This window comes from Hordeum vulgare, chromosome 2H (genome assembly GCF_904849725.1).
Source record: "Hordeum vulgare subsp. vulgare chromosome 2H, MorexV3_pseudomolecules_assembly, whole genome shotgun sequence".
Taxonomy (NCBI): domain Eukaryota; kingdom Viridiplantae; phylum Streptophyta; class Magnoliopsida; order Poales; family Poaceae; genus Hordeum; species Hordeum vulgare.
In genome coordinates this window covers 494,420,155-494,492,243 of record NC_058519.1, presented here as the reverse complement: position 1 = coordinate 494,492,243, position 72,089 = coordinate 494,420,155, and the positions used below count along the sequence as shown (strand labels likewise).

General features: G+C 45.1%; 1 protein-coding gene and 1 pseudogene across 1 annotated transcript; one reads left to right on the top strand and one right to left on the bottom strand.

The window, feature by feature from the left end:
* The first annotated feature begins 14,904 nt into the window (after nt 1-14,904).
* Nucleotides 14,905-47,194, top strand: LOC123426819 (annotated as a pseudogene).
* A 209-nt stretch (nt 47,195-47,403) lies between these two features.
* On the bottom strand, nt 47,404-48,363 carry LOC123430330 (23.2 kDa heat shock protein-like). Its single transcript, XM_045114197.1, has one exon. It carries the CDS (start codon nt 48,225-48,227, stop codon nt 47,577-47,579), a length of 651 nt encoding a protein of 216 aa, XP_044970132.1. The 5' UTR covers nt 48,228-48,363; the 3' UTR covers nt 47,404-47,576.
* Between the last annotated feature and the right edge of the window lie 23,726 nt (nt 48,364-72,089).

Sequence of the window (72,089 nt, the reverse complement as noted above, 5' to 3'; positions counted from 1 at the left end):
GCCAGCCTTCTTATCTACCAAGTATCTAGGGTAGCTCCACCTCAGTGACCGTTCCCCTCATAACAGAAGCACTTAGTCTCGGGTTTGGGTTCAATCTTGGGTTTCTTCATTAGAGCAGCAACTTATTTGCCGTTTCATGAAGTATCCCTCCTAGCCCTTGCCCTTTTTGAAACTAGTGGTTTTACTAACCATCAAAAATTGATGCTCCTTCTTGATTTCTACTTTCGCAGTGTCAAACATTGCGAATCGCTCAAGGATCATCATATCTATCCTTGATATTTTATAGTTCATTACAAAGCTCTAGCAGCTTAGTGGTTGTGACTTTGGAGAACCATCACTATCTCATCTAGAAGATTAACTCCCACTTGATTCAAGCGATTGTTGTACTCAAACAATCTAAGAACATGCTTAACAATTGAGCTTTTCTCCTTTACCTTATAGACAATGAATCTTGTTGGAGGTCTCATACATCTCGACAAGCGCATGAGCATGAAATCTCAATTTCATCTCTTAGAACATCTCTTATGTTCCGTGATGTTTCAAAATGTCATCGGCGCCTTGCTTCTAAGCCATTAAGTATTATGCACTAAACTATCACGTAGTCATCAAAAGCGTGTATGTCAGATGTTCGCAACATCCACAGACGACGCTCGAGGTGCAGCACACCGAGTGGTGCATGACTGGCACTCTCTCGCAATAGCTAGACGAATGTTGATTCTGTGACAACAAACCTTCCCTTGCAACGGTACTAGAAGAATGCTACTAGCACTCCCCAGCAATGAAACTGGAAGAATGTTGTTTACGGCCCACCAGCGCATGGGTTCGCAGAAGTTTTCGGGGGTAGAGTATTCGACCCAAATTTGTTGATCGCCAAACAGGAGATGAGAGAATACTCTCGAGTATTAGCAGCTGAATTTGTCAGATTCAACCATACCTGAAAGATTAGTATCTGCAAGCAAAGTAGTAACAGCAAAGTAGTCTGATAACAACGGTGTCAGAAATGATCTGTTGACGGCAGACTATTCCTAACGATTGTATCAATGGCGCCAAGTTGCCTCGTTGATGGAAATTGTCAGTTCCCGTCAACGACCAGCGAATCAAAAGTGTAGCAGGTAGCAGCAGTGTAACGAGTAACAGCAGTGGCAAGGAACAGAAGTAGTGATAGCAGTAGCAAGAAGCAACAGTAGCAAGCGACAGTAGTAGCAACAGTAGCAGCAGAGCAAGACAAGTAACAGTAGCAGAGCAAGACAAGTAACAGCAGCAGTAGGACAAACTCGTAGGCAATGGGTCGGTGATTTGTTTGGATGATATTCATCATGCAACAGCTATAACACGGAGAGATATGTGGCTAGCTCCCGTTCGTCAATGTGATGTAGGCATGCATTCCGTGTGTCGTCATACGTGCTTAGGGAAAAGAACTTGCATGACATCTATTGTCCATCCCTCCCGTGGCAGCGGGGTCCAAAAGGAAACTACGGGATATTAAGGCTCTCCTTTTAATAAAGAACCAGACCAACGCATTAGCACTTGGTGAACACATGAACTCCTCAAACTATGGTCATCACCGGAAGTGGTTCCGGTTATTGTCACTCCGGGGTTGCCGGATCATAACACATTGTACGTAACTACAACTTGCAAGATCGGATCTAAAACACACATATATTGGTGACAACATAATAATTTCAGATCTGAAATCATGGCACTCGGGCACTAGTGACAAGCAGTAAGCATGGCAAAGTAGTAGCAACATCAATCTCAGAACATAGTGGATACTAGGGATCAATCCCCATCAAAACTAACTCGGTTACATGATAGATCTCATCCTACTCATCACCGCCTAGCGAGCCTACGAATAGATTACTCACGAACGACGAAGAGCTTCATGGAATTGGAGAGGGGAGAAGGTTGATGATGACGATGGCGACGATTTCCCCTCTCCGGAGCCCAAAACGGACTCCAGATCTGCCCTCCAGATGAAGAATAGGTTGTGGCGGCGCCTCCGTATCGCAAACGCGACGAAATCTTCTCTTTTTATTTTTTTCTGGGATGAAAGTGAACTTATAGACCTGAGATTGGGGGCAGCAGAGCCGTGTGGGCCCCACAAGCTTGCCCACCGCCACCAGGGGGTGGTGGAGACAGGGCTTGTGGCCCACTGGCCCACCCCCTCAGGTGGATCTTGGCGCAGATATTTTTCATATTTTCCAAATATACTCCCCGTAAATTTTCAGGACGTTTGGAGAACTTTTATTTCTGCACAAAAATAACACCAAGGCAATTTTGCTAAAAACAGCGTCAGTCCAGGTTAGTTCCATTCAAATCATGCAAATTAGAGTCCAAAACAAGGGCAAAAGAGTTTGGAAAAGTAGATACGATGGAGACGTATCAACTCCCCCAAGCTTAAAACCTTCTTGGCCTCAAGCAACTCAGTTGACAAACTGAGAGAGAAAGAAAAACTTTGACAAACTATGTTTGATCTTGTTGTTGCAACTATGTCCAACTCATAACCAGAATTTCAGCAAGATCACAAGTTAACCACATAAGCAAGTGACACAAAGGTCTCACGGTAAACTAATATCAATGGCATAATCAGCTAACGAGCAAAAATAATGAGTTTCAAATACCAACACTTCAATCAAAACAAGCATGAAGCAATATGAATAGATGGTATCTCGCTAGCTCTTTCTGAGACCGCAAAACATAAATGCTGAGCACTTTCAAAGATCAAGGGGTGACTAAACATTGTAATTCATAGCAATGAAGATCCAGTCATTGTCATACTCAATATCAATCAAAAGCAAAGCATAAAAATGACAGAGGTGCTCTCTAATTGGTGCTTATAGAAGAGGAGGATGAATCAACAGGAAAATAAATAGACAGGCCCTTCGCAGAGGGAAGCATTGATTTGCACAGCTGCGAGAGCTCAAGCTTTGAAAACAGAGATAATAATTTTGGGTGGCATGCTTTCATTGTCAATGCAATGACCAAGAGTTCTCAATATCTTCCATGCTACTCATGCTATAGGCGGTTCCCAAACACAAAAGTAAAGTTTTAACTCACCCACCACCAATCAATCACACTCCACGGCTAGCCGAATCCTCGGGTACCGTCCATACTAACATCAATCCGGGGGAGTCTTTTTCACAGTTATGTTTTCGATTTAAGCGTTGAACTGGGCATTCCAATTACCGGCCCCTTTCTCGTGAATGACAGTGAATAAACACATGTCGAGGATAACACTCCTAGCATGGAAGATACCAATAGCCCTCTGTAACCACATGAGCGGTTCGGGCATGCAAAACAAATTACTTCTTGAAGGTTTAGAGAGTGGCACATGCAAATTTACTTGGAATGGCAGGTAGATACCGCAAAATAGGTAGGTATGGTGGACTCTCATGGAAAAACTTTTGGGTTTATGGAAGTGGATGCACAAGCAGTATTCCGCTTAGTACAAGTGAAGGCTCGCAAAAGACTGGGAAGCGACCAACTAGAGAGCGACAACAGTCATCAAGATGCAATGAGTTTGACTAACATTGAATGCAAGCACGAACAGGATATAAATCACCATGAACACGAACATCATAGAGGCTATGTTGATTTTGTTTCAACTACATGCATGAACATGTGCCAAGTCAAGCCACTTAAAACATTCAAAGGAGAATACCATCCTATCATACTACATCATAGTCATCTCAAAATCTATGTTGGCATTCAAGACAAATCATTATAAACTCCTAGCTAAATAAGCATGGCATCAGAAACTATGATCTCTAAGTTGTCATTGCAAACATGGTTCTCTCACAACAAAGCTGAATCTGGGTCGACAAGCTAGTCATATTTACAAAAACAAAATAGATAGAGTTCATACCAGCTTTTCAGTCTCAGTCACTTCATCATATATCATCATTATTGCCTTTCACTTGCACGATCGAACGATGTGAACAATAATAAGAGCATTGGACTAAGCTGAATCTGCAGGAGGACACAAAGGAGAAGACAAAGTAATATGGCTCTTTGAAAGCTAAACAGGTATGCATGCAAGAGCCACTAAACATTGTAACCAATATCTTCTACCTTGACCCAAAGAAAAAGAAAACTATTTACACGGGAAAACTCCCAACAAGCAAAAGAAAAAAGGAAAATCTTTTTGGGTTTTCTCAAAAGGACACAAAACAAGAAAACAAGAAAACAAAAATAAACTAGCATGGATAATACAGTGGCAAAGTGTAAACACCGACTAACAAAGTGAAAGCATAAGCATGAATGTAGGGTCGGTGAGAACACGTACTCCCCCAAGCTTAGGCTTTTGGCCTAGCTTGGCCTACTCCCAAGGATGGTCCTGGCGAAACCCAAAATCATAATGGGTGTTATACGGAGTGTTGCAGGCATTGCCTAAATAGCTGTCTCGCAAAGTCGAGCAGCCGTCGCCTCCCTCTCATACTCCTCTGCCTCTCCTATGGTTATGTAGTATCTTTGTTTTACCTGAAAGTCAAAGAAAGCAGGAGCAGCAAGGGTAATATGGAAAACACGCTGCCGGTTAAATATCAAGCGGTAAAGGAGGGATCCATGATCTCTCTCAATGAACTGGTAGCGTGTTAGAGCGACACGATCAAGGTAGGCTGTACGGAGAGGAGGGTATTTTGAACGGATGGATATTCCAAAAAAGTTTGCTAAGCGTGTAGCATAAACTTCACCAAAGAAATCCCCCTCACTAGCATTTTTATTCAGCTTCCTTGCTATTATAGCTCCCATATTGAAGCTCATGTCACCTGTTACTGCGATCTTAAGGATACTAAGGTCGGAAGCGCATAGGTGACAATGTGCACCCTTGCCGTTAATGCACCTACCTATGAAGAGGGCAAAGTAGTGCAAGGCAGGGAAGTGGATGCTTCCTATGGTGGCTTGCGTAATATCTCTGGTTTCTCCAACAGTTATACTGGAGACAAAGTCTCTGACCGAAGATTTAGAAGGATCATTAATACTACCCCCATCGGGTATCTTGCAAATCCTATTGAAATCCTCCAAATCCATGGTATAGGATTTATCGTACAGATCAAACGGTATGGATGAGTCACGGCCAACTAAAAATTTAAATCTGCGCATGAAAGAGGCAGTGAGCATAGCATACTGTTCACGTTTATCTGAGAGGAATTCTTCTAACCCGGCATTGCGGACAAGTGTATCAAACTCATCCTTGAAACCTGCTTCAATCATAAACTCATCGGAAGGCCATTCACATGGTTGCACCGGTGCGTCCCTTAGTTGAAAAGGTTCGGGCTCCCGAAAAGAAAGACGGGGACCCTTCTTACTTGAGGAACCACCATGAAACTTCCTCCTGAACATAATTCCCTTTTGCTGAAATTTTTGAAGTTCAAGAGAAAAGTGAATGAAGACCAACCATACCTTGTAGAAACTACTCCTACTAGTGCCTAGAGACCGTATCACGCGCTAAAACTACTTGGGACCAGCTAAAATCAACCTTTTTAGCTCAAGAACAGGGTCACCAAGGTAGCAAGAATACGCGAAAGGTAACGCACTAGAGCAAAAACTAATTGGACCAATGGAGGAGTCACTTACCAAGGAGTAATTTCCCCAAAACGGTTCGGAGAATGGTGCTTTGAGCAAGGAGATCGAAAATCACAGCCAAACGAGCAAGAACACGGGTTTGAGCTGCGAAACAATTTTTTCCGGAGGTGGAAGAAGAGGCTTGGAGCTGGAATGAGTGGAGGGGGTCCCTGTGGGCCCCACAAGCTTGCCCTCCGCCACCAGGGGGTGGCGGTGGCAGGGCTTGTGGCCCACTGGTCTGGCCCCCACGCCAGCTCTCAGGCCCAGTAATTTTCAAAAATTCCAGAAAAAATCATACTAGATTTTCAGGACCATCGGAGAACTTTTATTTTCGAGGTATTTTTCTCCGGGACGCTAAAATAGAAAACAAGAAAATCTAAACTAATTCCATCATTTTTATTCTAAGAAAAAGAAAATGAAAGCTCAAAACAGAGGTATGTGACTCTTTGATTCATCCATTTCATGGTCATCGAAAGAAATCCGTCAATAGGATTGATCAAGTCCTCATGACAAAACCTTCTCGAATCTCAAGAGAGAACGGAGAATTTTCGAATAGCCACTAAGTCACCTCAATGGGGATATGTATCTCCCCAACAAGAAAATCATACTTCATCTTGACACGAGGAATATGGCATTCAAAGCTCCCAATAAGAATCGATGAAGTCTTTTCTATAGCATTGATGCAATGTACTTGATATCGTTTCTTCGGAAAGTGCACTGTGTGCTCATTACCGTTGACATGGAAAGTGACATTTCCTTTGTTGTAATCTATAACAGCCCCTCCAGTGTTTAAAAAGGGTCTTCCGAGGATGACAGCCATGGCATCGTCCTCGGGAATATCCAAGATAACAAAGTCTGTTAAGATAGTGGTGTTAGCAACCACGACAGGCACATCCTCGCAAATGCCGATAGGGAAAGCAGTTGATTTGTCGGCCATTTGCAGAGAAATTTCAGTGGGTGTCAACTTATCCAACTCAAGTCTACGATAAAGAGAGAGCGGCATAACACTAACACCGGCTCCAAGGTCACATAAGGAAGTTCTTACGTAGTTTCCTTTAATGGAGCAAGGTATAGTGGGCACTCCGGGATCACCAAGTTTCTTAGGAGTTCCACCCTTGAAAGTGTAGTTGGCAAGCATGGTGGAGATCTCAAGATCTGGTATCTTCCGTTTATTAGTCATGATATCTTTCATGTACTTGGCATACGGAGACATTTGGAGCATATCAACTAACCACATCTGCAGAAAGACGGATCTTATCATCTCAACGAAGCGCTCAAAATCCTCATCATCCTTTTTCTTGGATGGCTTAGGAGGAAAGGGCATAGATCTCTGAACCCATGGCTCCCTTTCTTTACCATGCTTCCTAGTAGTAAAGTCATTCTTATCGTATCTCTTAGGTTGTGGATTATCAGGATTAACCGTAGGTTCAATCTCCACATCCTCATCATTGCTAGGTTGAGCATTATTATGAACATCACTGTCCATATTGTCACCAGGTTCATGTTCATCACCAGATTGTGTTTCCGCATCAGACACAGAAATATCATTAGGTTCTTCAGGTGTGACAGTATTTGGTGAACTGGCATGTAGGTTTCTATCATCCTTCTTCTTCTCCTTAGGATGACTGGGTGTATCAGCATTGATTCCTTGAGAATCTTAATCAATTCTCTTAGGATGACCTTCAGGATACAAAGGTTCCTGAGTCATTTTGCCTCCTCTAGTGATGACTCTGACAGAGTTGTCATTTAATTCATTGAGCAGGTCATTCTGAGCTTTAAGTACTTGTTCTACCTGGGTAGTAATCATAGAGGCATGTTTACTCAGGAGCTTCAGATCATTGACATTTCTGTCTACACAAGCACTTAAATGGCTAAGCATAAGAGTACTTTGTTCCAAGTGTCTGCTAACATAATCATTGAAACTCTGTTGTTTGGCGACAAAGTTGTCAAATTCATCAAAGCATAGGCTAGGAGGTTTGTCAAAAGGAATATCACTCTCATCAAACCTACGCAGAGAATTCACTTCTACTACCTGTATCGCGTTATCGAGACCATGGATCTCTTCGATAGGTGGTAGATTTTTGACATCTTCAGATCTAATGCCTTTCTCTTGCATAGATTTCTTGGCTTCTTCCATATATTCGGGACTGGGGAATAGAATACCTCTTTTCTTAGGAGTTGGCTTAGGAGGTGGTTTGGGAATAGTCCAAGCATTATCATTGATCAAGATGTTATTTAGTAGGGTCTCAGCTTGTTCTACAGTTCGTTCCCTAAAAACACAACCGGCACAACTATCTAGGTGGTCTCTAGAGGCATCGGTAAGTCCGTTATAGAGGATATCAAGTATCTTGTTCTTCTTAAGAGGGTGATCGGGCAAAGCATTATATAGATGGACGAGCCTCCCCAAGCTTGTGGGAGACTCTCTTCTTGGAGTTGAGCAAAGTTGTATATTTCCTGCAAGGCAGCTTGCTTCTTATGGGCAGGGAAATATTTCTCACAGAAGTAATAGGCCATATCCTGGGGACTACTCACACATCCAGGAGCAAGAGAGGTGAACCAGGCTTTAGCGTCATCCTTTAGAGAGAAAGGAAACATCTTAAGGATATAGTAGTGGTGGATCTTCTCCTCATTAGTGAAAAGGGTGGCTATATCGTGCAGTTTGGCAAGATGGGCTACGACCGTCTCAGACCCAGAACCGTGAAAAGGATCAGATTCGACTAGAGAGATTATCTCAGGATCGACAGAGAATTCATAATCCTTATCGCTGATAAAGATAGGTGAAGTGGCAAACTTCGGGTCGTATTTCATCCTAGCTTTCAGAGATTTTTCCTTCCACTTGAGAAGTAATTTCTCAGCGTCATAGGCATCCTTACAAGCAAGAAAACCCTCAGCTATCTCTCCCTCCATAACGTAACCCTCAGGTATATCAGGCAATTCATATCTAGGAGAGCTAGATCTGACAGGAGCAAAAGCAGGTTCTATCTCAATAGTATCGGCAGTTTCAGAAGCATCACGAGCATTGGCAGTAACTCTAGCAATATGAGCATCAAGGAACACTCCTAGTGAAACATCAGGCAAAGTAGTATCTCTAGCAGTATCAAGCATAGCATCATCAGGCAAAATAGCATCTCTAGCATCATCACGCATAGCATCTCTAGCAGTATCAAGCATAGTATCAAGCATAGTATCATCAGGCATAGTGTCAAGCATAGCATATCTAGTAGTAGCATCATAAGCATCATCAAGAACAGGCGACATATCAAGATTTCTAGCAGGAGGTGATGTCGCAAACTTACTTATAACTGAAGGTGAATCAAGTGCAGAGCTAGATGGCAATTCCTTACCTCGCCTCGTAGTTGAGGGCAAGACTTTGGTTTTTGGATCCTTCAGATTCTTCATAGTGATCAGCAGATATAAATCCCAAGTAACTCAGAGAATATAGCAATACCTCCCCGGCAATGGCACCAGAAAAATGTTGACTGGCACTCTCTGGCAATAGCGAGACGAATGTTGATTCTGTGACAACAAACCTTCCATTGCAACGGTACCAGAAGAATGCTACTAGCACTCCCCAGCAATGAAACTAGAAGAATGTTGTTGACGGCCCACGAGCGCGTGGGTTCGCAACAGTTTTTGAGGGTAGAGTATTCGACCCAAATTTGTTGATCGCCAAACAGGAGGTGAGAGAATACTCTCGAGTATTAGCACCTGAATTTGCCAGATTCAACCACACCTCAAAGATTAGTATCTGCAAGCAAAGTAGTATGATAACAACGGTGTCAGAAACGATCTGTTGACGGCAGACTATTCCTAACGATTGTATCAATGGTGCCAAGTTGCCTCGTTGACGGAAATTGTCAGTTCCCGTCAACGACCAGTGAATCAAAAGTGTAGCACGTAGCAGCGGTGTAACGAGTAACAGCAGTGGCAAGGAATAGCAATAGTGACAGCAGTAGCAGGTAGCTACAGTAGCAAGCGACGGTAGTAGCAACAGTAGCACCAGAGCAAGACAAGTAACAGCAGAAGTAGGATAAACTCGTAGGCAATGGGTCGGTGATTTGTTTGGATGATATTCATCATGCAACAGCTATAACACGGAGAGATATGTGGCTAGCTCCCGTTCGTCAATGTGATGTAGGCATGCATTCCGTATGTCGTCATACGTTCTTAGGGAAAAGAACTTGCATGACATCTATTGTCCATCCCTCCCGTGGCAGGGGGTCCAAAAGGAAGCTACGGGATATTAAGGTTCTCCTTTTAATAAAGAACCGGACCAACGCATTAGCACTTGGTGAACACATGAACTCCTCAAACTATGGTCATCGTCGAGAATGGTTCCGGTTATTGTCACTCCGGGGTTGCCGGATCATAACACATAGTAGGTAACTACAACTTGCAAGATCGGATCTAAAACACACATATATTGGTGACAACATAATAATTTCAGATCTGAAATCATGGCACTCGGGCCCTAGTGATAAGCATTAAGCATGGCAAAGTAGTAGCAACATCAATCTCAGAACATAGTGGATACTAGGGATCAATCACCATCAAAACTAACTCGATTACATGATAGATCTCATCCTACTCATCACCGCCCAGCGAGCCTACGAATAGATTACTCACGAACGATGAAGAGCTTCATGGAATTGGAGAGGGAAGAAGGTTGATGATGACGATGGCGACGATTTACCCTCTCCGGAGCACAAAACGGACTCCAGATCTGTCATCCAGATGAAGAACAGGTTGTGGCGGCGCCTCCGTATCGCAAACGCGACGAAATCTTCTCTTTTTATTTTTTTGGGACGAAAGTGAACTTATAGACCTGAGATTTGGGGCGGCAGAGCCGTGTGGGCCCCACAAGCTTGCCCACCGCCACCAGGGGGTGGCGGAGGCAGGGCTTGTGGCCCACTGGCCCACCCCCTCAGGTAGATCTTGGCACAGGTATTTTTCATATTTTCCAAAAATGCTCCCCGTAAATTTTCAGGACGTTTGGAGAACTTTGATTTCTGCACAAAAATAACACCAAGGCAATTCTGCTGAGAACAGCGTCAGTCCACGTTAGTTCCATTCAAATCATGCAAATTAGAGTCCAAAACAAGGGTAAAAGAGTTTGGAAAAGTAGATACGATGGAGACATATCAGTGCATTAAGGACATAAGCCTTCTGCGCAGCAATAAGGACAATCCTCGGCTTTACGGACTCAGTCCGCAAAGTTGCTACAATCATCTTTCAACTAGATTTTCTCTAGGAACATATAAAAACAGTAGAGCTATAGCGCAAGCTACATCGTAATTCGCAAAGACCTTTTGACTATGTTCATGATAATTAGTTCAATTAATCATATTACTTAAGAACTCCCACTCAAAAAGTACATCTCTCTAGTCATTTGAGTGGTACATGATCCAAATTCACTAACTCAAGTCCGATCATCGCGTGAGTTGAGAATAGTTTCAGTGGTAAGCATCTGTATGCCAATCATATCAACTATACGATTCATGCTCGACCTTTCGGTCTCATGTGTTCCGAGGCCATGTCTGTATATGCTAGGCTCGTCAAGCTTAACCCGAGTGTTCCGCGTGTGCAACTGTTTTGCACCCGTTGTATGTGAACGTTGAGTCTATCACACCCGATCATCACGTGGTGTCTCAAAACGACGAACTGTAGCAACGGTGCACAGTCGGGGAGAACACAATTTCGTCTTGAAATTTTAGTGAGAGATCACCTCATAATGCTACCGTCGTTCTAAGAAAAATAAGGTGCATAGAAGGATTAACATCACATGCAATTAATAAGTGACATGATATGGCCATCATCATGTGCTTCTTGATCTCCATCACCAAAGCACCAGCACGATCTTCTTGTCACCGGCACCACACCATGATCTCCATCAACGTGTCGCCATCGGGGTTGTCGTGCTACTTATGCTATTGCTACTAAAGCTACGTCCTAGCAATATAGTAAACGCATCTGCAAACACAAACGTTAGTTTAAAGACAACCCTATGGCTACTGTCGGTTGCCGTACCATCGATGTGCAAGTCGATATTAACTATTACAACGTGATCATCTCATACATCCAATATATCACATCACATCATTGGCCATATCATATCACAAGCATACCGTGCAAAAACAAGTTAGACGTCCTCTAATTTGTAGTTTCATGTTTTACATGGCTACTATGGGTATCTAGTATGATCGCATCTTACTTACGCAAAAACCACAACGAAGATGTGCAAATTGCTATTTAACCTCTCCAAGGACCGCCTCGGTCAAAACCAATTCAACTAAAGTTGAAGAAACCGACACCCGCCAGTCATCTTTATGCAACGAGGTTGCATGTTAGTCGATGAAACCAGTCTTTCGTAAGCGTACGAATAATGTCGTTCCAGGCCGCTTCAATCCAACAATACCGCCGAATCAAGAAAAGACTAAGGAGGGCAGAAAATCGAACATCACCGTCCACAAAACCCTTTGTGTTCTACTCGAGATAACATCTACGCATGAACCTACCTCTGATACCATTGTTGGGAACGTTGCATGGGAAACAAAAAATTCCTACGCACACGAAGACCTATCATGGTGATATCCATCTACGAGAGGAGATTTGGATCTATGTACCCTTGAAGATCACACAGCAGGAAGCGTTAAGAAATGTGGTTGATGTAGTGGAACGACTTCACGTCCCTCGGTCAGCCCCACGAACCGTCCCATGAACCGTCCCGCGATTCGTCCCATGGTCCGTTCCGATCTAGTGCCGAACGGACGACACCTCCGCGTTTACCACACGAACAGCTCGACGATGATCTCGGGCTTCTTGATCCAGCAAGCAAGACGGAGAAGTAGATGAGTTCTTCAGCAGCGTGACGGCGCTCCGGTGGTGGTGACGATCTACTCCTGCAGGGCTCCGCCCGAGCTCCGCAGAAATACGATCTGGAGGAAGAACTATGGTGTCTAGATCTGAGTTGCACGTGGCAAAAGTTGTCTCAAATCATCCCTAAATCACCACTATATATAGGAGGGAGGGGGAGGAGGCTTGCCTTGAGTGCCAAGCCCTCAAGGGTGCCCCGGCATGGGAGAAGAGGAGGAATCCTACTCCAATTAAAGTGGAGTCCTTCTCTTCCTTCCCACCTCCCTTTTTTTCTTTGGTTTTCTTCTCTTGGCGGCAAGGCCCTCTAGGTCTGTCCCATCAGCCCACTAAGGGCTGGTGCACCACCCCTAAGGCCATTGGGCTTCCCCCGGGCGGGTTGCCCCCCTCCCGATGAACTTCCGGAACCCATTCGTCACTCCCGGTACAATGTCGGTAATGCCCGAAAACCTTCCGGAAACCAAATGAAACCAACCTATATATCAATCTTCGTTTCCGGACCATTCCAGAAACCCTCGTGACGTCCGTGATCTCATCCGAGACTCCGAACAACATTCGGTAACCACACATATAACTCAACTATACTAAAACATCATCGAACCTTAAGTGTGCAGACCCTGCGGGTTCGAGAACTATGTAGACATGCCCCGAGGTACTCATCGGTCAATATCCAATAGCGGGACCTGGATGCCCATATTGGATCCTACATATTCTCCGGAGATCTTATCGGTTGAAGCTCAGTGTCAGTGATTCATATAATCTCGTATGTTATTCCCTTTGTCCTTCGGTATGTTAATTTGCCCGAGATTTGCTCGTCGGTATCCGCATACCTATTTCAATATTGTTACCAGCAAGTCTCTTTACTCGTTCCGTAATACAAGATCCTGTGACTTACACTTAGTCACATTGCTTGCAAGGCTTGTGTGATGTTGTATTACCGAGTGGGCCCCGAGATACCTCTCCGTCACACGGAGTGACAAATCCCAATCTTGATCCATACTAACTCAACGGGCACCTTCGGAGATACCTGTAGAGTACCTTTATAGTCACCCAGTTACGTTGTGAAGTTTGATACACACAAGGTATTTCTCTGGTGCAAGTGAATTATATGATCTCATGGTCATAGGAATACTTGACACGCAGAAAACGATAGCAATAAAATGACACGATCAATATGCTATGTATATAATTTGGGTCTTGTCCATCACATGATTCTCCTAATGATGTGATCCCGTTATCAAGTGACAACACTTGGCTATGGCCAGGAAATCTTGATCATCTTTGATCAACGAACTAGTCAACTAGAGGCTCACTAGGGACAGTGTGTTGCCTATGTATCCACACATGTATTTGAGTTTCCAATCAATACAATTCTAGCATGGATAATAAACGATTATTATGAACAAGGAAATATAATAATAATTAATTTATTATTGCCTCAAGGGCATATTTCCAACAATGATGTATATTTGTATCTTCTTCCCTAGCAATAAGAGGCAACAACAACATCGACAAGTAATTTTACGCCACAAAAATCAACAAGCAGCAAGCCAATATCGTCAACAAGCAATTTTATCCAACAAGTAGTATTCATAGCAAGCACTTTTATCCAACTTATACATCCATACAGTACACGTCCACTACCTATATGAATAGATCAACGATACATCAAGGCGGGAGCAATACTGAACAACGATACTTCAGGGATATCCATATCGTTATTTTTTTCTTATTTTTTTAATTGAAAACATCGATATTTTAAGAATACTCATATCAAAGTCGTATCTAATATATCAGGGTATTGGCGAAGTACTGAACCATGATAAACATATTTTTAAAGTATCACTGCTTCGTAGATCTCAAGCAGGGTGTTAAAGGCGTCCGCTCAGTGCTGAAGATGTCCTAAGAGCAAGTACAATAGTATAGCCAACTGCTGGCTATAAGCCATTGTCATGTCATCTATAGCCCATCTTATAGCCAACATGTACAATAGTTCATTGCAAAAGTGTACTACTTTTTATTATATGGTCCACCTTTCATACTCACAAAAGGCCTAGGAGCATGTGCTAGAGCTGGCTCTTAGCTAAGAGCCCGCTTACCTTCTCTCTCCTCTTCTTTTTCCTCTAACTAAATAAAAATATATTAGTTTATTCCTTATAGCCAGCTGACTCAGCTCTATTGTACTTGCTCTAAGGTCAATGCTTTTATTTAAAGGAAATCGAGCATCGTTCCTGACGTGATCAGTGCATTTGTCGGTTAGTCCTGTTTAAGATTCTTGTACTAGATTCCTCAGAACAAAATTTGTAGAGTACTAAATTAGGGGTTCACAAGCTTGATGAGGATGCATTGCGCTCGAGTTAGAAACAAGAGGTACCATGGAGCTATCAAAGATTTCCTATTCCTTAATGATAGCGACAAGCCAACATCCAGAAGGTTGCCTCAAAAGGGGGGCGGGGACGGGACAGTAGTGGCATGGCGACGTTTACCGCTGCAGTCAGTTATGTTCTGGTGCTCGAACAGCCGACAGCCGAGCCATGGCAACGACTTCCCCTGCACCTAAACTCTCAGCGTCGACGACGTGGTAATCATGATCTATCAACACATAAATACATATTCCGTTCCTTAACTTGTTGATTAGTGTGGATTTGATCCTTTGATCTCAAAGCCAGACAAACCCCCTATAAGGTTTGAACTTTGGAGTGATGTTGAACTACAAGTTTAGGCTGGAAATTTCTTCATGCTACATCTGATATTCATAATGTGCTTATGTTCATCATTTGAACTTAATATTCCATATAACTTGGATGTTCTTTTCCACTCGTCATGCCTGATATTTAGGGCTGGTGCTAAATAGCAAATCTCCATCATATTCGGAGGCGGAAGTGCGTGAACGGAAAGGTGGTGAATACATACGACACAGCGTTGGTCACTATTACGCACAAGCTAACGAACATACATATTAAACTCTGAACAAAACTTAATATCTTCCCACAGGATGAACCAAGCGACATGCAACGAATGATCGATGACATAAGAAGGGCACTCGGGTCATTGGGCGGTGATGAGACGTCAATGAATGTTTCAGCCTACGACACAGCGTTGGTCGCCCTTGTTAAGAACCTTGAGGGAGGAGATGGGCCGCAATTCCCCTCGTGCATCGACTGGATTGTTCAAAATCAACTACCAGATGGTTCGTGGGGTGATCCTGCTTTCTTTATGGTCCAAGATCGGATGATCAGCACCCTGGCTTGTGTGGTGGCAGTAAAGTCTTGGAACATTCATAGCGACAAGTGTGAAAGAGGTTCGTTTAGATCAAACTTCTCCTTTTACCTACAGGGTTTCTTCTTCAAGAACCATATATCTCGTCTTGTATTATAGTATGTATTTTGAAGGTGTTGTCAGATTTTCACCACATAGTATGTGTTTTGGTTGCGAGAGCGTACAGGTTGTTGAACTCTCTCTCTCCCCCTTTCTCCTTTCTTGACTATCAAACTATTGTTGTATTTTAGTTATTGCTTATTAAAGGAAAGGGTCGTTTGCCCTCAACATCTTTTATTCATGTTCAAAGGAAAGACCAAATGTGTAATTTAGAGATGACCATTTCTGTTGTAGGTGTGTCATTTATCCAAGAAAATGTGAGCAGGTTGGTAGAAGAGGAACAAGACTGGATGCCATCCGGCTTCGAGATTAACTTCCCAGCCCTCCTAGAGAAGGCCAAGCACGTGGATTTGGACATCCCGTATAATCACCCTGTTTTGGAAGAGATATACGCCAAGAGGAATATAAAGCTCTCTAAGTATGCATACCTACATGCACAAACCTGGATTTAATTTGTTTTCACGATCTTATATTAGTTTACCGAGGAAGTACATTGACATGTAACTAAGCAATCATCTGACTCAAATTGTAGGATACCTCTGGATGTACTACAAGCCGTACCAACGACACTACTTTTCAGCGTGGAAGGAATGGTAGACTTGCAACTGGACTGGGAAAAGCTACTCAAGTTGCGTTTTCCGGATGGCTCCTTTCATTCCTCGCCTGCTGCCACAGCTGCTGCACTAAGTCACACCGGCGACAAGAAATGTCTTGCCTTTCTGAAAAGACTCATCAGAAAGTTCAAGGGGGAGGTAAAATCACTGCGTCTTGCACAACCAGCACGAGCGCACACTTTCCCTTTGCATTGGCCAATACTAATATTGCCATTCAAATAAATCTCTTTTCTTTCAGTGCCCTGTTGCCACTCTATGGATAATTTTGAGCAGTTATGGGTGGTCGATCGGCTGATGCGTCTGGGGATATCAACGCACTTCACAACTGAAATCAAGCAATGCTTAGATTTTATTTACAGGTAACGTGAACTCGGTCCTAAGAGCAATTCCAACCCTGTGATCCAAACGAAGCGTGTTTTTTCTGCATTTTGTCCATTTGAATCGTTCGTCCGCTTGTCCGTGTCCGGTTTTTTTTAAATGAGTGGGCCGACACGTCCAACAAAAAACAGACACATTTTTTATATTCTACTCCGGCATTTCGTCAAACACCTGGGCGAGTCATTCCTTGAACTGCCAACTCTATGCCTCGCCCATGGGAAACCCACGTTGATGTGAGTGGGGGCCATGGCCCCCGTCAAGTTTTGTAAATCATGTAGGATTAGAAAATAAGTACGAAAACTCTATAAATTCGTACAGATATACCAAAATATGTCCCATTCAAGTATTTTGCCCCCAATCAAAGATGTTTCTAGTCTGCCCCTGTCGTCGTCCTGCTCGCGGACGAGGCCAGCGTCCGACCGCCCCCGAACTTCCTGTCAGTACTGAAGTTGCAAGACCAGCGTTGGCGCCTTCTTCAGTTAACGGACGGCCGAGCTCACTTGCATCCAACGGCTCGCGCAGCTCGCCGTCAATGTACCGTTTCATTTGTCGTTACTGTATTAATTCTATTGTCGTTGTCGTTGTCTGTCGCCAGCGGGCTATAAAGCCAGGTGCTCGCGTCTGTAATGGGTATTGAGATTTGCTAAGATGCTTATTCACTTTACAGTACACTTTATAACAATATAAACCCTAGAGGGGCTACTTTCCCCTTTCCTCCTTCGATCTGTGAGCAAGTTCATCGCGTTCTTGCTGAAATTCCTAGTTAGGGCATGACAATTTGGTATCATGAGCGCAGTCTTTCCTCGGAGAAGAGATAGATCGTAGCTACCGCAGTATTTTCCCACCCTTCCCTCCCTTTTTCTTGGCAGACTTGGTGGCGATGGTGGCGGGGTCGGCGGGTATGGCGGCGGTAGACTAATTCGACGGCAGCTCGTTGAGCGAGACTGGTTGGAGAGAACATTGCTCCTCCAGTAAAATCCCAGGTCAAGCGACGGGTGGTGCTGTTTTGGCGGCGAATTTCTCACGCGGCGGCAGGATTCAGTGCCAGATCGAGTTACCGGAGTTGTTCCGGCCGTAAAATTCCTCTCTGTGCCACTGTATCACGATGGGGCGTTCCAAATCCACCCTGGAGGAGTCGGAAGTTGCGGATCTACTCGCCATGAAGGGCGAATTCATGCAGCATCGGGAAGAAACTGCAGATCTGAGAGGTGAGGTTGATGACCTGCGGAAGGACGTACACAGCATAAACCTCAAGCAAGACACGATGGTCTATGTGTTGGAATTATGCCCTAGAGGCAATAATAAATATGGTTATTATTATAATTCCTGTATCAAGATAATAGTTTATTATCCATGCTATAATTGTATTGAATGAAGACTCATTTACATGTGTGGATACATAGACAAAACACCGTCCCTAGCATGCCTCTAGTTGGCTAGCCAGTTGATCAATGATAGTCAGTGTCTTCTGATTATGAACAAGGTGTTGTTGCTTGATAACTGGATCACGTCATTGGGAGAATCACGTGATGGACTAGACCCAAACTAATAGACGTAGCATGTTGATCGTGTCATTTTGTTGCTACTGTCTTCTGCGTGTCAAGTATTTATTCCTATGACCATGAGATCATATAACTCACTGACACCGGAGGAATGCTTTATGTGTATCAAACGTCGCAACGTAACTGGGTGACTATAAAGATGCTCGACAGGTATCTCCGAAGGTGTTAGTTGAGTTAGTATGGATCAAGACTGGGATTTGTCACTCCGTGTGACGGAGAGGTATCTCGGGGCCCACTCGGTAATACAACATCACACACAAGCCTTGCAAGCAATGTAACTTAGTGTAAGTTGCGGGGTCTTGTATTACGGAACGAGTAAAGAGACTTGCCGGTAAACGAGATTGAAATAGGTATGAGGATACTGACGATCGAATCTCGGGCAAGTAACATACCGAAGGACAAAGGGAATGACATACGGGATTATACGAATCCTTGGCACTGAGGTTCAAACGATAAGATCTTCGTAGAATATGTAGGATCCAATATGGGCATCCAGGTCCCGCTATTGGATATTGACCGAGGAGTCTCTCGGGTCATGTCTACATAGTTCTCGAACCCGCAGGGTCTGCACACTTAAGGTTCGACGTTGTTTTATGCGTATATGAGTTATATGGTTGGTTACCGAATGTTGTTCGGAGTCCCGGATGAGATCACGGACGTCACGAGGGTTTCCGGAATGGTCCGGAAACGAAGATTGATATATAGGATGACCTCATTTGATTACCGGAAGGTTTTCGGAGTTATCGGGAATGTACCGGGAATGACGAATGGGTTCCGGGAGTTCACCGGGGGGGCAACCCACCCCGGGGAAGCCCATAGGCCTTGGGGGACAGCCCACAAGTGCCCTATGCGCCAAGGAGAAGAAAATCAAGAGGAAAAAAAGGAGGAGGTGGGAAGGAAGGGGGACTCCCTCCCACCAAACCTAGTCCAACTCGGTTTGGGGGGGGGGAGAGTCCTCCCCCTTGGACTCGGCCGACCCCCTTGGGGCTCCTTGAGCCCCAAGGCAAAGCCCCCTCCCTCCCACCTATATATACGGAGGTTTTAGGGCTGATTTGAGACGACTTTTCCACGGCAGCCCGACCACATACCTCCACAGTTTTTCCTCTAGATCCCGTTTCTGCGGAGCTCGGGCGGAGCCCTGCTGAGACAAGGTCATCACCAACCTCCGGAGCGCCGTCACGCTGCCGGATACTTCTTCTACCTCTCCGTCTATCTTGCTGGATCAAGAAGGCCGAGATCATCGTCGAGCTGTACGTGTGTTGAACGCGGAGGTGCCGTCCGTTCGGTACTAGATCGTGGGACTGATCGCGGGATTGTTCGCGGGGCGGATCGAGGGACGTGAGGACGTTCCACTACATCAACCGCGTTCTCTAACGCTTCTGCTGTACGGTCTACAAGGGTACGTAGATCACTCATCCCCTCTCGTAGATGGACATCACCATGATAGGTCTTCGTGCGCGTAGGAAATTTTTTGTTTCCCATGCGACGTTCCACTACAGTGGCATCATGAGCTAGGTTCATGCGTAGATGTCTTCTCGAGTAGAACACAAAAGTTTTTGTGGGCGGTGATGTGCGTTTTGCTGCCCTCCTTAGTCTTTTCTTGATTCCGCGGTATTGTTGGATTGAAGCGGCTTGGACCGACATTACTCGTACGCTTACGAGAGACTGGTTTCATCGTTACGAGTAACCCCCTTTGCTCAAAGATGACTGGCAAGTGACGGTTTCTCCAACTTTAGTTGAATCGGATTTGACCGAGGAGGTCCTTGGATGAGGTTAAATAGCAACTCATATATCTCCGTTGTGGTGTTTGCTTAAGTAAGATGCGATCCTACTAGATGCCCTTGGTCACCACGTAAAACATGCAACAACAAAATTAGAGGACGTCTAACTTGTTTTTGCAGGGTATGCTTGTGATGTGATATGGCCAATGATGTGATGTGATATATTGGATGTATGAGATGATCATGTTGTAATAGAAATATCGACTTGCACGTCGATGGTACGGCAACCGGCGGGAGCCATAGGGTTGTCTTTATACTAACGTTTGTGCTTGCAGATGCGTTTACTATTTTGCTAGGATGTAGCTTTAGTAGTAATAGCATAAGTAGCACGACAACCCCGATGGCAACACGTTGATGGATGATCATGGTGTGGCGCCGGTGACAAGAAGATCGTGCCGGTGCTTTGGTGATGGAGATCAAGAAGCACGTGATGATGGCCATATCATGTCACTTATGAATTGCATGTGATGTTAATCCTTTTATGCACCTTATTTTGCTTAGAACGACGGTAGCATTATGAGGTGATCTCTCACTAAAATTTCAAGACGAAATTGTGTTCTCCCCGACTGTGTACCGTTGCTACAGTTCGTCGTTTCGAGACACCGCGTGATGATCGGGTGTGATAGACTCAACGTTCACATACAACGGGTGCAAAACAGTTGCGCACGCGGAACACTCGGGTTAAGCTTGACGAGCCTAGCATGTGCAGACATGGCCTCGGAACACATGAGACCGAAAGGTCGATCGTGAATCATATAGTTGATATGATTAGCATAGGGATGCTTACCACTGAAACTATACCCAACTCACGTGATGATCGGACTTGGGATAGTGTAAGTGGATCATGAACCACTCAAATGACTAGAGAGATGTACTTTTTGAGTGGGAGTTTAGCATATAATTTGATTAAGTTGAACTCTAATTATCTTGAACATAGTCTAAGTCCACTTTGAATATATTTGTGTTGTAGATCATGGCTCACGCGACAGTCATCCTGAATTTTAATACGTTCCTAGAGAAAGCTAAGTTGAAAGATGATGGAAGCAACTTTGTAGACTGGGCTCGTAATCTTAATCTAATCTTACAAGCTGGGAAGAAGGATTGTGTCCTTAATGCTGCGCTAGGAGATGAACCACCCGCTACGGCTGATCAGGATGTTAAGAACGCTTGGTTAGCACGTAAGGAGGACTACTCATTAGTTCAATGTGCAGTCTTGTATGGCTTAGAACCGGGACTTCAACGTCGCTTTGAGCGTCATGGAGCATTTGAGATGTTCCAGGAGTTGGAGTTTATCTTTCAGAAGAACGCCCGGATCGAGAGGTATGAGACCTCCGATAAATTCTATGCTTGCAAGATGGAGGAAAACTCGTCTGTTAGTGAACATGTGCTCAAAATGTTTGGGTACTCAAACCGTCTAGCTGAACTGGGGATTGAACTCCAGCAAGAAGCTATCACTGACAGAATCCTTCAATCACTGCCGCCAAGCTACAAAGGCTTTGTGTTGAACTACAACATGCAAGGGATGAACAAGTCTCCCGGCGAGTTGTTTGCGATGTTGAAAGTCGCAGAGTCTGAACTCCGTAAAGAGCATCAAGTGTTGATGGTGAATAAGACCACTAGTTTCAAGAGAAACGGCAAAGGCAAGAAGGGCAATTCTAAGAAGAGCGGCAAGCCTGTTGCCAATCCGCCGAAGAAACCCAAAGCTGGACCTAAGCCTGAAACGGAGTGTTTCTATTGCAAGGGTATGGGTCACTGGAAGCGCTTGCCCCAAGTATCTGGCAGATAAGAAGGCGGGCAAAGAAAAATCAGGTATATTTGATATACATGTTATTGATGTGTACTTAACCGGCTCTCGTAGTAGTGCCTGGGTATTCGATACCGGTTCTGTTGCTCATATTTGCAACTCGAAGCAGGAACTGCGGAATAGACGAAGGCTGGCGAAAGACGAAGTGACGATGTGCATAGGAAATGGTTCCAAGGTTGATGCAATCGCCGTCGGCACAGTGTCACTTCAGCTACCATCGGGATTAGTGATGAACTTAAATCATTGTTATTTAGTGCCTGCGTTGAGCATGAACATTATATCTGGATCTTGTTTATTGCGAGACGGTTACTCTTTTAAGTCTGAGAATAATGGTTGTTCTATTTCTATGAGTAACATCTTTTATGGTCATGCACCGAATGTGAGAGGATTGTTCATATTGAATCTTGATAGCGATACGCATATACATAACATTGAGACCAAAAGATTTAGAGTAAACAATGATAGCGCCATATTTTTGTGGCACTGCCGCTTGGGTCATATTGGTGTAAAGCGCATGAAGAAACTCCATGCTGATGGACTTTTGGAGTCACTTGACTTTGATTCACTTGACACGTGCGAACCATGCCTCATGGGCAAGATGACTAAGACTCCGTTCTCCGGAACAATGGAGCGTGCAAGTGATTTATTGGAAATCATACATACCGATGTGTGTGGTCCAATGAGCGTGGAGGCACGCGGCGGATATCGTTATTTTCTCACCTTCACTGACGGTTTAAGTAGATATGGTTATGTCTACTTGATGAAGCACAAGTCTGAAACATTTGAAAAGTTCAAGCAATTTCAGAGTGAAGTGGAAAATCATCGTAACAAGAAGATCAAGTTCCTACGTTCTGATCGTGGGGGTGAATATCTGAGTTTCGAGTTTGGTGCTCACTTAAGACAATGTGGAATTGTTTCACAGTTAACACCGCCTGGAACACCACAGCGTAATGGTGTGTCCGAACGTCATAATCGTACTTTGTTAGAGATGGTGCGATCTATGATGTCTCTTACTGATTTGCCGTTATCATTTTGGGGTTATGCATTAGAAACAGCTGCATTCACTTTAAATAGGGCACCATCAAAATCCGTTGAGACGACACCATACGAACTGTGGTATGGCAAGAGGCCAAAGTTGTCGTTTTTCTTAAAGTTTGGGGATGTGATGCTTATGTCAAAAAGCTTCAGCCTGAAAAGCTGGAACCCAAAGCGGAAAAATGCGTCTTCATAGGCTACCCAAAAGAGACAGTTGGGTACACCTTCTATCTCAAATCCGAGGGCAAAGTGTTTGTTGCTAAGAACGGAGCTTTTCTCGAGAAAGAGTTTCTCTCGAGATAATTGAGTGGGAGGAAGATAGAACTTGACGAGGTTGTCGAACCTCTCATCCCTCTGGATGGTGGCGCAGGGCAAGGGGAAACCTCTGTCGTTGCGATGTCGGTTGAGGAGGAAGTTAATGATGATGATCATGAAACTCCAGTTCAAGTTTCTGTTGAACCACGCAGGTCGACGAGATCACGTGCTGCTCCAGAGTGGTACGGTAATCCCGTCTTATCAATCATGTTGTTAGACAACAATGAACCTGCAAGTTATGAAGAAGCAATGGTGGGCCCAGATTCCAACAAATGGCTAGAAGCCATGAAATCCGAGATAGGATCCATGTATGAGAACAAAGTGTGGACTTTGGAGATACTACCTGAGGGCCGTAGGGCTATTCAGAATGAATGGATCTTTAAGAAGAAGACGGACGCTGACGGTAATGTGACCGTTTATAAAGCTCGACTTGTGGCAAAGGGTTTTTCACAAGTTCCAGGAGTTGACTACGATGAGAATTTCTCACCCGTGGCGATGCTTAAGTCCGTCAGAATCATGTTAGCAATAGCTGCATTTTTCGATTACGAAATCTGGCAGATGGATGTCAAAACGGCGTTCCTTAACGGTTTCCTTAAGGAAGAGTTGTATATGATGCAACCCGAAGGTTTTGTCAATCCTAAGAATGATAACAAGGTGTGCAAGCTCCAGCGATCCATTTATGGACTGGTGCAAGCATCTCGGAGTTGGAACAAACGCTTCGATGAGGTGATCAAGGCATTTGGGTTTATACAAGTGGTTGGAGAATCTTGTATTTACAAGAAAGTGAGTGGGAGCTCTGTGGCGTTTCTAATATTATATGTGGATGACATATTACTGATTGGAAACAACGTAGAGCTTTTGGAGAGCATAAAAGGTTACTTGAATAAAAGTTTCTCTATGAAGGACCTAGGAGAAGCTGCTTACATTCTAGGCATTAAGATCTATAGGGATAGATCAAAACGCCTGATAGGACTTTCACAAAGCACATACCTTGATAAAGTTTTGAAGAGGTTCAAAATGGAACAGTCCAAGAAAGGGTTCTTGCCAGTTTTACAAGGTACGAGATTGAGTAAGACTCAGTGCCCAGCAACTGATGAAGATAGAGAGCATATGCGCTCCGTCCCCTATGCTTCAGCCATAGGTTCTATCATGTATGCGATGCTGTGCACTAGACCGGATGTTAGCCTGGCCATAAGTATGGCAGGTAGGTTCCAGAGTAATCCAGGAGTGGATCACTGGACAGCGGTCAAGAATATCCTGAAGTACCTGAAAAGGACTAAGGAGATGTTTCTCGTATATGGAGGTGACGAAGAGCTCGCCGTAAAAGGTTACGTCGATGCAAGCTTTGACACAGATCCGGACGACTCTAAGTCGCAAACCGGATACGTATTTATTCTTAATGGGGGTGCAGTAAGCTGGTGCAGTTCCAAGCAAAGCGTCGTAGCAGATTCTACATGTGAAGCGGAGTACATGGCTGCCTCGGAGGCGGCTAAGGAGGGTGTCTGGATGAAGCAGTTCATGACGGATCTTGGAGTGGTGCCAAGTGCACTGGATCCAATAACCTTGTTCTGTGACAACACGGGTGCCATTGCCTTAGCAAAGGAACCACGGTTTCACAAGAAGACCAGACACATCAAACGACGCTTCAACCTCATCCGCGACTACGTCGAGGAAGAGGACGTAAATATATGCAAAGTGCACACGGATCTGAATGTAGCAGACCCGCTGACTAAACCTCTTCCACGGCCAAAACATATCGACACCAGAACTGTATGGGTGTTAGATTTATTACAATGTAATTCACATGGTGATGTGAGGGCTGGATTATTGACTCTAGTGCAAGTGGGAGACTGTTGGAATTATGCCCTAGAGGCAATAATAAATATGGTTATTATTATAATTCCTGTATCAAGATAATAGTTTATTATCCATGCTATAATTGTATTGAATGAAGACTCATTTACATGTGTGGATACATAGACAAAACACCATCCCTAGCATGCCTCTAGTTGGCTAGCCAGTTGATCAATGATAGTCAGTGTCTTCTGATTATGAACAAGGTGTTGTTGCTTGACAACTGGATCATGTCATTGGGAGAATCACGTGATGGACTAGACCCAAACTAATAGACGTAGCATGTTGATCGTGTCATTTTGTTGCTACTGTTTTCTGCGTGTCAAGTATTTATTCCTATGACCATGAGATCATATAACTCACTGACACCGGAGGAATGCTTTGTGTGTATCAAACGTCGCAACGTAACTGGGTGACTATAAAGATGCTCTACATGTATCTCCGAAGGTGTTAGTTGAGTTAGTATGGATCAAGACTGGGATTTGTCACTCCGTGTGACGGAGAGGTATCTCGGGGCCCACTCGGTAATACAACATCACACACAAGCCTTGCAAGCAATGTAACTTAGTGTAAGTTGCGGGATCTTGTATTACGGAATGAGTAAAGAGACTTGCCGGTAAACGAGATTGAAATAGGTATGCGGATACTGACGATCGAATCTCGGGCAAGTAACATACCGAAGGACAAAGGGAATGACATACGGGATTATACGAATCCTTGGCACTGAGGTTCAAACGATAAGATCTTCGTAGAATATGTAGGATCCAATATGGGCATCCATGTCCCGCTATTGGATATTGACCGAGGAGTCTCTCGGGTCATGTCTACATAGTTCTCGAACCCGCAGGGTCTGCACACTTAAGGTTCGACGTTGTTTTATGCGTATATGAGTTATATGGTTGGTTATCGAATGTTGTTCGGAGTCCCGGATGAGATCACGGACGTCACGAGGGTTTCCGGAATGGTCCGGAAACGAAGATTGATATATAGGATGACCTCATTTGATTACCGGAAGGTTTTCGGAGTTACCGGGAATGTACCGGGAATGACGAATGGGTTCCAGGAGTTCACCGGGGGGGCAACCCACCCCGGGGAAGCCCATAGGCCTTGGGGGAGACACACCAGCCCTTAGTGGGCTGGTGGGACAGCCCACAAGTGCCCTATGCGCCAAGGAGAAGAAAATCAAGAGAGAAAGAAAAAAAAGGAGGAGGTGGGAAGGAAGGGGGACTCCCTCCCACCAAACCTAGTCCAACTCGGTTTGGGGGGGAGAGTCCTCCCCCTTGGACTCGGCCGACCCCCTTGGGGCTCCTTGAGCCCCAAGGCAAAGCCCCCTCCCTCCCACCTATATATACGGAGGTTTTAGGGCTGATTTGAGACGACTTTTCCACGGCAGCCCGACCACATACCTCCACAGTTTTTCCTCTAGATCGCGTTTCTGCGGAGCTCGGGCGGAGCCCTGCTGAGACAAGGTCATCACCAACCTCCGGAGCGCCGTCACGCTGCCGGAGAACTCTTCTACCTCTCCGTCTCTCTTGCTGGATCAAGAAGGCCGAGATCATCGTCGAGCTGTACGTGTGCTGAACGCGGAGGTGCCGTCCGTTCGGTACTAGATCGTGGGACTGATCGCGGGATTGTTCGCGGGGCGGATCGAGGGACGTGAGGACGTTCCACTACATCAACCGCGTTCTCTAACGCTTCTGCTGTACGGTCTACAAGGGTACGTAGATCACTCATCCCCTCTCGTAGATGGACATCACCATGATAGGTCTTCGTGCGCGTAGAATTTTTTTTGTTTCCCATGCGACGTTCCCCTACACTATGTTCTTGATGGAGTGCAGAAAGCTGTTTCCACCCTCAGTTCGCAGCTGTCGACTATGGCAGAGGTTCTCAAATCCCAATCCATGGAAGCCTCAAGTTTAGCACAACAGGGCAAATCATCATCTGATCTACCACAGAAAGAAACAGCAACAGTGGAAAGAGCCATGTCTGAAGAGATACGACGACGACTTGTCATGGAACAGGAAAAATCAAGACTGGCCCCAGCATAGATCCCAACTCACTTACCACCCATTCAGATACCCAGGCCTGCTATTCCACCAGGGTTCAGAGCCAATCAATGAGTGGAAATACACTCGGGAAATGCCACTCCCACTGCAGCATATAAGACTGCCCGCACACTTGGATTCCATGGGTTTCAACCACCAGGAGTTTGTCAGAGTTGGGATGATTTTCAGAAGCACTATGACCAAGAGATGCGCACACAATTCCTGAAGAGCATCACTAAAGGTCCACGCCTGGATTTTCCTCGTTTTGATGGAGATAACCCCGCAGGGTGGATAATAAAGTGTGAGAAATACTTCCAGATGGCCGGAGCACTGGCTGAATTCAAGGTTAACCTGGCCCAACTTTATGTGACAGGAAGAGCTGATGTCTGGTTGAGACGTTCTGGAATTCTAAAAAAGCAGTTAACATGGGCACAATTCTGTGAGGAGATTTTGCGCAGATTCTCACCAGCCAACTCATATGAGCTAACTGACAAGTTTAACACCCTCGAGCAGAACACCCTCACTGTGTCAGAATACACTGACCAATTTGAAGAGTTAATGGCAGAGGTCCAATCCGATAACCCTATCATAGATGAAAGCTGGTTTGTGAGGTGCTATGTAAATGGTCTACGTTCTCAAATAAAGTTCCAAGTTAGAGCTCTGAGACCTACTAGGTTGACAGAGGCCTATTGGTTAGGAGTAGACCTGGAAAGGGGAGCTGCTAAGAAGAAATCCTACACTAGTTACTCTGGAACTACTAAGTCTACCACTGGTTATCAGAAATTTACCACTTCCTTACATGAGAAACCCACTGAATCCAAACCTGCTGTTGTCAACCAAAGAGCCAGGGAACCTGGTAAGTGTTGGAGATGTGGGGATGCATGGTTTCATGGACATAAATGCAAAATGGCTCCTGCATTAAATGTACTGATTGGGGAAGATCCCACTAAACAAGCAACAGAAAATGAGGAGGTGGAGGAACAGGAGGTGGAAGAACAACTGCAACAGGAAGAGCATTGTATGACACTCTCTGCACAAGCAATGGAATCTGACAATGTCAACACTATCTCTTTGTTAGTTCAGATTGGAGGAAAATAGGGGATTGCTTTAGTAGACTCTGGGAGCAACTCAACCTTCATCAGCCTCAAATTTGCCTTATCTACAAACTCCACCATCTTGAAAGACACTTCAAGAGCAGTAACTGTTGCTGGAGGAGGGACACTGTGGTCTGGCTCCTATGTTCCACCCACAACTTTTATTGCAGGCACTGCCAAATTCACACAACAATTCAGAGTACTGGATCTCCCTGGACAAGATATAGTTCTAGGCAGTGATTGGATGGAACAACATAGCCCTGTGGCTTTTCATTACAACCCAAGACAGATTTCTGTCATGATGGATAAGCAAACTCCAGTAAAAATTAGAGCCTGTGATACATTAGCTGATGCAACCCCCATAGAAGCAAGTGAAGTGGACAAATTACTAGCTTTAGGGGCACCTCGTTATGTTCTGCATCTCATCAGAGACACTTCTCTCAAAGCACCAGCTCCACAGGAAATTCCACCACCTGTTCAGGAAGTACTGCAACAGTTCCTTGAAGTTTTTCAGGAACCAAAGGGATTACCTCCAAAGAGAGACCATGACCATAAGATTCCTCTCAAGGACCAAGTAGTACCACCAAATTCTAGACCCTACAGAGTACCACACATGCAAAGGAATGAACTAGAGAGACAAATTGACTCCATGCTCAGAGATAAGATTATAAGAGCTAGTGAAAGTCCCTATTCCTCCGCTGCAATTTTGGTCATGAAAAAGGATGGCACTTGGAGAATGTGCATTGACTACAGGAAACTTAATGCTGCAACCATCAAAAATAAGTTTCCCATACCTGTGATTGAGGATTTTCTCGATGAACTCCAGGGAGCTACCTACTTCACCAAATTGGACTTGAGATCTGGCTATCACCAGGTGAGAATGAATGAGCAAGACATACCTAAAACTGCATTCAGGACATATTTTGGTCATTATGAATTCCTGGTGATGCCTTTTGGACTAGCTAATGCACCTGGGACTTTCCAAGCTCTCATGAACAGCATATTTGGTCCATATCTAAGGAAGTTTGTGTTGGTATTCTTTGATGATATCCTCATTTTCAGCTAATCCCTTTTTGAACATTTGGAGCACATACGAATTGTTCTCCAGCTCCTGAAAGAACACAAGCTTTTTGTTAAACACTCTAAATGTGCGTTTTCTTCCAAACAAGTGGACTACCTTGGCCACATCATCACCGGAGAAGGAGTATCAACTGACCCTGCAAAAATCACTGCAGTTGCTGATTGGCCAGTTCCAACTACAGTTAAGCAACTCAGAGTATTCTTAGGTCTCTGTGGATATTACAAAAGGTTTATTAAGGACTTTGGTACCATTGCTAGACCACTGCATGATATTCTGAAGAAAGACGGTTTCTACTGGACAGCTCTTCAAACTACTGCTTTTTCTAACTTAAAACAGGCTATGATTCAAGCAACAGTGCTAGCACTCCCTGTTTTCTCTGAGCCATTCACCCTAGAAACAGATGCTTCTGGAGTGGGATTAGGAGCAGTCATGATGTAGAAGGGAAGGCCACGAGCTTATTACTCCACCCTATGTCCCAAAAATGTTGCACTGTCAACTTATGGAAAAGAAGCTCTTGCAATCATTGCTGCTCTCAAAAGGTGGAGACACTACTTTCTGGGGAATGATCTCATCATCAAAACTGGTCATCAAAGTTTACAATTCATGACTGACCAAAAGATCTCCACAAGCATCCAGCACAAGCTCATGCTCAAACTGCTAGAATTCAATTTCACTCTGCGGTACAAGAAAGGAAAAGAGAACATTGTTGTTGATGCACTGTCTAGAAGAAACTCTCTCATGGCTATTTCTGTAGTTACACCCCAATGGATTTCTGTAGTTGAACAATCTTATGCTCAAGACAACACATGTCAGGCACTATTGGAGAGACTTTTACTTTCACCCACCCATGCTGAAAACCAAAACACCTTACACTCAGGGATCATTAGGCACAAGGGGAAGATTTATGTGGGGAAGGACATGGAACTAAGAACAAGGTTACTAACATCCCTTCACTCATCATCTATTGGGGGTCACTCTGGAAGAAAAGCAACTTATCACAGAATCAATCAGATATTCTACTGGTCAGGGCTGAAACAAGCAGTGGACAACTTTGTGGCAACATGCCTAGTGTGCCAGAAAAACAAAGGAGAAAACTTTCCTTACCCAGGATATCTGGATCCTCTACCACTTCCTGATATGGTGTGGACACACTTGAGCATGGATTTCATTGAGGGTTTGCCTAAATCAAATGGACATGATGTTATCCTAGTGGTAGTAGATAGACTATCCAAATTTGCACACTTCATTCCTTTGTCTCACCCATACAATGTTCAAACAGTTGCCCAAGCATTCATTGATAATGTGATCAAACTCCATGGTCCTCCTTTGGCCATCGTATCTAACAGAGATCGTATCTTCACCAGTCAGCGGTGGCAGGACATCTTCAAGGGCATGGGCATTAACCTACGATACAGTTCTGCTTACCACCCTTAATCTGATGGCCAAACAGAGTGTGTGAATCAATGCCTAGAAAACTACCTTCGTTGTCTCAGCTCAATGTAGCCAAAGAAATGGGCCAAACACTTGGCCATGGCAGAGTATTGGTACAATACAGCATACCACAGCTCCCTCCAAAAAAACACCTTTTGAAGCTGCTTATGGATATCCACCACCCAACATATGTGAGAACATTCTACCTGACAACATGACAGCAGATGCCCAGCAGTTTTTCACTGACAGAGAAGCACTTCTCCAGCACTTAAAAGATAACCTTACTGCTGCTCAAGCTCGCATGAAAAAGTATGCTGACCGGAAGCGCACATAAAGGATCTTGGAAGTAGGAGATATGGTGTACCTCAAAATGCAACCGTATTGCCTTAAAGCCTTCGGACTGCGTACCCACATCAAGCTCCAGAGCAAGTATTACGGCCCTTTCCGCATAATTGCTAAAGTGGGACACGTCGCGTACAAGCTCCTCCTCCCAGAGAGCACCAGCATTCACCCAGTCTTCCATGTCAGCCAGTTGAAGAAGCACGTGGGACCAAAGGCGATTCCATGCTCAGACCTCCCCTTGGTACGATCTGACGGGATGATCCTCACCGAGCCAGTCCTGGTCCTCGAGACACGCCAAATTCCCCGCAACAACCTGTCGGTCGTCCAATGGCTCGTACAGTTGGCAAATCTGCCTCCGGATGGAGCTTCATGGGAAGATGTCGCGTTCATGAAGAAGACGTTTCCTACCTTTTTCAAGGCAACCATCGATCGGTGGTTCAATCGCTGACCTCCTTGAGGACAAGTTCGATTTTTGCCGGGGGCATTGTCAGTACTGAACTTGCAAGACCAGCGTTGGCGCCTTCTTCAGTTAACTGACGGCCGAGATCACTTGCATCCAACGGCTCGCGCAGCTCGCCGTCACTGTACCATTTCATTTGTTGTTACTGTATTAATTCTGTTGCCGTTGCCGTTGTCTGTTGCCAGCGGGCTATAAAGCCAGGTGCTCGCGTTTGTAATGGGTATTGAGATTTGCTAATATGCTTATTCACTTTACAGTACACTTTATAGCAATATAAACCCTAGAGGGGCTACTTTCCCCTTTCCTCCTTTGATCTGTGAGCAAGTTCATCGCGTTCTTGCTGAAATTCCTAGCTAGGGCGTGACACTTCCGCTCCCTGTCCTAGCCCTGTCCCCGCGCCCTGTGCTTGCTCCAGCCCCAAAAGAGCAACAACAAAGTAGCAACAACAATAAAATGGCGGCCCAGCGCTCCAGCGAACGAAGCAGCAGCAAAGAGGAAGGCGCCCCAGTGCGTCCCCGCCCCGAGCTCCCGCGTCGCTTGCCCTCGCTTTGCACCCGCCCCGCGTCGCGCACTCGCCCCTGCTATGCGCCCGCCCGTGCTCCGCCCTGCCGGTGCTCCGCGTCCCTTTCTCCGTGCCCGCCCGTGCTCTACCCCTGCCTGTGCTCTACGCCCTCTGCCCGCGCTCGTGCTCCGCGCCTGGCCTGGCTGCTCGCTCGGATATTGCCTTTGACCATTAATAAAATTAAGGCATTTTATTTCTATGTCTCTCTTTGCTTAGTCTTTCTTAGTTTTGCCCATGACACGTTTTTTTTGTGTGCTTACTTTTGCCCTTCACCGCACCACCCAACATGACCAATGCCCAAACGAAGCTTTGTCGCTGGTCAAGGGAGTTGATTAGTAGCATCACTATTAGTGACGAGTGGGGCACATCATGCCATGCATGTGTAGTCACATCACCGTGTGGTTTCTCATGCAAGGAGTCGCGTCACCAGTGTGCCCGCTAGGTGCCTGTTAAATGTTAATGTATTTTATTGCAGCGCGGCGCACCGACATTCATTCACTCGTGTCCCAATCCCCCTCCACTCCCCTCGCCGCCCAAGAACGAGGCTGGCGACTGCCTCCACCAAACCCTAGCCACTCCCCTTCGGCAGCCGGAGCAATGGCCAACTGTGGTGGTGGGGTGGAAAGCAGCAGAATGGGGTGTCATGCGCTAATCATTCAGGGCATGTCCCGCACCCTCCAGGTCAACGAGGTGTTCCGCCTTGCCCGCTGCAGCGTCATGGTGCCGCCGGACACGCGCGTGCCTTCTGGCTAGCACATGAGCTTGGGTGGATCGTGGTGGGTCATGTCCCCTTCGTCCGCACGCCGTCCTCGTCATGCACATTTCAGGAAGGCTTGCCGCCGGAGGAGCGGTCCAAGCCACGCTACGCGCCCGACAGCCAGCGGTGGCCAGAGATCCTGGAGGAGGAACAAACCACCCGCATCCAGCACTACGACGACTGCTACTCGCCTTCGTGGAACAACATCGAAGAGAGGTACACCTTCTCGAAAGGGCGTCCCTTCCCCGATGCCATGGTTGTTGGAAGTAAACCCAACGTCCAGTCCGACTACATGTAGGTGTACGTATTCAACTAGTGCATCAGTTAGTATCCTTGTAGGAGTAGTATTCTTGGCTGATTCGGTTTAGGAACTAAGGCAGCCTAGCTGATATTTATACCCATGTAGACCCCCTGTAATCACATCATCAGATCGTGAGCAAACAATAAAGTTTCCAGGTGCGACAAGCACCTGTTGCCATAACTCGGCGTATTGTGTTCGCGTGTACTCTTGACAAGAAAACAATCGATCGAGACGGCGGCTGGATTGATTCGTGCGTGCATGTGGTGGTGTACGTGAAAATCAATCCACCTGTGTGCTTGCCTGCCTATAGTATACATACGTGTGCAAGTCGCCGGAGTAAGCTAGCTTTGCTACGTGCGTATCTCCTGCCTATACCGTCGGTCGTCGCGTGTCGTCGTAACGTACTCGACGGTGCGGTCTGGGCCAACAATTGGTATCAGAGCTTGGTTTATTGGCGTGATCTTCGGAAAGCAATCGAAGGATCATGTCAAACCCGGGCAAGGAGATCGTTGTGGCGGGAGCTAGAGCACCGATGCCGATGGTTGGGGGGTCGCAATTCCCCCGGCTGGATTGAGAGGACTACACACTATGGGCGATGAACATGGAGGTCGCGATGGAGGGAGCGGAATTCTGGGAAGCTGTCGATCCCGGCGGCGCCGAGTACGCGAAGGGCGCGGCAAAGTACCGGATGGATCGTCAGGCGTTAACGGCGATCTACTCCGCCATGCCGAAGGATGTGCTGCAACACCTCGTCGGAAAGAAAACGGCGAAGAAAGCATGGAGGACTCGGCATGCAATTGGTATCAGAGCTTGGTTATTGACGTGATTTTCGGAAAGCAATCAAAAGATCATGTCGAACCCGGGCAAGGAGATCGTTGTGGCAGGAGCGGGAGCACCGATGCCGATGGTGAGGGTGTCGCAGTTCCCCTGGCTCGATCGAGAGGACTACGCACTATGGGCGATGAACATGGAGGTCGTGATGGAGGGAGCGGAGTTCTGGGAAGCTGTCGATCCCGGCGGCGCCGAGTACGCGAAGGGCGCGGCAAAGTACCGGACGGATCGTCAGGCGTTAACGGCGATCTACTCCGCCATGCCGAAGGATGTGCTGCAACACCTCGTCGGAAAGAAAACGGCGAAGGAGGCATGGGAGACCATCAAGATCCTGCACCAGGGTCATGACCGTGTCAAGGAAGCACACCTTCAGTCCCTCATGAGAAGCTACGAGTGCCTGAAGATGGAGGAAAGCGAGACGGTTGATCAGTTTGCCTCCCGTCTCAAGACCCTCATCAACGGCATACGCGGCTATGGTTCAACTCTAGAAGAAGTTGCGATCGTCCGACGATTTTTGCGCGCCGCGCCAGCACACTACATCCAAATCGTCACATCGATTGAGCAATGTCTTGACCTGAACACTCTCACGGTCGAGGATCTCGTCGGAAGGTTCAAGGCCCACGACGAGAGAATTCGTCTCAGCTTCGGCGATTCGAAGGAGAGTGAGCATCTCATGCTTACAATGGCGCAATGGATGGCCCTGTCGAAAGGAAAGCAAGGTGGATCCACAAGCGGTAGTAAAGCAAAGGAGAAGCAAAGCCCGGCGAAAAAGGACCTCGCTGGACAGGAAGAAAAGGCTAGAAAACCAAGGAGAAAATTTGACATAAAAAAAGTAAGGTGTCACAATTGTGGAATCCTCGGTCACTTCAAGTCTGATTGCAAGAGTCCACCGAAGGAAAAAGCTCTCATGGCCAAGGGAGGCGATGATAGCGATATGATGCTCATGGTCGAAGTATGCGAGCTTATGGACGAGGATGGTCCAGCTCCGAAGGCACCGGCTACCGAGGTTGTCACGCTCGACGAAGAGAAGGTTTACCTTCATGACAAGAAGAGGGTGAACACGGCGAGGCACGTGTGGTACCTCGACACGGGAGCAAGCAACCACATGACCGGTGACAAGGACCAGTTTTCTGAGCTAAATCTCTCGGTTGGAGGCACGGTTCGGTTCGGTGACGGGCGGACCGTTGACATCACAGGGCGAGGTACTGTCCTGTTTGAGCTGAAGAATGGCGGTCACAAGGTACTCACAGATGTGTACTATATTCCCAAGCTAAAGAGCAACATCATAAGTCTTGGCCAGCTCGAGGAGCGTGGTTGCAAGATTGTGCTCGAAGATGGCTATCTATGGGGGTATGACCGTCAGAGGATGCTGATCATGAAGGTGCAGAGGTCGCCAAACAGACTCTACGTCCTCAACTTGGATCGTGTGGATCCAGTATGTCTCTTGTCAAGCATGGAGGACTCGGCATGGAAGTGGCACGCGCGCTACGGTCATCTAAATTTCCAGGCTCTTCGGCAACTTGGACAAAAGGAGATGGTACGTGGCCTACCGTGCATTGATCATGTTGAGCAAGTGTGCGACGGTTGCCTTGTTGGGAAACAAAGGCGGGCCTCGTTCCCGAGAGAGGGAAACTTTAGAGCAAGTAAAGCTCTTGAGTTGGTCCATGGAGACTTGTGCGGACCCATTACACCGGCTACCCCAGCTGGGAACAAATACTTCTTACTCATCGTCGACGACTTCAGCAGATACATGTGGATTGTGTTGTTGAAGACGAAGGACCAAGCTTTGCAAGCCTTCAGGAAAGTAAAGATGGCGGCCGAGGTAGAATCCGAAGCCAAGCTGAAGGCCCTCCGTACCGACCGGGGGGGTGAGTTCAAGTCTCGTGAATTCACAGAATTTTGCGAAGCACATGGGATCAAGCGGTATCTTACGGCGCCATATTCACCGCAGCAAAACGGTGTTGTGGAACGGAGGAATCAAACCGTGGTGGCGATGGCACGAAGCATGATGAAGAGCAAAGGGGTCCCGGGCAAGTTTTGGGGTGAGGCGGTCAATACTGCCGTTTATTTGCTGAACCGGGCTCCAACCAAGAGTGTGGTTGGGATGACGCCGTACGAAGCATGGTACGGACATAAGCCCGCGGTTGATCATCTTCGTACTTTCGGGTGTGTGGCGCATGTGAAGACGGTGGCCGAGCATACAAGTAAGTTGGCGGATCGGAGTACTCCAATGATATTGGTTGGCTATGAAGCAGGCTCGAAGGCGTACCGTGCGTGCAACCCCTCTACCAATAAGGTGGTTGTGACTCGTGACGTGGTCTTTCAAGAAGCAAGGTCATGGAATTGGAACTCTACCGAGCCGGTATACCCGATCTCTGATGAAATCTTTCACGTTGTTTACAACGAATACGAGCATGCCGATAATCAACCGGAGACTACAACAACGCCGAGTGATTCTCTGGACAACGGAGCGCAGCCGAACGCGCCAGATAAAGCAGGGATAGAGGCGCGTGAAGGCACGCAGCAGGACGCGGCAGACGAGGCATGCGATGGCTCGTGCAACACACCAAGCAATGCTCGAAGCGCTCGACCAAGTGACTGCGTACCACAGGGGAGCAGCCTGGGAGCTGCGCCTGGAAGAGAACCTGAATCGCCAGAAAACAGGAGTTTGGCAACTCCACAAGATGAAAATTCCTCGTCTTCGACAGAACAGGAGACAAGGGAACGTCCGCCGACACCAGTTCGTCTTCGACCAGTGATGGATTTATATCCGGAGGAAGCACTTCGTACTATTAATCCTGTCAAAGTTATAAGAAGAGGACGACAATGTTTGCTTAGCGTCGAGGAACCGACGAAATTTGAAGAAGCAAATACTGAGGAGTGTTGGCGTCGTGCTATGGATGAAGAGTTGGGATCAATACGAGACAACAAAGTATGGGAGCTCGCTGATCTTCCCAACGGTCACAAATCCATAGGGCTCAAGTGGGTGTACAAAGTCAAGAAGGATGCTGAAGGAAACTTGGTCAAGCATAAAGCTCGGCTCGTAGCTAAAGGATTCGTGCAAGAGCAAGGTGTGGACTTCGAGGAAGTGTTCGCTCCAGTCACAAGGATGGAATCGGTGAGGCTAGTTATAGCTCTCGCGGCTCAAGATTCTTGGAGGCTACATCACATGGATGTAAAATCCGCATTTTTGAACGGGGAGTTGGAAGAAGAAGTATACGTGAAGCAACCACCGGGGTACATCAAAGAAGGAGAAGAACACAAGGTGTTGAAGCTACACAAGGCATTGTACGGGCTACATCAAGCTCCTCGGGCATGGAACATCAAGCTTGACCGTACATTGATTTCTCTTGGTTTTGAGAAAAGTCCACTCGAGCATGCTATGTACAAGCGAGGTAAAGGCAAGGATCGTCTCTTAGTGGGCATCTATGTTGATGATCTCTTGATAACTGGAGCAGACGAAGAGGAGATTGCAAGATTCAAGCTACAAATGAAGGAGCTATTCAAGATGAGTGATCTAGGGCTCTTGACATACTACCTCGGGATCGAGGTACAACAAAAGCCGAACGGGATCACAATATGTCAAGAGGCATATGCAAAGAAGATACTTGAAAGTTGTAGCATGGAGGATTGCAAACCAACTTATGCTCCAATGGAGCCTCGGCTTAAACTTAGCAAAAGGAGTGAAGCCCCTGCGGTTGATGCAATGGATTATAGAAGTGTGGTCGGAAGCCTAAGGTATCTTGTGAATACACGACCGGACTTGGCCTATTCCGTTGGCATAGTGAGTCGCTTCATGGAAGCACCCACGACTGAACATTGGGCAGCTGTCAAACATATACTCAGGTACATCAAAGGGACAACAAACTTCGGTTGTGTCTATTTAAGAGAGAAAAAGAAGGAGATGGTGGAGCTACTTGGCTACAGTGATAGCGACCTGGCAGGAGATGTGGATGACCGTAAAAGTACTTCGGGTCTGGCATATTTCTTGGGCAGGAGCATAGTAACTTGGCTATCACAAAAGCAGAAGGTGGTCGCATTATCGTCCTGCGAAGCAGAGTATATAGCAGCTGCAACCGCAGCGGGTCAAGGTGTGTGGCTAGAAAGGCTACTCGGTGACCTCACAGATAAAGAACCTGAAAGAGTGGTGCTCAATGTTGACAACAAGTCTACGATTGCCCTGTGTAAGAATCCAGTGCATCATGACAGGACTAAGCACATAGATATAAGGTATCACTACATACGGCAGTGCGTGGAAGAAGGCAAGATTGAAGTCAACTACGTTTGCATCAATGATCAGCTTGCAGATATCCTGACCAAGTCTTTGGGACGACAGAAGTTTACAGAGATGCGGAGAAGGATCGGCGTCCAAGCTGTGAAGTGAGGACATCGTGTTTAGGGGGGTGATTGTTGGAAGTAAACCCAACGTCCAGTCTGACTACATGTAGGTGTACGTATTCAACTAGTGCATCAGTTAGTATCCTTGTAGGAGTAGTATTCTTGGCTGATTCGGTTTAGGAACTAAGGCAGCCTAGCTGATATTTATACCCATGTAGACCCCCTGTAATCACATCATCAGATCGTGAGCAAACAATAAAGTTTCCAGGTGCGACAAGCACCTGTTGCCATAACTCGGCGTATTGTGTTCGCGTGTACTCTTGACAAGAAAACAATCGATCGAGACGGCGGCTGGATTGATTCGTGCGTGCATGTGGTGGTGTACGTGAAAATCAATCCACCTGTGTGCTTGCCTGCCTATAGTATACATACGTGTGCAAGTCGCCGGAGTAAGTTAGCTTTGCTACGTGCGTATCTCCTGCCTATACCGTCGGTCGTCGCGTGTCGTCGTAACGTATTCGACGGTGCGGTCTGGGCCAACAATGGTTGTGTGTCGCGCGCAGCTCGGCGTGAAGGAGGACGACCGGGTTTTGTCGTCACGAGCCATGCCTCGATTCACACCATGGACCACGCCCACATATGCACGAGGCGGCGGGGGTCCAAGTACCAACTGGAGCCTCCACGTTCCAAAGACGGAGCCAGGGACGAGTTGTGCAGTGCACGGCGTCAGCTTACGCATGCCCCGAGGATGAGCTCTGAAGTGCGTGGCACCGGCCTGCGCATCCCGAGTTCTCGCGGCGCCTCTCTGCTAGTCCCAACGCCCGAGTCCGGGACAAGCTCACACGCACCCGTGCTCGTGCCCAAGCCGGAGCCCGGGACGAGCTCGCATGGCCCGCAGCTCGATCCCAAACCAGAGTCGGAGCCGCCGCTGCGGGCGGAGTACAAGCGGGTGGTGGTCAGTAAGGAAGGTGACCCTGCAGACATGCCCGGGCTCCTCCTCGCGTTGCGCGAATCAACAAAGAGGCCACAACGCCACTCCGACGACCTGGTGGACTCGTCGGGCCTACGATAGGTGGTCGTTGCCTCGGTGACCGGCATAAACTGATATAAATCAAGTAAATTTATCAGCTTAGAGCAAGTATAATAAGCTACAGTCAGCAGGCTGTAAGGATTAAAATACTATATTTCTGCTGAATTGGATGAAAGAGAAGAGGAGAGAGAAGGGAAGCGGGCTCTTCGTGAAGAGCCAGCTCTAGCACGTGCTCCTAGGTGTTTTGTGAGAATGAAACGTGGGCCATATATGATAAAAATAGTACTCTTTTATAGCTAACTATTATACGAGCTAGCTATAAGATAGACTATAAGATGGCTTAAGTAGCAAACTGCTGGCTATAAGCCATCTTATAGTCTATCTTATAGCTAGCTCGTACAATAGTTAGCTATAAAAGAGTACTATTTTTATCATATATGGCCCACCATTCATTCTCACAAAGCACCTAGGAGCACGTGCTAGAGCTCGCTCTTCACGAAGGGCCCGCTTCCCTTCTCTCTCATCCAACTCATCAAAAATATAGTATTTTAATCCTTACAGCCTGCTGACTGTACCTTATTGTACTTGCTCTTAGCATGGTGATGTTAGTGTGTGAAAAAGAAAATTCACCCGCTAGCATCATCATCATAAGCATACATGTTAATTTTAATGATTTTCTACATTTTATGCATTTACTACGGTTTTTTAGAGAAAAATGCCCTAAAACATCGGCTAGATGTGACCGCAATGTGTGTTCGGTGTACGAATTCGTTCATTCCTTGCGTACGAGGCTAGAATGGATGTTCACACATGATGACAAATATTGGTGCCATTTCATGAATGACGTGACGCATAACACGCACAAGCAGTACCGTCTTACTATGCCGGTAGGATAGGTGTGCAACACGTTCTCCTTCTCACATCTATGAAACTCGCTTAAATTTTTTCACATGCTGGTATCGTCATCACAAACATCCATTTCAATTTTCAATAATTTTTATACATTATATGCATTTACTACGGGTTTCGAGAAGAAAATGCACTAAACACACCGGTCGTACATGACGCAACATGCGTTTGGTGTCTGAATTCGTTCGTTCCTTGCGAGGGTGGCTAGAATGGATGTACACACGTGATGTCAAAAGTTGGTGTCATTCTATAAATGATGTGATGCAGAAAATATACAAGCAACATCATCTTACTGTGTTGGTGGGGCACGTGTCCAACATGTTCTCGGTTTCATATCCATGAAATGCAGTCAATTGTTTTTCACACGCTGGCATCATTCATGACAAGTATCCATGTTAATTTTCAACAATTTTCTATATTGTGCATTTACTACGATTTTTCAGAGAAAAATGCACTAAAACACTGACCGGACGTGACGCATCGTGCGTTCAGTGTACGAATTCGTTTATTTCTTGCGTGGGGGGCTAGAATGACGGTTCACACATGATGCCAAAAGTTGATGTCATTCCATGGACAACGTGTCGCAGACCATGTACAAGCAGTACTGTCTTACTGTGTTGGTAGGACACGTGTTCAACACGTTCTCCGTTTTGCGTCTATGAAACACACTCAATTTTTTTTCACACGTTGTCATCATCATCACAAGCATCCATGTCAATTTTCAACAATTTTTTATATTGTATGCGCTTACTACAGTTTTCCAAAGGAAAATGACCTAAAACACCGGTCGGACGTGACGCAACGTGCGTTTAGTGTTCGAGTTCGTTCGTTCCTTGCGTGGGTGGCTAGAATGGATGTTCACAAATGATGCCAAAAGTTGGTGTCAATACATGAATAACATAACGCACATCATGTACAAGTTGTATCATCTGACTATGCCGGTAGGGAACATGTCCAATTCGTTCTCCATTTCACATCCATGAAACACACTCAAATTTTGTTTACACGTTGTCATCATCATCATAAGCATCCATATCAAATTTTAACAATTTTTTACATTGTATGCATTCACTACGGTTTTCTAGAGGAAAATGCCCTAAAACACCGGCCGAACATGACGCTGCAACGTGCATTTGGTTAGTGTTTTAGGTTTTTTCACCCAAAAACCTTAGAAAATGCGTAAAATGTGAGAACTCAATTTTTTTTATGATGTATGCTTGGCATGATGATGCTAGTGTGTGTGGAAAATTTTAGGTCCATTCTATTCATGTGAGCATTTTTTGAAAAAGAAAAGGAAGAAAAAAGGCAAAATAAAGAACAACAAGAAAGAAAAACAAACAAAAAATGATTGATAAACAAGTCAATGATTTATATATTTTCATTTCTTACTTATCTATTTAATAAATGTTTACAAAACTGAAAATTGTTTGATTGTGTTTGATTTTTTATGTGAGCATGTTTCTATTTGAACAAGCAATAAAATATCATTTTTTAACAGAACAATTTTTTTATTTAATAGATGTTCAGAAATTTAATTATATGATATGTGCATTTTCCTATTAAAACGAATATTTTTTGACATATCTTTAATTTTTTTTGAAATACGAATATTTGTACTTTATGAGCAAAATTTTAAAAAGCGAACATTTTTTGAAATTTGAACAAAATCATTTAATTGTGAGAATTTTTTGAAAAAGTTAAAAGAATGAAAAAAAACAATAGAAAAGACAAAAAAGAATAGTTATAAAAGGGTTGGTTCTATAATGGACTGGCCAAGCCACGAACTGAAGTAACATCAAATAAGAAAAAGAAGTTAATATACACAACCATTAGGATGTTCTAGTTGATTAGTGTGGTTGAGAGGTCTTGAATTCAATTCATGGCGCTTGCACTATTTTTGGAGTTTAACATAAAAAATGAATACGACGCCTTGTACGTGTCATATGTACAGATGTCTACATGGCTTTATGAAATGATCATATTGTCCTTATACGGTTTGTGAGAAGGGGTCTACCGAAGCATGCCTCATGTTTAAAATGTTTTAGATACTTTAATATGGGCTACATATGAACTAAAATAAGTGGACAAACACATTAAAACATGTTTACATACATCTAATTTAAAAAAGTTAGAACATCTTATAATAGTAAATGGAAGGAGTATATCTTATATAGACCTTTTCTTAACAGATACTTATTTTTAATCTCAATATCCTCTATCCTAGACCTTCTTGCTCCTTTTTTTTAGAAAAGGAGGATCTGCATCTGGGAGATGCATGCGACCATTCTATTGATTATTTTTGAGGACCTTACAAAGTAGTACAACAATATGTCTGAATCCGTCATCTTGGCAACATTTGCCGCTACTCCTATCCATGATGAAGGGGTGCAAGCTGAGCCAAATACCCAAACCTCTCACCTAAGCCTAACGTCTAAAGCCAGAGGCCCTGACCGAGCCACATACCGAGTCAGGGGCACAAACCGGTCGGACACACTCACATGTGTCGCCGCCACCATCTTCCACTGGTTCATCTTTAGAGCAGATTGAGGTACCAGCCTTGGCAGGTACCTCCGCCATCGACGCCACCATGACGCCAAACGACGACCTCCACCTACGCGAGTCCATCTTCAAGCAGCGGACGTAGATCCATGCTAGGATAGGGCCGCACAACCGCCGTCGCCCACCACCCACAAGCACCACCCAGCCCCAAGGTTCCCAAAGCGACGCCTTCAAGAAGGGAACGACGCCGTGAGCGTCGCCGCCGCCCAACAAAGTTAGGGATTTTGCCCGAGAGACCTAGGGGAAGGGGAAGTGAGGGGATCAGTCCATACCGACGCCTCCAAGGAGGGAACGACGCCCTCAGGCGTCGCCGTCGACGCGGCCGGCCATGGCCGACCAAGGATTTCGCCCGAACTAGATCCCCGTCACCAGCAGCGTCTCCTGTACAAAACCAGCGACCCAGGGAAGCGCGACCCGACCAGGCTAGCCGGCAGGCCGAACATGGGAGGAGAGGATGCGCCAGATCGCGCACACCGACCACCGCAGAAGCCGCCGCCGGCCGCCAACGACCACTGGATCCCGCCGCCCGCGTGGCTCGGACGCCAGATCCACCGCCCGCACGACTGCTAGCTTGCCGTGCCTCATCCATGGAGCCGCCGCTCCAGATCCGGAGTTCCCCACGCAGAGGCAGGGCAGCCAAGGCCCCGCCACCACGATCCTTGGCGCCCCCGGCTTGCCCGGCGGCTGCCTCACGCGGCGGCGAGGAAGGGAGGGGGAGGGAGTTGGACGGCTAGGGTTGGGAGGGGGAGGGAGTTGGGCGGCTAGGGTTGGGAGGGGGAGGGAGTTGGGCGGCTAGGGTTGGGAGGGGGAGGGAGTTGGGCGGCTAGGGTTGGGAGGGGGAGGGAGTGGGCATTCTCAACCTTCTTGCTCCTTAGGACGACTTATTATTAGATCCCACCTAATTACGCGATATTTATGCTTATGTTCAACTTAGAAAAATAAAAGTTCAAATAATATGAAAGGCATGGGTACTAGTTTAAGAGGAGCTACATGCATACACTTTGAACAGCCGCTGGAGTCAGAAGGGACTAGCTCATACCGTGCACTGCCCAATCACTGATATTGATGATACGGCCATGGGTTTCCGTCTACTCCGTCAGCATGGCTACGACGTCACTCCTTGTAACTACTCCATCTAATTGGTGCTTTGGCATGCATTATGTTGGATCTACTTTGACTAATGTGCATCTACAATACTGCAGCCGTGTTTAAGCACTTCGAGAAGGACGACAAGTTCTTCTGCTTCTCCATGGAGATGGAGACCAACCACGCATCTGTCACCCCAATGTACACACATACCGAGCTTCTCAACTCATGTTCCCCGGTGATGACGGCGTTTTGGCACGGGCCGGGTGCTATTGTCGAGCATTTCTCGAACAGAGACATGCCTCCAACAAGTTGTATGACAAGTGGATCATCGCCAAGGACTTGCCTGGTGAGGTATGTGCCAACAAATTCAAGTTATTTGTGAGCAATTCAGCTAGATCATTGACAACAAAAATTGCCCAAGTCATTGCCATGGATATCATTACTCTTGGCTGCCGGAACATTTGAAGAAATGAAAAAATCTTCAGAAATACAAATCCAAACTTTGTTTCCTTCAAGGAAGATTTGACCATTCTCAGTCACATAATTAGGAAGAAGCATAATACTTGCTTGCAAGCTTAGATAGCATCCAAATTCTGATTTTCTGTCATTACGTTGCCTATAACTGGTATTAGTTGGCCCATTTTTTTTTTCATTAGTTAGGCTTCCCCATATATTTTGTACCATACTTATTTCGAAAATACCAAAGAATAATTGTTCAACTGTTCAGAGCTTCAGAAAAGAACAAAATAATGTGCAATTCTATGGTGCCTTGTACTACTTGTAAGAACAGGTCGAGTGCACACTGAATTTCCCCTGGAAAGCAAGTTTGCCACGAATCGAAACAAGGATGTATCATGATCATTATGGAGGCGACACGGATGTTTGGATTGCCAAGGTCCTCTACAGGTAATAGCAGGTTAAGTAGTATTCACCTAACTTATGGTACTAAACCAATTCTTAATAGAAATTTCTGGTCACCAAATATTTGTGACACCCTTGGCTATGGCGCTTAACTTTTCAGGATGAATCTTGTGAGCAACGACCTGTACCTTAGAATGGCAAAAACTGATTTTAGAGAATACCAGAAACTCTCCCGACTCGAGTGGAATGGCCTAAGGAAGTAAGTCACATGCAACATTGCTTACTACCTCTCTATCCTCTAACTAATTATCTACTCCCTTTGATCCATATTAATTGACGAATACTTAGTGTAACTTAATATGAATAAGAGGGAGTAGCACATATGAAAACTAGTTTCTTACACGAGAGTGCTTGCTTGTACTATGTGCAGGTGGTATTTTAGGAACCACCTACAGTGGTATGGTGGGACTCCAGAGAGCGCACTGACGGCCTACTTCTTAGCCTCGGCAAACATCTTCGAACCAAGCCGAGCGGCAGAGCGTCTAGCGTGGGCTCGCACGGCTACGCTTGCCGATGTGGTGACATCTCATTTTCGACAAGTTGGGTATGCCGTATGCACTATCTTCATAGTTTTCCATCTCCGTAATCCGGTCTTAGTAATGATCAACGTAACATGTGTGTGTTGCGCGTACATTGCAGCGGCGCAAAAGATTCAATGGAGAATCTTGAAGCGCTTATCGACCTTGTTTCATTTGATGACGCTTCCGGCAATCTTCGTGAAGCTGTATAACTCATCAAACCAATACACTTGGATATAGTGAGTAAATTGTCAAAAACTACCACATTTCGCGCAACCGTGTCCATTAGCTATCACTTTACGATTTTATGCAAAAAACTATCAAAATTTCGCTAATCCGTTGCTAAAAACTACCAAGATTTGTAACTGTCCGTTTTAGCTCGTTTAATCTTTTTCTGACAAGCCGGACCCACATGTCATTGAGCGCGTTGAACGCGTCGCCGGAGAACATGCCCGCGATGAACACAAGGGAACTGTTCCGTGCCCGGCGCACCAGGAAGCAGGCGCCATCGCCGGCGCGTGCGGCCAAGTGTGGAGCGGATGAGGAGGGGCGCGCCCGGTACGACTACGTGTTCGAGCGCGAGGAGGCGGGCGAGGCGGGGCTCCCGGCGCCGCCCAGGCTGGTGTGGGCCAAGGTGAGGGCTACCACTGGTGGCCGGCGCAGGTGTTCGACCCGACGGAGGCGCGGCACCGCCCTGGTGGCACACTTCTGGGATCGGACCTTCGCGTGGGAGGCCGACTCAGCGGCGCTCTGCCCGTTCCGCGAGGGGTTCCCGCGCTTCACGGCCGTCGACCGCGCCCACGTCCCGCGCTGGGACGCCCGCAAGACCATGTCCCCGTTCGCCTCCGCCATGGACGCCGCGCTCGGTGAGGTCGCGCGCCACGTGGACTTCGGCCCGTCGTGTGACTGCGTCATCAGCCGCGGCGTCGCCAGGAGGCAGGTGGTCGACAACGCCGGCATCCGGGAGGGCGCGCATGTGGGTCCGGCTTGTCAGAAAAACGATTAAACGAGCTAAAACGGACAGTTACAAATCTTGGTAGTTTTTAGCAACAGATTAGCGAAATTTTGATAGTTTTGTTGCGTAAAATCGTAAAGTGATAGCTACTAAACACGGTTGCGCGAAATGTGATAGTTTTGACAATTTACTATATAGTTGGTATATATGATGATAAATTTTCGCCAAATAAGAAACAGCCCAATAGTGTCTCTATTTTTTATTTTGGTAACTGCAGTGGAAGCAGTGGCTCATGGCATGGACTACAAAGGGGAGCCATGTATCCATTGAGGGGGACACAGCATTGTTGTTGGTTCGCTCAATCGAGATCTGCCCAGGAAGGCAACTTTTGGTCGAGCAAAAACGGAACGATTGGGAGTATTCCCAGCTCGAGCAGCTCACCTCTTCCATCTGCCACAAGCTTTCCACGAGAGTTCTTACGCAGGTACGTTTGTACATGCATCTGAAATTCTGAATTCATATATGCATTATACAGTCCGTTTGAATTGTATGTGACTAAGTCTATAACCATAAATTAAACTTCTCAATGATGAAAACAGAATAGGGGGAATACAGAGAACACAGAGGACTTCGACCGGCAAGTGGATTTGGAGATGCAAGAGTTATCTTGGCGTGTTCACCAGGGCTGCCATGGCATAGACAGAGAGACCAGACAGACATTTCTCCACGTGGTGAAAAGCTTCTACTAGTCGTCTCATTGCTCACCTGAAACAGTCGATGGCCACATGGCAAAGGTCATATTCCAGGATGTCATCTAGGATGAACCACCCTTCTATCCTGTTTATGTTCCTGTTGGTGAAGAAATAAATTTGGGCTTGTGGAAAACAACCTCATTGTTAGTCTGCCACTCTATCTGGACAACAATGTCTGGACACAGTTATGTAGAGGTCTGCATCATTCATGTCAATCTCTGAACATGTATTGATGAGAGAAAAATCCGTCAATAAAGTATGCATGTTCTCAACACTGGCAAAACAAAGTAATCTGAGATATCTTATTTCCTCAGTGAACTTCTCTTACATGCGACTGTGAATCGACTACTCGGCGTCGCTTACGATCAAACTAGGAGTACATCACATTTTTCTACACACTGTACTGAGAAGCGGGACTGACAAGCGTACTGAGTGCAAAGTTCAGAATTCAGAGTTCAACTTTCTTGGCCTGGCGCTCTCCCCCACCAGCGGCTCCGGCATCGCCGATGGTCTTCTTGGCAGCGGCGCCGTCGTCGCCCCCGGCGATACCGACCACGCGCGGGCCCTTGATCTGTTCGGGCGCCAGCTTCCGGAAGCGCACGGTGAGAACGCCGGCGTCCAGGCTTGCCGCGATGGAGTCGAGGTCCGCGTTGTCGGGGAGGCGCATCTGGCGCCAGAACTTGCCGTAGGAGCGCTCCTCCCTGTGCCAGTGGTCGCCCTTCCGTTCTTCGACCTCCCGCCGCCGCTCGCCGCTGATCCGTAGCACCCGGTTCTCCTCGATCTCCACCTTCAGGTCCTCCTTCCTCATCCCAGGCACGTCGACAACGATCTCGTGGGAGTCGGCGGTCTCGCGCCAGTCCACGCGGGCCATGGACACCATGGCCACGTCATCGCGGTCGAAGCCGAAGGGCACGTGCTCCAGGATCCGGAACGGGTCGGCGAGCAGCGCCACTTCCTGGAGCGGGGATGCCACCGCCTCATCGCGAGCGCCGCCGCCGCTCCCGAACCACGGGAGGATCGCGCCGTCCGCCGGCGCCACGGCGAGCGACGTCACCGCCACGGCAATGCAGCCAAGCGCCAAGAAGCATCGAGTCGACATTGCTACCGAACTTGAGGACGCACTTCCGTGAGATGCTACGCTGATTGTGTGTGCGCAAGCGGCCTGTGTGGGCGTGTATTCTTCGATCTCGTGGGTCGTGATCTGTTACCTTGTGGAATGTGACAATGCGAGTAGGTGACCTGATGACGGCGGACGGCGAGGGTGTCCTCCATTTATAAGGGCTGGGAGAGCTGGGAAGCGGTGGAAGGTGGGGAGCGAGCGAGAAGGTTCCTCAGACGAAGGGCGGTCGAGAGGTTTCGAGCGTGTTCAGAGGTTGGCGATGGCGGGAGAGAGTTCCCGAAGTCTCCGCTCCAAGTGGGCCGATCGACAGAGGGAGTTTGGGCCTATAGGTCTTCTTATTCAAGAATCTGGGCTTTAAGGTAAGAGCATGTCAGTCTTATTTGACGCCTAGCTCGCTGAATAGCCGCGATAGTTATTTCTCGCTTTTTCATCACATCAGATTGTAAAACGGTTCTCAACCACATTCAGCTTGGTGGTGGTACAAATTATGAAGGATTTACTAGGGGGACAAGAGAGTAAGCTAGATCACTTAGTTCTCCTATTTTTAGTCATGAACATATAAGTATGCTGTCTCCCTTCTTAAGGGACTACATGTTTGGCCAGGTAATCCTGACGATCCGTTGGTAATACCTGTAAGCATTAAAATTACTTAATAAAGTCTGACCAATTCTTACAAAAAAAGCTATTTCTCGCTTAGTGTGAGTTCATAGTTTAACTGGTTCGATCCAGCGTTTTTTTTGTCCTTCTTTGTTTTCTTTTATTTATTTTTCTTTAGGATTCTTTCTTTCGTCATGGTTTATTTGATTTTTTTGTTATACTTTGTTATTATTTATTTTTTCATTGGTTTTTTTGCTACTTTTACGTGTTTGTTTTGTTCTTTGTTTTTTCATTGCACTTATTTTTTACCTTAGTTTTCATGCTTGTTGGTTTTACTTATTTCCTTTTTGTTCTTTGTTGGTTTTTTTTTGTTTTCAGCGGTTACTCATATGTTTACTTTATTCAGTAAACAATGTACATTTTTTTAGTACACGTGAAACTTGTTTTTACAAACATTCAATATTTTTCAATACAAAATGTACATTTTTTTGTTAAATAAGATTTTTTAACACTCTTTTAAATAAATGGTCAACTTTTAAAAAATATGTGATGTATGTTTATTTAGTGGCAATAAATATATTTTTCACACACAATGCACATTTTTTTGTATGAATCAAGAATCTTTTTATATACATTTCTTATCATTTTTAATACAGACTATCCTTTAAAAATATATTTTTATGTCTACTCGCGTTTTATGTACCTTATATCTTTTTCGTATGCATCAGGATTATATATTTATGCATGCTTAATATTTTTAAAGTACATGATCACCATTTTTCATACACATCGAATATTTTTATTATTTTTATACAAGAGAATCATTTTTCTATACTCATTTTACATTTTTGAAATGCTTGATTTAAATTTTTGGAATACTAGATTGATATTTTTCAAGTGCTTGATGAGAAAAAAATACATGTTCAAACTTTTTCATATATGTTGTACATTTTTTATGCATGTTTTCTATATATAAGACATATTTTTTCTAAACACATTTTACATTTTTCAGATGCTTGATTAATACTTTTTAAATATTTATCTGAAGTGTTTTTTGTAACTTATACATTCAGAAATTCCAAAGTACAAACAAAGGTATAAAAAGTAACCAGACAAAAACAAAAACAAAACATTGTGAAAAAGAAAAGGAAAAAAACAAGACTGAGGCTTGTGGCGTGTGTCCTCCCGAGCGTTGGACTAGCCCAGTCTCATCTTGCTGAGGAGAGGTTGCGCTATGTCTTCCATATAAAGACAAAGGCTCGACCGTGAAAAGCGATCAAATATTTTTTAGCAACAACCAGGTCCTTTATTTAGGCCGGTCCAGTTAGGTTTTCTTCACGATGTGCACTCCATAGAATAGGAAGCCCCATAAGTGAAACGGAGGCTAGGCCTTGGAACGAGTTATTAGTTAGGCTTACAATAGGTCGAGTTGGGCTTCAAGCAAATACATGACCTTCCTCTGCGAAATACTTAAAGTAAGCTGACAAATCTCCTAAATGTAAAAAAGAAGTAAAAAAGCAAATCAAAAACATAAGTACACACTCTACTAAAGTCATCAGAATTTGTTGTCGTCAACACCATCCTTCGTATCTCAAATCTCCTCACTGAAGAAGCTATAACATGATATTGCTTCATAGGTCGGGCTAACCTCAAATGATTTAAAGAGTTGCATAAGTGAGTTGCCTTGATAGGTGATGACATAATGGCATTGCACACATTTTGGCACGAAGACACCTTCTGCAAGACAATATGTTGAACCGTCATGTATTTCTGTAACAACCAGGAAACGTGGCCAAGAGCATGAAATGATGAAACCCAAGAACTATATTTGCCTTCAACCTTAACCATTGACGGGAGCCACTAAGCCAGATTATTATCTTCCTAAATATATTTTCATTTGCCATCAACTGATCGCCAAAGTTGTGTAACAGACACTCAAACTCTAGTGAATTCCAAGCAAGTTATCATACATAAAGTAATCATTAGCATTGGTTGGGTAATCTTTCCAAGTTGTAAAGCTTCAGTTATATACTTACTCCTTGTGCTCTAGAGCTGTTGTAGGTGATATATTTTGAAATTGTTGTGGAAATTAAAGGACCTATGTATAACCTTGGTTCAAGGTCCTCTTTATGTGCACAAGAGTGTAGTGGATGGTCACTAGAACACCTCGTTGTTGTTTTATCACTGCCTTCGATCTTCCAACCTTACTCATGGAAACCTTTCGGCTGCCTGACAACCTATAACGCTACAACAAACTCTCTTAAAGATTTATTCGGGTAAGTCTTCTGCTTGACTTGGATCATTGGTAATTTAGCGTTCCAGAACATCATAAACTAAAAACAAATGAAGAATATATCTAATAAGTAAGTAAAAATTACCCTCATCAAGCATCGTTTGCTAGGAAGGTCGACCAACATAAAGCGTAAGCAAGCACTTGCCTTGGGAGCAAGCTACCGTATTCACGCCTCTATTTGACTGCTACTCGGGAATGTAAGCTTACAAACAAGCTTTAGCACTTTGTTTGCGTATCATTTTTTGGCCTCCAATCCAATGTTGTATTCTTTGAAGATTTAGGAACAAGAGGAGACCCATTGGTAGAAATATTTCTCGGGGAAAAATTCTAAGTTGCTAACATTCAGTTCAAATAAGTAAAGTCTTGTTGAGAGTTGATCCATGGGACCCAAACACCCTTGCATTGTGCCCAAGACCACAATCGCCCAATATCTACCATTGAGGTGCCGGTAAAACTCGATGGTGACAAAAATCAAATTATAGAACATGTGACTAGAGATAAGAAATATGTGCTTTTAAGAACTAAGGGATCATTTCTTATTTAAGAGAAGGCACACACTTTGTATTCATTTTTCTTATTGACAACTCAACAATTATTCTACTTAGCATTATTTAGGAGAATGATGATGTTGCCCCCGTTGTAGTGCTCTAATATCAATAGTAAAATTGTGTTTTCATATTGTGGGAGATTATGATAATCTTGTTTGCCTCCCAAGATGCAGTCTATTTATAGTTTGATTATTTCAATATTGCCTCCAGTCTATTTGACGAGATATATCAAAAATAAAATTTACCATATCACAGTTCATCAGCAACTACCCAGTTTAAACCTTACTACGTGGCTCATCCCTAGAGGGCTTTGCATATAAAAGTTGAAAAATCATGCACAATGCTCATTTTTTAAATATTAAGAAACATGAGATAAATAGATAGTGTTGATTATGTGGGTGACATATACATAACCTCTAATACACTCTATATTCACATAGTTTCCCTTTCGGTCCCTTGCTCACAAGCTCATGTAGTTGAGAACTTGCGATTTTCAATCTGACCATCGACGAGTTCCAAACTTTTCCTTCAAAGGAAACAAGGAATAACGCATATGGCGCTCTTTGGACCATTGTTTGGGTGTGGGTCGGTTCTACGTACCCACAACATCAGCATACTCAACTTCACTAGGGTATCTTGAAGCTCTATTTTTGTTGACAAAGGAGGACATGTCTACACTAAGATTTTCAAGGGATCAACAAATGTGGAGAATGCCACGGCGTGATTGAAGGTCATGCAAGTGGCGAAGGCGGGATCTTGGATGCGATGAAGACTTGGCTTTAGAGGAAGTTGTGTAGACTTGGCTTGTGGGATATGTTCCCATCCAGACGGTACACGAGTTCATGTGAGCCTGGTGGTATGTGACTTTCAGCAGTAGCTTTTGCAAGTGGGGCCGGCGGCATTGGAGGACTTCTTTGTTGGTGGTGCTCCTCTAAGTACCGAGTCGTGATTTAAAGGGTGAAAACCCAAGGTCTCACCTTTATTAGTTGTGCCTGGGAGTGGAGTGTTGAAGGCATTGTTTCAGGAACGCGGTCTTTCTCATGCGTGAAAACCTAAGTTCGTTGATCGGGCAACGACAACACCTGTGCTTTGTTTCCTTCCTAGAGGCATTGCTTTTGAAGAACCTAATTTGTAGTCCGGGTGCTGTCTTTGGTAGTGTATAGAGTGTTGCTACTGCGGGTGATTAATCATTGTGGTGGATATTTTTTCCATTTTAATCTTTTTTGGTTGTGTGCATCCTCGATGTTTTTAGGCATCTTGTTGTTGCGAAGGTTGTGTGCAATTGGTATCTACTTGATATTAATGTATTTCCCTTTAAAAAATCGTAAAGTGATTGACAAGGAGTGAACTACAATGATCTAAACAAAAATGAAGAGAAGTAGAGTATTTCGTGAATAATACATACTTTTGTATTTGTCCCTTTCTTTTGAATTGTTATCTTGCATGCGTGTGTGATTATCTATTGTCTAATTAGGTTAACTGCTTATGTATGCTGCCACCAACGGTCTAGTATTGTATTGTGTGTTAATACTTTCTGTGCTCATGCATATTCTAACATGCTCGAAAATTAGAATTCAAGCTCGCATATCTTGTTTTAATTGTCCAAGACGCCGCCTAGACTGGAAACATATCAATGGGGATTCTAGACTCTGTGAGAACACCTTTTTATTCTTTTGTTTCACAGTTATTACAATTCTCGTCCTTTATTTATTTTACTTTTATTTGGTTAAAATAAACTATATCACTCAAATCTTATTAAACTACATCGTCACTCTAATTTAAGTCTACAATCATTTACAGGCACAAAGTTACATAATTCTCTACAAGAGGCAAAATCAAGATTCATGTGCTCCTTGTGGGATTGATACTTTTACTTTGAAAAGTCTATAACTAAACTATGTGCACTTGTAGCTTATCAATTGTGGATGTCAATTAGTTTCCTGTGAACTTGGTCAAATTTAAAGAAAATTGATTTTCCAAAAATCTAATACCCCTTGTATTATTTAGTTTGGTGGGTGCGGAAGATGGTAGAGTGTGTTTTAATTTTTATTTTTAATGCATTGGTTTGTTGGGTACTTTCATGGTGTGATTTTGTGTTATCCCTAAACCCTAACTAACCTATATTTATGTTGACAAAAAAATTTGTCTATGGTTGCATGTTATATTGGTGCTACAATATCACACGATAGCGCTTCCTTTTTGTAGGTGGTGAGAGGCTGCGCAAGATTGATATATTTTATAGTCTGACTTCTGCTAATTGATTTGAAAAGTCGTTGGCCTAGTCAAAACCATAAACCAAATCCAAATTTGAATACCTCAAGTGAATGAAAGTACTTCAAAATTAAGGACATTTTGAATTAAAAGAACTGAATGTCAAAACTTAAGAAATTGTTGACCCAGCCAAAATCGAATGACCCAATTCTAAATTGTATACCTCAATTAATTGTGAGGCCTTAAAATTTGAAATAAGAGTGTATAGGACAAAAGAATTGGACGAGAGAGCTTTAAGAAATTGTTGACCCTGTGAAATCGGGTGACCCAATTCTAATTGGAGACCTCAATTGAATATAAGCTCTTTAAAACTAGGGAGCTTAGTGTTATAGAGGATTCATACTTCATGCCAAAGTGTAAATGCATGTTATGATTTTTACTTTAAAATAAACTCGAAGTGCATTTCATTTTTAGCAAATATGTGCACATCACATAACTTCAAGTGGTGTCACATTATATTTTTTCAAAATGGACATGTGCTATTGATTTCACATCCACTTATCAAACAAAGTTTTTTTCCATTATGGCATTCATACCGTGAGTGGATCTTCTATACCTATGATGTTCAAACCCTGAGAGGGGCTTCTATGACTATGACATTCTGCTCAATTATCAACTATTGATTGTTTGGATATCTTACTAGGCTTACCACCCGATCTTATCGGACATAGTTAGAGAATCTATAGCCGGACCCCCTATATCCTCCTCAAACATTTGAAACGTCCGCCCGATCAGTGTCCTGTGAAAAAACGATGACCCAACCAGACCCCCCACTTCCTTCCTAAACGCTCTAACTAACCGGCTCTCGGGGTACAAAAATAGGGGTGTTTATTTCCCCCTGACTTGTGCACAAACGATAATCCACCGACCCGAGGACCTAAGGTTGTGGGGGAATGCTGCCGCTCCATCATCGCCTAGCCCAGGCCAGAAAATCCTCTCCACAAGAGATCATGGAGCGCATCAAAAAGACCAAGACAACGGCACACACGGCCCCCTATGGCCGGCGACGCCGGCAAGACCTACACAAGCAGCCCAGAACATCCCAAGATGTGCCATGAACCCCCGGCACCTGCTAGGGGCGAAGGCACAAGCATACTCACCAAGACCCAACAAGCCGCCTCCCTGGAAAGTGCGGGCCAACCTGCCACCACTCCACCTTATTACTACAACAGTCACTTGTCGATGAGGTGTCGAGCTCCCAGATGGCTAGGTGGCTCATGCTGGATACATGGCGGCGCACCTGAAGACAGGTTACAACCCATTGACACCCTTCCAGAGGCGTGTCAAGACCCCAAGCCACGACCAACTCATAGGTGGCAAAGGCCTGCCGGGAATGCACCCCCGCTCACCACCTAAGGCCACATTTATGGTGCTTCGTCTTAAGCGTGAGAGTTAGGTATGATAGCACTATTAGCTATATATCTAATCATGTCAGTTGCCGCTATGGACACCCCTTGAGCTATAAAAGGAGGGCCGAGGCAACCTAGCAAAGGGATTCAGATATATGGATATTCGGACACTTGGAAATTCGAAAGTTGGTAGATTAGGTCCCAAAGTGATTAGAACCAAGTGTAAGTGTGCGTACGTGATAGCTCTTCCCGGCAACCCTTGTCGGGGAAGAGCTCCGTGCAAACTTTGTCTTTTGCAATAAATCCACCAAAGCAGGAGTACAATTTTATGCTTCACAGCGGCCCGAACCTGGGTAAAATCCCCGAGTCTCATCATCATGCTGCCTCATAGTCTGTGCTATTTGTGCCATACGACCTCCCCACCAAACCATAAAGGGGCCAAAAGGTCCCATAGGTGATTGTGTGCACATCCTGCACCGACATCTTTGGTGCGCCAGGAAGGGGTTTTCGTTCGCGCAAACCTGAAATTGTGAGTGCTTCATTGACCTTCATCAGCATGCCCTCCGCGTGGAGCATCGAGGGAGAAGAACATCATCACCTTACAATATTTTTCCTCTCCAAGTCCTTCCACGCACCACCTAGTGGTTGCTTCACCGACAATGAGGACCGTCGACACTGTGGTTGCTGCGTCCGACGCGGGTGGCGCGGCCACGGTGATGACCTCGGCAGGGGAAGAGAAGGACTAGGCAACAACGACATCCCAATCACAATCATCGAGCGAGCACACCTAACCCCTGGGGAGGTGCCGCTATGATTAAATGGGCCAGGAATAAGGAAAGGTACACGACGATACCCTTCCTCTCTTCTCCTTTCCCACCCGTGGTCGGTTTTGCGTCACAGTGGAGCCGCCGACGTTAATGAGCTTGCGTCCGGCTAGGTTCTGCATTTGCCCGATGTTGGTAAATCCCAGGCCAAATGCTAGAGCGAATCCGTTGGTCGGCGACCCCGGCGAACGAGCCATAGCGAGGTCCTGTTTCCCAGCGTTTCCAACGTCATGGTCGTTAGGGGATGATGATGAGTTGATGAATATAGTTCTCTCCGCTCGTTGGTTACCCCAAGTGGAAGGTGGAGATGTAGTCAGCAACAAGTTTCCCTTACACGGAGACTGTAAGGTTTATCAAACCATGAGGATTCCGAGGATCAACAAGTAGGTGTCCGCTGCCCTGGTGCTAGCAGAAAACGTGGACCTGCACACACAACATATAACTTTGCTCCCAACGAGTACAAATAGGTTGTCAATCTCTCGGGCCTTGTAGTTTGCAAAGGATCAAAACACAAGCGGTAATAGTGATAGTGATTGCAACAGAAAAGTAAATGAAAGCAGTAAATGATGGAGGTGTAAGAAATGGTGGTGATATGGACCTGAGTCACATGATGTTCACTAGTGTTGTCTCTCTCCCAAAAGACGATAAACAATTATGTATTGGTAAACAAATTACAGCTGGGCAATTGACACAATTATAAACGCACTCCAAAGCTAATTATGCTACTTGAAAGTTAGAGGCTCAATAGTAATGGGCAGTACGCCAAGACAAGTAGACCGTTCATTCATCAACATCTACTTACTAATCATCCACCTTGAGATATTTATCCAGGCATCTCGCTGGTATTAAGTTGCGAGCCCCACCCAAAGTGTAAACTCAAAGCAACGGACAACTGCATTAACGAACTATGCGTAAAGTAAACAATCCTCGCAACCGTGGTCACAAGCACCGTTATTTTCTCCCTCGTGGCAACAAGCACATCCCCTAGTCTCATGTTTCTGTCACTGAAGCTAGACATCGAGGGGCCTGAACCCATAATCATGCATAAAGCTCCCTCTTGGAGTAACAATCTACTACTCGGGCAAAGCAATAAAGAGCAACAGAGAACATGCACGAATCACTAAAGAACATAATATAAAATAATAATCAAATATATAACTCATAACAATCTGAACATAATCTCATAATCCATCGAATCCCAACAAATCGAGCATAGCAATAGCAGGAAAATTACATAGATGCCTTGATCATGTAGGGCAGCTCATAAGGGCTAATCATTGAAGCACAAGATTGGAGAGAAGACATCACATAGTTACTGGTCATGGACTCATGGTCCAAGGAGGACTACTCACGGCATATCCGGGAAGTGTCCATGACAGTGGAGAAGCTCCCGGAGGTCAATCCTCCCTCCGACAGGCTGCCGGGAAGAGGTCTCCTAACGCTCCCGATCTCGGAAGCGCTGCGGCGGCGGAACAATGGATAAATTTGTGATTCTGGATATGCCTCAAGGGTTTCCGACCGGAGGGGTAAATATAGGCCAAAGGAGGTCGTCAGAGTACGTGGGGCCCAACCAGGCGGCGTGTGGGCGCGGCTAGGGGCCAGGCCGTGCAGGGTGGACGCTTGGGAAGCCGTGGAAGCTTCCGTCATGCTGATTTTTATATATTTTTCTCGGGATTTTTGGGGCTCCATAAATTTGGGTAAAAGCCCCTAAAAAAGACATCAGCAGACAGAAACTGGCACTGGGTGCACTGAGTTAGTAGGTTAGTCCAAATATGTGTAAAAAGATATAAAAGTGTAGCAAAACATATAACAATGTCACCCAAAAGATCATGGAACAAACATAAATTATAGATACGTTTGGAACGTATCAACACCCGCAAGCTTAATTCCTGCTCATGCTCGAGTAGGTAAATGATAACACAAATAATTTATGTGGTGAGATGCTAACACACATATAAGAACTTCAAAGTAAAGCAAGTAAGATATGCAATTCAAGTCAAGACAATAACAAGCAAGAGTCTATATCTAGCATTGAAATTAGCAAAGTAAGAACATAAAGGTGCAAGAGCTCTCGCTGTCCGTGACTCGAATGTCTCGAAATTGTGTTTGCGTGCAAGAAATGGGAGATGGGTTTAGAGCATAAAATATTTTTTAATTGAGAACTCAATCTACTAAACCTCACACTTGGTCTCCTTCGGAATCTTATTTTGACTTATCCCCAGACCACTAGTCAGGCACAAGTCAAAATGATCCTCTCCCTTTCGACTTTGAGTACTCATGCAATGGATGAGCGTAAGCAAGATATGTTGGCAGTTAGGATGGCAAAGAGAATAATGATGCCGAAGGAAGACAAAAAGGGTGTGAAAGTCTCACATCAATGAGGACAACCATAGGCGAGAGAAAGCCAAATGATAGATATGATGTGAGGAGTAGGGATTGCCATGCAACGGATGCACATATGAGCTAAGGTAAGCTCTCCAATGGAACTAGTGGGGGTGCATCCAACTTGCTTTCTCATGAAGACCTAGAGCTCATTTGAGGAGGCTCATCATTGGAATATACAAGCCAAGTTCTATAGTGTAAGGGTCCCTACATAGTTATAAATGAATGATACTCTCTATGGAGTACAAATATAGCAATGGAGTACGAGTGTGGATCTTTCAAAAGGAATAGTAGTGTTGGCCCCTTCTCTCTTTTTATTTCTTTTTTCTTTTCTGTTGTGGCCTCTTTGGCTCTTTCTATTTGTCTCTCATTTGTCCTCTTTGGGATCTTTTCCTCATTTAAGGGCAACACTCTATGTTTTACAAGAATAAAAAGAAGATCATCACACTTTATAAGAAGTACTCAACATAAAGACAAATGAAAACTATCATGATGTATGCAAATGTATGCATCTGCCAGTGTAGCACGATATGCAATGAAACTAGCGCGTCATGTAGAAATAATAAGGGCAAGGCCCAACTAGCATGCGGCTCCTCGATCAAGAAAAAACATGTATGACATGAAGATCAAGTCATGAGATGGTGGATGTTGCATGGCAATGTATCTCAGAAAGGCTATGGAAATGCCTTAATAGGTAGGTATGGTGGCTGTTTTGAGGAAAGATATAATGAGGCTTCTGATGACAGAGCATATCATGCTAAGGGTTTGGATGCACTCGCGAAGTTTGCACCAACTCTCAAGATGAGAAAGGGCAATGCACGGTACCGAAGAGGCTAGCAAAATATGGATGGTGGAAGTGCCAACAATCGAATACTCACATTAGTCCGAAGAACTCATACACTTATTATCGGCAACTCTCTATCTAGTTAGGAAATTCACAAAGAGACAAGTACCCCGAGGAGGAGTGTTTGGGGGTTTGGTTATGCTTGTGTATCCTCGACCCATGGTAACGTGAGGGTACTCTATATATTCCAACCCCTCGAGAGGTTAGCGATCAATCTAGTAGGTAGAGTTCTCAACTAATTTTTAGTTTTTGAAAAACACACGGATGTCCCAAAATACGACACCTATCACTAATAGGCTCAATTTTTTGGCACCAATAGTCCAAACATTACTCAAATCAACACCTCAAAACTATTCCAAGTTACTACTATACTTAAATAGCAACCTCAATTACCTACTCATGCAAGACACACAACTTAGTGCAACAAGCAAACTCTCTAAACAAGATAATCATGCAAGACACACAACTTAGTGCAAGAAGCAAACTCTCTAAACAAGATAATCATGATAAATCAAGAAAGTTCCGAAAGCAACCTAAATAATAGCTCTTAAAAAGATAAACCATGAAAAATAAGAGCTAAGCATGACAGTAGCTATGAAAAGATAAAGAACACACATAAAATATAAGCATGAAAACCTATGTTGTGTTCTAGAGTGGAATGGAGTGTGTTTCTCTGCCAAACAAGGAAGGCTAAGTTCTGACTTGTTATGAACAGCAAGCAAAACTAAACAAACTAAAAAGTAAAGAGCGGGACGCTCCAAGCATAGCACATAACATATGAAGTGATAAAAATATAGCATGGAGATGGACAAACTAATGATTGTTGATGGACAAGAGGATGCATGGGGGCATCCCCAAGATTAGGCGCTTGAGTCTCCCTGAATATTTCTTGGGGGTGCAATGGGGCATCCCTAAGCTTGAGTACTTGACACTCCTGCATCTTCTTTCATCATCTTCCATCGCATACTTGAAAACTCCCTTCATACGAAACTCATCATAAGCTGATTAGAGTGGTTAGTACCCATGATAAAATAATTCATGAAAAGCTACTGTTTCTCATGATTGCCAAAAGGTTTTTTGCAAAGGAAAATCAAGGTTAAGATTTGCAAAATTATGAAAACACAAAACGTGGCAGAATCTGTGAAAAACAGAACAACATGTAGTAAATAATTGTTTCGGGGCACTTATGCAACTCAAATTTAAAAACTCAGAACAGATGTCAGAAAGACAATTATATAGATCATGCTGTCAAAAATATTTTGATCAAAAAGATGATCTGGTGATTTTTGGCGAATTTTTCTGTCAAGCAGACAGAATATGTTTCTCGACAGCATGTCACAACTTTTGAACTTTCTTGCAATCGGAGGCTGAGACTTGGCACAAAGCTTGAAAATAAAGATACAATGATGTTGCTACAGTAGTAACAAGCATCAAGACCACTAAAACTGAAATTAAAAACAAATTGGGTTGCCTCCCAACAAGCGCTTTCTTTTATGCCTTTGAGCTAGGCATGATGGAAAAAGATCAAGTTGTATCAATTGGACCATCACAAAGATCATCAAAAAGCTCTTCAATAGTACAACTAATCTTAAGAGCACTCTCAAAGAGAGGCTTAGTGGCAACACTTCTAGGAACAAAATCAAAGGTAGTAAGACCAATTGGGATTTCATTTCTAATTCTATTTAAGAGAGGTAATTCTTCCAAGGTCTTCACAGTTTCAACACCCCTAGCAATAGGTATATTTGTTTTGGGTTGAGGAACCTTGGGTACGTGAACGAATTTAGGCCTCTTACTTGCCGGGGTTTATACCTTTTTAGTCTTGATGGAGGATAGAGTAGCTCCTGAAGTTTCAATAATATCCTCGATCTTATAAATCCTAGAAGGATCCACATCGTGGGATTTAAGGGTCTCCAAAGTTTTGTAAATTTTTGCATGGAGATATAAAGTCTATTTAAGTTCCCTTGAATCCTACAATCTACTTCATTTATTTTAATCATGCTTGGCATCTCTAGCTCCATCTTCTCAAGTTTACTCATAATGTGAGCTAAAGTGATATCATCCTTTATGTCAACAATAGGTGGGATTCCAACAAGATTTTCCATAATGTTAAGAGCCTCCCAAATGGGAGCTTCCAAGAAATTCCCACCTACTGTCGTGTATAGAACAAACCTATGCCAAGAAGTAATACCAACATAAAAATTTCTAAGCAAAATAGTGGTGGATTGCTTCTTGGTGGCTCTATCTTGAGAATTTCTAATTCTATACCAAGCATCTTTCAAACTTTCTCCAACCTTTGTTTGAAGGTGAGAATCTCTCCTTCGGGTGTGGCACTAGAGGCAAAGGACTTAGGCATACTGACTAAACAAAGCAAAGTAACTAATTTTTGTGTGGTTTTTGGTATAAGACTCTAAGGCAAAAACTAGAAAGCAAACTAATAAGACTAAAAAGCAAAGGTAAAAGATAGCGTGCAACTCCCCTATCTTGAAGACTGGAGTCCCCGGCAACGACGCCAAAAACTTGCTGGATGACGAGTTGATGAATATACTTCTCGCCCCTCGTTGGTTACCCCAAGTGGAAGCTGGAGATGTAGTCAGCATCAAGTTTCCCTTACATGGAGACTGTAAGGTTTATCGAACTAGCAGGGCTCCAAGGATCAACAAGTAGGTGTTCCCTGCCCTAGCGCTAGCAGAAGACGTGGACCTGCACACACAACAAATAACTTTACTCCCAACGAGTACAGAGAGGTTGTCAATCTCTCCAGCCTTGTAGTTTGCAAAGGATCAAAACACAAGCGGGAATAGTGATAGTGATTGCAACGGAAAACTAAATGAAAGCAGTAAATGATGGAGGTGTAAGCAATGGTGGTGATATGGACCTGAGTCACATGGTGTTCACTAGTGATGTCTCTCTCCCAAAAGACGATAACAACTATGCATTGGTAAAGAAATTACAGCTGGGCAATTAACAGAATTATAAATGCACCGCAATGCCAATTATGCTACATGAAAGTTAGAGGCTCAATAGTAATGGGCAGTACGCCAAGACAAGTAGACCGTTTATTCATCAGCATCTACTTACTAATCATCCACCTTGAGATATCTATCAAGAGCATCTCGCTGGTATTGAGTTGCGAGCCCCACCCAAAGTATAAACTCAAAGCAATGGACAACTGCATTAACGAACTATGCGTAAGCAAAACAATCCTTGCAATCGTGGTCACAAGCACCGTTGTTTTCTCCGTGGTGGCAACAACACATCCCCTAGTCTCATGTTTCTGTCACTCAAGCTAGACATCAGGGGGCATGAACCCACAATCATGCATAACGCTCCCTCTTGGAGTTACAATCTACTACTCGGCCAAAGCAATAAAGAGCAACAGAGAACATGCATGAATCACTAAAGAACATAATATAAAATGATAATCAAATATATAATTCATAACAATCTTAACATAATCTCATAACCCATCGGATCCCAACAAACCGAGCATAGCAATAGCAGGAAAATTACATAGATGCCTTTATCATGTAGGGCAGGTCACAAGGGCTAATCATTGAAGCACAAGATTGGAGAGAAGACATCACATAGCTACTAGTCATGGACTCATGGTCCAAGGAGGACTACTCACGACACGCCCGGGAAGTTTCCATGGTAGTAGAGAAGCTCCCGGAGGTCAATCCTACCAGAGCCGGGAAGAGGTCTCCTGACGGTCCTGATCTCGGAAGCGTTGCGGCGGCGGAACTATGGAGAAATTCGCGATTCTGGATATGCCTCAAGGGTTTCTGATCAGAGGGGTAAATATAGGCCAAAGGAGGGCGGCAGAGGAGGTGGGGCCCACCCAGGCGGCTTGTGGGTGCGACTAGGGGCCAGGCCGCGCAGGGTGGCCGCCTGGGAAGCCCATGGCTCCCCTGTGGCCCATCTTCGGTGATCTGGTAGCTTCCGTCACGCTGATTTTTATATATTTTTCTCGGGATTTTCGGGCTCTAGAAATTTGGGTAAAATCCCCTACAAAAAAAGACATCAACAGACACAAACTGACACTGGGTGCACTGAGTTAGTAGGTTAGTCCAAATATGTGTAAAAAGATATAGAAGTGTAGAAAAACATATAACAATGTCACCCAAAAGATCATGGAACAAGCAGAAATAATAGATACGTTTGGGATGTATCACTGGAGCATTGGGCAAGAAGGAGAATAAGGAGGGTTCGACCGAGCGTATTTACTATTCCTTCCCTTTCGGCTAAGTTGTGAACACACGCATTGGCCCGGCAAGCTCTTGCCGCTGACCACTCTCATAACTAACATTTCCCCAAGTACCTCTATTTACTCTCTATTCGTTCTTCTCTTCCTTTGAGAACATCAATTGCTTACACCATGCGCGTGATGGGGAACGCAAAGGGAAGAAACACCGATGGAGGAAGGAAGGAACGATGAATGTGGGTAGACACACACCAAGATAGATATGAAGCCTTAAGGAAAGATAAGTTGAGATGGCTGTCCGTTTTCATTAAAGCTTGCATTTTGCATATTCCCCTTAGTGACCAAGGTTTTGTATGGTGAATCTGGTATGTAATAGAACATTGTTGTCTTCTTGATAGCGCCCCTACTTTGTTTCGAGCCTGCTCAACAAAACCTGCGGCAGCATCAAGGACTGATGAGGAAAAACTCGCGGGCAGCATGTCCTCGCCTGTAGAATGCTAAGGACCTGTTCCTCAAGGAAATCGCAACAACATGTTGTTGGCGGGCAACCAAAGCGCACAAAGAAACTAGCCACACAAATACCGGGAGGAAAGCAAAGGGGGATATCATACGTTTACATAAAGACATCAATCAAACAAGCATTTCCCGGCAGAGCTTCCTGAAGCCACTAGTAGAGGGGCTGCCGGGAGTAGTCTGTTTTGCCTGGTGAGAAGCTCCCTCCCACGGAACCGTAGGTTATCGCAGTAGAGGTAAGCTCTCCCACGAACGGGGAGATGCCTTTAGTCCTTGCTGTCGAGCCACAAGCTCCAACTTGGGCAGAGCATAGCCTCCGGTAGATAAGTTGCCGGAGGTGGTTCCATTTCGCCTGGTGAGACGCTCCCTCCCACGAAACCCTGGGTTCTCGCGGTAGAGGTAAGTGCTCTCACGAACGAGTAAATGCCTTTAGTCCTTGCTATCGAGCCACACACTCCAGCTTGGGCAAACTCCGGCAAGCATTTCCTGCCAGAGCTTCGTGAAGCCGCTGGTAGAGAGGTTGCCGAGAGCAGTCCCGTTTCGCTTGGTGAGCCACTCCCTCCCACGGAAACTCGGGTTCTCGTGGTAGAGGTAAGAGCTCCCACGAACACGGAGATGCCTTTAGTCCTTGCTATCGATCCACAGGCTCCAGCTTGGGCACAACATAGCCTCTCGTAGAGAAGTTGCCGGAGGCGGTTCCATTTCGCCCGGTGAGCCGCTCCCTCCCACGGAACCTCAGGTTCTCGCGGTACAGGTAAGCGCTCCACGAACGAGGAAATGCCTTTCGTCCTTGCTGTCGAGCCACAGGCTCGACCTTGGGAAAACTCCGGCAAGCATTTCCCGGCAAAGCTTCCTCAAGCTGCTGGTAGAGAGGCTGCTAGGGGCAGTCCCGTTTTGTGTGGTGAGCAGCTCCCTCCTACAGAGCCCCAGGTTCTTTCGGTCGAGGTAATCCCTCCCATGAATAGGGAGATTCCTTTAGTCCTCGTTGTCAAGACACATGCTCCAGCTTGGGTGCATCATATAGTACACTTCCTTCAAACGGAAGAAACAAACGTGAATGAGAAGCACCCCATGCGCGATACCTTTTTATTGGGAACCCGCGCGGGGGTTGGCTCTTTGCTATCTTTTTTGGAAAAATGCCATTTTCTGGCGTTTTTACTTTCGATAGACCCGACTACAATTCCGTGACCCTGCGACCAGCGGTGATTACACTGAGTGGACGTGGGATTGAAAAGTCATTGCAATCAAGTACGTGAGGTTAGCATTTCCTCGACCCATGCACAGACGATAAAACATCGCCCCGATGACCTAAGGTTGCTAGGGAATGCTAACGCTCCATCAAGGCTTGGCCTAGGCCAGAGAAGCCACTCTACAAGATATCAAGGAGCGCATCAAGAATACCAAGACTCGGGTAGACATGACCCCCGATGGCCAACGACACCGGCAAGACCTACACAAGAAGCCCAGAACAGCCCAAGACGTGCCATGAACCCTCGACACCTTCCAGGGGCGAAGGCACAAGCATCCTCACCAAGACCCAACAAGGAGCCTCCCTAGCAAGTGCGGGCCAACCTACCACCACTCCACCTCATCGCTACACTAGTCACTTATCGATGAGGTGTCGAGCTCCGAGATGGCTAGGTGGCTCTCGCTGGATACGTGGCGGCGTGCCGGAAGACAGGTTACAACCTGTTGACACCCGTCCAGAGGCGTGTCAAGACCCCAAGCCACGGCCAACTCATAGGTGGCAGAGGCCTGCCGGGAATGCACCAACGCTTGCCACCAAAGGCCGCATTTATGGTGCTCTGTCTTAAGCGTCAGAGTTAGGTATGATAGCACTGTTGGCTATCTAATCGTGTTAGTTGCCACTGTGAACACCCCTTGATCTATAAAAGGAGGCCCGAGGCAACCTATCAAAGGGATTCAGACATTTGGATATTCTGACACATGGAGATTCGACACTTGGTAGATTAGGTCCCCAAGGGATTAGAACCAAGTGTAAGTGTGCGTACATGATAGATCTCCCAGGCAACCCTTGCCGGGGCAGAGCTCCATGCAGACTTCGGCTTCCCGAATCAATCCACCAAAGCAGGAGTAGGGTTTTATGCTTCACAGTGGCCCGAACCTGGGTAAAATCTGTTGGAAATATGCCCTAGAGGCAATAATAAATTGGTTATTATTATATTTCCTTGTTCATAATAATCTTTTATTATCCATGCTAGAATTGTATTGATTGGAAACTCAAATACATGTGTGGATACATAGACAACACACTGTCCCTAGTGAGCCTTTGAAGGACTAGCTCGTTGATCAAAGATGGTCAAGGTTTCCTGGCCATAGATATGATATGTCGTTTGATAACGGGATCACATCATTAGGAGAATGATGTGATGGACAAGACCCAAACTATAAACGTAGCATATGATCATGTCAGTTTATTGCTACTATTTTCTGCATGTCAATGTATATGTTCCAATAACCACGAGATCATGCAACTCCCGGACACCGGAGGAATACCTTGTGTGTATCAAACATCACAATGTAACTGGGTGACTATAAAGGTGCTCTACAGGTATCTCCGAGGGTCTCTATTGGGTTGGCGTGAGTCGAGACTGGGATTTGTCACTCTTTATGACGGAGAGGTATCTCTAGGGCCCACTCGGTAATACAGCATCACAAGAATCTTGCAAGAAATGTGACTAAGGAGTTAGTCACGAGATCTTGTATTACGGAATGAGTAAAGAGACTTGCCGGTAACGAGATTGAACTAGGTATAGAGATACCGACGATCGAATCTCGCGCAATTAACATACTGATACGTCTATTTTGCATCATGCTTTCATGTTGATATTTATCGCTTTATGGGCTGTTATTACACTTCACGGTACAATATTTATGCCTTTTCTCTCTTACTTTGCAAGGTTTACATGAAGAGGGAGAATGTCGGCAGCTGGAATTCTGGCGTGAAAAAGGAGCAAGTTTGAGATACCTATTCTGCGCAACTCCAAAAGCCGTGAAAATCAACGAGGAATTATTTTGGAATTTATAAAAAATACTGGGCAGAAGAAGTACCAGAGGGGAGCTACCAGGAGGCCACAAGCTTGCTAGGCGCGGCCTACCCCCTGGCCGCGCCTAGGGGGCTTGTGGGCTCCCTGTTGGCCCTCTGGTTCCCCTCTTTTGCTATAAGGAGGGTTTCGTTCTAGAAAAAAAATCAAGAGGAGGCTTTCGGGAGGAATCACCGCCGCCACGAGGCGGAACTTGAGCAGAACCAATCTGGAGCTCCGGCAGGGTCGTCCTGCCTGGGAAACTTCCCTCCCGGAGGGGAAATTGTTGCCATCGTCATCACCAACACTCCTCTCATCGGAGGGGATTCATCACCATCAACATCTTCATCAGCACCATCTCATCTCCAAACCCTAGTTCATCTCTTGTAACCAATCTCCGTCTCGCGACTCCGATTGGTACTTGTAAGGTTACTAGTAGCGTTAATTACTCTTTGTAGTTGATGCTAGTTGGATTACTCGGTGGAAGATTATATATTCAGATCCTTGATGCTATTCAATACCTCTCTGGTCATGAACATAATTATGCTTTGTGAGTAGTTACTTTTGTTCCTAAGGACATGGGATAAGTCATGCTATAAGTAGTCATGTGAATTTGGTATTCGTTCAATATTTTGATGCGTTGTATGTTGTTTTTCCTCTAGTGGTGTTATGTGAACGTCGACTACATAACACTTCACCATTATTTGGGCCTAGAGGAAGGCATTGGGAAGTAGTAAGTAGATGACGGGTTGCTAGAGTGACAGAAGCTTAAACCCTAGTTTATGCGTTGCTTCGTAAGGGGCTGATTTGGATCCACTAGTTTAATGCTATGGTTAGACTTTGTCTTAATTCTTATTTCGTAGTTGCGGATGCTTGCGAGAGGGGTTAATCATAAGTGGTATGTTTGTCCAAGTAAGGTCAGCACCTAAGCACCGGTCCACACACATATCAAACTATCAAAGTAGCGAACGCGAATCATATGAACATGATGAAAACTAGCTTGACAAAAATTCAACGTGTCCTCGGGAGCGCTTTACCTCCTATAAGAGTTTGTCCAGGCTTGTCCCTTGCTACAAAAGGGATTGGGACATCTTGCTGCACCTTTGTTACTATTGTTACTTGCTACTTGCTACGAATCATCTTACCACACAACTATCTGTTACCGACAATTTCAGTGCTTGCAGAGAATACCTTGCTGAAAACCACTTGTCAGATCCTTCTGCTCCTCGTTGGGTTCGACACTCTTACTTATCGAAAGGACTACGATAGATCCCCTACACTTGTGGGTCATCACATACCGATAGACAAAGGGAATAGTATACATGATTGATTTAATCCTTGACATCGTGGTTCGACCGATAAAGATCTTTGTAGAATATGTAGGAGCCAATATGGAGATGCAGGTCCCGCTATTTGTTATTGGCCGGAGAGTGTCTCGGTCATGTCTGCATAGTTCTCGAACCCACAGGGTGTGCACACTTAAGGTTTGGTGACGATTTGGTATTAATGAGTTATGTGTGGTAGTAACCGAAAGTTGTTCGAAGTCTCGGATGATATCCGGGACGTCACGAGGAGCTCCGGAATGGTCCGGAGGTAAAGATTTATATACGGGAAGTCATATTTTGGCTACCGGAAAAAGTTTCGGGTTTTTTCGGTATTGTTTCGGGAAGCTTCTAGAAGGTTCCGGAAACTTCTCGAGGAGTCGGAAGTCCACCAAGGGTTCCACCATGTCCCAAGGGTTTGCATCATCTAAGGGGAGACGTCTTGGCCTTATTAGGCCAAGCGCACAAGTCCCTCAAGGCCCATGCAGTTGGGAAAGGTGGAAAGTCCACCTTTGTATGGAAGGGAAGGAAGGGGACTAGGATTCCACCTCCTCCCCCCTTGGCTGCGCCCTAGGGCTTGGAGGTGCTGTTCCCCACGTCCCTCCACCTATATATAGAGAGGAGGGGCGCCCCAAGAGCACAGACGAGCCCTTGGCGCCCCTCTCTCTCCCTAGATCGTTTTCTCCCCCATTCGCGGTTTCGGTGGCGCTAGGTGTAGCCCTGCCGGGATAGCACCATCACCACCACCACGCAGCTGTGCTGGAGAACTCATCTACCTCTTTGCCCTCTTGCTGGATCAAGAAGATGGAGATCGTCATCGAGGTGTATGTGTGCTGAACACGGAGGTGCCGTTCACGGGATGGATCGTGATGGGATCGCGGGACAGATCGTGTTGGGATCGCAAGACGGATCATGATGAGATCGCGAGACGGATCATGATTGGATCATGAAGACGTACGACTACATCAACCGCGTTATATATGCTTCCGCTTAGCGATCTACAAGGGTATGTAGATGCACTCCTCCCTCTCGTAGATGGTCATCACCTTGGATAGTTCTTGTGTGCGAATAGGAAAATTTTGTTTCCCATGCGATGTTCCCCAACAAAATCCCCGAGTCGCATCATTGCGTTGCCTCGTAGTCTCTGCTCTTTGTGCCATACGACCTCCCCGCCAAACCACAAAGGGGCCAAAAGGTCCCATAGGTGATTGTGTGCACATCCTGCACTGACACCAGTGTACCTCAAATCCGTCTTAATATGGGGGAAATATGAGGCTGCCCCGTCATGCCCGGGTAAAAGAGCATGGTGCCTCCATGTGTGGTTTTGGTAATTAATGACATTCTCTATGGACTAATGGTTTCCTTGAGTTCTATTCGAAGGATTTGACCATAGGCATTTCTTGAAGTCTATTTGTTAGTTTCAAGGAGTTTCTGTGATGACCAAGGTGGTATTCAAGATTTTATCCAATGATTGGTCATGTGAGAGTTGAGCTTATTGCAAGAATGTCTTGAAGAACAAGATTTTGTGAACATTCATGTTTTCCTTTAAGGCATCATCTTTATGAACAGAATATAAGAGACAAGGTTCATCAAGAAATAAGTACAAAGAGTGGATTCAAGTTGATCAACACACAAAGCATAGAAGACGTACCATGTGGGGTTCGAATGATCTCACGATATGGTAAGCATTGTCAATTTTGCTTTGTGTACTAACCCATGATCTATTTTTGTGGTAGTTCTATGAGGGGTTAGGTATTTTTTCCATGGGATTGCATGAAAAGGAAGATCTCATATAACCCATGGAGGATGACATCAAGTGGTGATCATCATCAAGGTTGTGTTGTGCAAGTTCAAGTGAAGCATCATGAAGAGATCATGCTTGAAGCTTGTCGTCCATTATGGTTATAATGGTTATGTGAAGATGTGTTTAAGAGAGAGGCTCACCCATAGTGAAGTATCGGGGAGCAATCTACTAGTATTCAGCAATATGACGTAATTAAGAAAGGCGATCCATCTTGATGAGGACAAGATCGTCATCATCTAGCTCAAATGGACTATGTGCAAGGCAATGTTTGTCCTTGATAGGTTTTCTATTTTACTAGTGTGATGGAGTTAGTTGGGAGACCGTGTTATATGATCGACTGTCGTATTATCAAGGCGGGATCTAGAGCGAGTAACTTGATAGTATTATTCATAGAGAACTCAAACCATTGCATTCTTGGCATCATCATCCTTCTTGGTTATTCTTTGATTTTTCGCTATGTTATTTTTGCAGCTTATGGTCTTCATTGTGATAAGCTCAAGCTCGCTGGAAATGGATTTCATATGCATCATCTTTGTGTTTTTCATGTTGGAGATTTTGTCGGATCATATATGGGAAGGTCATCTTCCTTATCCTATTGGCATTTATTCTCCATTGCTTGTTCTTAATATGGATAGCTCTTGTCATCGTCTATTCAAACGAGACACGAGTTCCTGTGAGCCTCGTGGTATGTGACTTGTAGTATTATCCTCCCCAAGTGGGGCTGATAGCATTGGAGGACTTCTTTGTTGGTGGTGCTCCTTCGAGTACCGAGTCATGATTTCAAGGGTGAAAACCCAAGGTCTGACCTATATTTGTTGTGCCTGGGAGTGGCTGATACATCTCCAACGTATCTATAATTTTTGATGGTTCCATGCTATTATCTTGTCAAACTTCGGATGTTTTGTATGCCTTTTATATCTTTTTTGGGACTAACTTATTAACTCAGTGCCAAGTGCCAGTTCCTGTTTTTTCTGTGTTTTTGACCTTTTTCAGAGGAGAATTTTAAACGGAGTCCAAACGGAATAAAACCTTCGAAAAGATTTTTTCCGGAACAGAAGATACGCAGGAAGCTTGAGAACCAATGTAGAGGGCACGAGGGGAGGCCACAAGCCCCCTAGCCGCGGCGAGGGGGCCCCGCGCCTAGCAGGCTTGTGGGGCCCCTGGGGCTCCTCTGCCCTAATTCTTCCACCTTTAAATCCCCGAAAAATATGAAACCACGGGAGGGAGCCACGAAAATACTTTTCCGCCGCCGCAAGCATCTGTCTCCGCAAGATCCCATCTGGGGCACGTTCTGGTGCCCTACCGGAGGGGGGATTCAGACACGGAGGGCTTCTTCATGAACACCATTGCCCCTCCGATGATGCGTGAGTAGTTCACCATAGACCTTCGGGTCCATAGTTAGTAGCTAGATGGCTTCTTCTCTCTCTTGGATCTTCAATACAAAGTTCTCCATGATCTTCATGGAGATCTATCCGATGTAATCTTCTTTTGCGGTGTGTTTGTCGAGATCCGATGAATTGTGGATTTATGATCAGATTATCTGTGAATCTTATTTGAGTTTCTTCTGATCTCTTATATGCATGATTTCATATCCTTGTAATTCTCTTCGAGTTGTGGGTTTCGTTTGGCCAACTTGACCTATAGTTCTTGCAATGGGAGAAGTGCTTGGTTTTGGGTTCATACCGTGCTGTGACCTCACCCAGTGACAAAAGGGGTAGTGAGGCACGCATCATGTTGTTGCCATCAAGGGTAAAAAGATGGGGTTTATATCTATTGCATGAATTTATCCCTCTACATCATGTCATCTTGCTTAAGGCGTTACTCTGTTTGTCATGAACTCAATACACTA

What these genes read in the sequence shown, in the direction of transcription:
- LOC123430330 (XM_045114197.1), bottom strand. Translation starts at nt 48,227, where the DNA reads ATGTCGACTCGATGCTTCTTGGCGCTTGGCTGCATTGCCGTGGCGGTG.